This window comes from Xenopus laevis, chromosome 1S (genome assembly GCF_017654675.1).
Source record: "Xenopus laevis strain J_2021 chromosome 1S, Xenopus_laevis_v10.1, whole genome shotgun sequence".
Classification (NCBI taxonomy): domain Eukaryota; kingdom Metazoa; phylum Chordata; class Amphibia; order Anura; family Pipidae; genus Xenopus; species Xenopus laevis.
The window spans coordinates 58,993,526-59,065,614 of record NC_054372.1 but is presented as its reverse complement, the minus strand read 5'-3'; positions in this window follow the sequence as shown (position 1 = coordinate 59,065,614).

Sequence of the window (72,089 nt, the reverse complement as noted above, 5' to 3'; positions counted from 1 at the left end):
GCAGAAACCGCGCGAGTGCGCATGCGTCAACTACGTAGAAGTGCGGCTACAGATTATGAACATATCGGTCCGAGCTGGGGGAAGGCGTCAGAAGAGGTACGTGCCTGGCGCCCCTGTGCCTTTGCGCCCTAGGCAAGTGCCTCTTCTGCCTACCCCTAGTTCCGGCCCTGCCTCCCCTGTTCATATTCAAGTCTCTTATTCAAATCAGTGCATGGTTGCTAATGTAATTTGGACCCTATCAACCAGATTGCTAAAAAATTCTGCTGGAGAGCAGGGGCGATCCTGGCCCCAGCCACCTGAGGCAGCAGCAGTTGCTGCCCCCTCCCCCGTGCGCATACCTTTTTGCACCTGCGGGGGTCAGCTCTTAAAGTACCAGGAGCGGCATTTTTGCCACCCCTGGTACCTAGTGGGGTGCTGCCGTCTGAGGCAAGAGCCTCAACTTGCCTCATTGGGAACCGCCCCTGCTGGAGAGCTGCTGAATAAAAAGCTAAATAATTTAAAAAAATACAAATATTAAAAAATGAAAACCAATTGCAAATTGTCTCAGAATAGCACTCTTTACATCATACTAAAAGTTAACTTAAAGGTGAACAACCCCTTTTAGAGTATTCTTAACTCTAATACTACTACACTGATCCCAATTTATTATAGTTTGAATGCCTATGATTTTGAAGACCCCAATTTACTGGCTTAGCTACAGTACACTACTTCAAAAAAAATAACATTACAACTTTTTTTAACATGTAAAGGTAAACTAGGGTGACTTACATTATTTTAGTACAGAAATAAAGAGTTTATTAGCAAAAAAACCCACATCCAGAAAATAATTTGCTTTTGCTACTACAGGGCACTAGGAAAATGGTATCCCGCTATTAACCTTCAATATGGCAGGATGCAGAACTGTAATAACATAAAAGTAGCAGAAGAGGCTGCCGCTGTAATGTTAAAAAAATCTATAATTGATGCAAACAGGGTTGATTGCTGCTTTTTAAAAAAATCAATTGCAGCTTAAATAGAACAAATTTGGGGTCAACAACTTGCCTCTTGTAGGTCACAGTAAGGGGCCTTTTGAAGATCAAACCATTAATGTAACACTTGAAACCATTTTGAATAAAACTAGATATTTAAAAAGGCACACTACATGGGAAATTATACAGGGCCTTCTAAAAGGTATTAAGAATCTTGACCAAGACTTTTATTTTACTGAAGAACGACTCTAACTGAAATGTTGTTCTCTGTTATATTTTTATCTCAAACTTTAATATTGTATGGTTTTATTTTTAACAATAAAAGCTTTAAGTGCCAGCTTTGCAAATGGCTCTGGAATTATTTGGACCCATTCTTCCAGACAGATTTGCCCCAAGATTTGTAGTTAGCAGAATGTACTGTATGGGGGAAATTTACCAAAGGCCTAAGTGGCCGTCGATAGCGAATATTCGCCAGAAAGACAATACGCCAATTTATTAACAGGCATAGAGGACAATTCACTGGCGAAAGAACTCAGCGCTAACAAAGTTTTGCGCCAGGCAAATTTTTCTCAGGTGAACGATCATTACTCCGCAAATTTTCCAGCACGTTACCACTTAAACAAGAGTCTGCTTGTGGCAAACTAATAAGATAAAGCTACATCCTCTTGAATCTTATGTCAGTGACATCATATCCTGTATGCCGAAAAATCATAAAAAAAAGACAAAACACTTGCATTTTTTCATATTTTAAAGTGGGATTGTATTTATTGTGTTTAAAAGTTGTAACAGTTTTGTATATCTATATCTATCTATATATATATATATATACACACACACACAGGCATGGGACCTATTATCCAGAATGCTCAGGACCTGGGGTTTTCTGGATAATGGATCTTTCTGTAATTTGGATAATCATGCATGTAAACATTAAATAAACCCAATAGGCTGGTTTTGCTTCCTATAAGGATTACCGTATATACTCGAGTATAAGCTGTCCTGAGTATAAGCCGAGGTACCTAATTTTACCTCCAAAAACTGGGAAAGCTTAATGACTCGAGTATAAGCCTAGGGTGAGAAATGCAGCAGCTTCTGGTAAGTTTCAATCAAAAAAACTGAGGGTTTCTGCTCCCATTGGAGGTGCCGGCGTCTCGTTTTTGGATGCCGGGACCATTCTTGGACTCCGGAGAATATTCTTGGAGACTATTCTAGGACGCCATTTTTGCGCTTGACCCGAGTATAAGCCGAGGTAGAGTTTTTCAGCATATTTTGGGGGCTGAAAAACTCGGCTTATACTCGAGTATATACGGTAATTATATCTTAGTTTGGATCAAGTACAAGCTAGTTTTATTATCACAGAGAAGAGGGAAATAGTTTTCAAAATTTGGATTATTTGGATAAAATGGAGTCTATGGGAGATGGCCTTTCCGTAATTCGGAGCTTTCTGGATAACGGGTTTCCATATAACGGGTCCCATACAATGTCTCTAATAAAGACCTCTATGTACACGCTCTATTTAAAGTGACCTAAACGTAAGTGTGTTAATGAAGTTTTGCTAGGCAGAAAATTCGCTATGAAATGCTCGCTCAGACAAATTTTTTGTACGACCATTGGCTGTACGAAAGATATTATTTTCATCCACTCTACTAACGTTTAAAGCTGAATCTTCATTTATGCAGGTAAAAACAAAAAGAATTCTATAGCTCTATCTGATGATTCAGTATTAACGTTACAATGTTCAGGCAATCAAAATATTCAGTCCAGCCCGATTGATAAAACCACCGATATTCAAGGATTGTTATCTGTTGCCTTATCTCCCACCACAGCTATTTCCATTTGTTCATCCTTGCTGTTTAGCACTGCTCTGGTACTGTCAGCACTTTCAGCTCCCAGCTGTAACAGAAAAAATCAGGTTTATCCTTAGTTCACAAAAAGGATTCCTGAGTCCCCAGCCTCTCCAGTCAAATAGCGTGGTGTCCAGAAAAGAGGTCGGCACCTCTCCAATATACATAGAAACGAAAAATTCACCAGACACTCGACAGCAAGTGATGCAGGGCGGACCCCTGCGTGTTTATTCAAGTCTTGTGATGTAACGTTTCGGGGGCAGACCCCCTTCGTCAGATGTCTGACGAAGGGGTCCGCCCCTGAAGCGTTACATCACAAGACTTGAATAAACACGCAGGGGTCCGCCCCGCTTCACTTGCTGTTGAGTGTCTGGTGAATTATCCTTAGTTCGCCATATTTTTCGTGTATATTCATTAAAATATATTGTTCTAAGATCAATAGATCCCCAGTCTCATATCTAACATTTGGTCTGAGCATATGTAAAGAAATATTTAACTCCTTCAGTCAGGAAGAAGCAGCAATTAAACCTTATTTACAAACCTTATTTCTTTATCTCTTATATAGACTCTAAGGGGGTTATTTATCAAAATCCGAATTTTTCAGATTTTTTAAAATAAAAGACGTTCGACCAAACTATAATCCATAATTTGACCTTATTCAATATTTAAAAAGCTTGATTTAATCGGTTTGGGTAAAAACTTAATGATTTGAGTTTGAATGATTTTTTCGGATTTTTGCTTGAAAAAGTCAGATTTTTTCAGGCTAATTCCAGCACAGACCACAGAAACTTCAAAATAGTATAGGGACCTCTGCCATCGACTTATAGACAACCTCGGCAGGTCTGAGATGGCGGGTCTTCATATATGGCCTTTTTGCTGCATAGGGCTTTAATAAATGTAAAAAAATTTAAGTATAAAACAAAATGGAAAATTCGAGTTTTGCACCAAAAAACCTGACTGGAGTTTAGTAAATAACCCCCTAAGAGTAGCACGTAATACATGCAGTACTTTACCACCTGTAGGAAATCACTTCTCCCATAGGTGACAAAGGGACAGATTTATCAAGGGTCGAATTTCGAAGTGTAAAATACTTCGAAATTCGACCATCGAATTAAAATACTTCGAATATGAAGTTGAAGTATTTTTCACCGAATTCAGCCATCAAACGATCAAAGTAAAATCGTTCGATCTAACTATTTAATCGTTTGAATCAAACGATTCAAACTATTTTAGTGTACGATTGAACGATTTTACTTCGATGTGTAAAGAGTTAGAAAATGGTTGTAGAAGGTCCCCATAGGCTAACATAGCACTTCGGCAGGTTTAAGTATTGAAGTCCAAGTTTTTTTTAAAAAGACAGTACTTTGATTATCGAATGGTCGAATATTCCAACGATTTTTACTTCGATTCGAATTTGAAGTGAATTCGAAGTCTTAGTATCCTATTCGAGGGTAGAACTATCCAAAAAATTACTTCAAATTTCAAATTTTTTTACTTCGAAAATTCCCTCAAATTCATAACGACCTTGATAAATCTGCCCCCATGTGTCTGAACATACAGAAGAATGGGAATTGTCACATGTTAAATAACTTTACATTTGGCAATTGGGATTAGTTGCAGGAAAAAAAAAACCTGATTTTGCATTCTCCCATAGTTAAGATGTAAAGTGTTGTATATGTGGATTTATTTGGATAAGAAGGTATCTGCCTTTGTATTTAGGGTGCTCACTTGGTTTGGCAGAGATAACACTAAAAAAATTCTACTTCTAGGATTCCAAATCTCACGAGCAGGGCTCTCACCATAATATCACCTAACAATAGCAGCTGTAGTGCATCTGTTCTGGTGAATCTTGTTCTGAATAACTGTATAACTATAACGCTTTTATTTTGTATTAGTATTCCCTTACCCTGTAAAGGGATCATGGAGATGATGGCACTGTATTAATAATAGTTATACTGTAATACTTTACATTATATTTTACAAAGTAATCTTAGAAGCCAGTCATGATGCAGCTGCTGATGTAGTTGCTACTATTCTTTCCCCAACTACACAGAATTTCAGGCATATAAACTATAATCTCACCATTATGAAGTGGTTCAACTCCTTACCGGAAATGCCTCCAATTAAAGAGGTTGTTCCCCTTTAAATTAAAAGAAAACCAATCATCTATGACTAAAAATACAATTCTCTGTGCCCCAGTTCTTTTGGTCTACAAGTAAAAGATATTTAAAGCAAAATACATGTATAACAAAGATATCTGTTAGATGCTAATAAATGTTTTTTTTGTCATCAAAAGATTCCAGAGAAAAGTTTTAGCTGGAAGAACTGCCTCTATTACAAAACAGTAAAAAGTAACATTGTAACATAGCAAGTTTGGTTGAAAAAAGAGACATGGACACCAAGTTCAAATTTTTATGTGTATATAGCCTGTCTAAGTTCTAGTTGATCTAGAGGAAGGAAAAAAACCCTTCTGAGGCCTTCCTGACTAGTCCCTAGCCCTATGAGCTATCTTCCATAACCCTGTATTCCCTCACTTGCTAAAAAGCCATCCAACCCCTTCTTAAAGCTATCGAATGTATCAGCCAGTACAACTGATTCAGGGAGAGAATTCCCCATCTTCACATCTCTCACTGTAAAAAAACCCCTTCCGAATATTTAGATGGAACTTCCTAATCTAATCAGAATGGGTGACCTTGGAACAGCTGGAAAGACCTACTGGTAAATAAAGCATTAGAGAGATTATTATACAATCCCCTTATATAATTATACATAGTTATCATATCTCCCCTTAAGTGCCTCTTCTCCAGCGCCAACAACCCCAATTTGGCAAGTCTTTCCTCATAGCTAAGATTTTCAATACCTTTTACCAGCTTAGTTGCCCTTCTCTGTACCCTCTCTAATACAATAATGTCCTGTTTGAATGATGGAGACCAAAACTGTACGGCATATTCTAGATGGGGCCTTAACAGCACTCAGTGCAGTGGAAAGTGTATGAGACTCCTTTACAACTGCAGTTGCAGTCACACAAACATATCCACAGTCATTGTGGAAACTGATGCAATCCACTAATTGTTAGATCTAAATCTAAATCCACTGCTTGTTAGAGTTTGCCAACCTGACCTGTAAAAATGATGCCTGTTCTCAGTGTGATTAATAGAGCAGAAAAGTAAAAATATACAAAGACTAGTATTTTTTTTTTTTCAAGAAAAGGTGCAAACCCTTCTCCTTGTATCTGTACATTTTGCCACAATGTGCCATACCAGTCTGTTCAGATGAATCACACAGAACAGCTATGTAAGGAGGGGGATCCTCAATGGTGGCAGTAGCACCCTTGTTCCCATAGTGGCCTGCATCTTTAGACATCTAAAGAATCATGGCAGACATCATTTTGATGCCAAGTACTGCTATTGACAACACTGGACACAAAAGATTGTGTCCTATTCACATTGAATCATGCAGTTTCTTGTGATTTACCGCTTAGGATGCAGTTGTGCCAAGTGCAACACCGCCTTGGCAGAGTTTTGGGAAATTGCCTGAAATTTAACTTTGAACATTGCACTTGTTGAATAGTCCTTATGTCCCTTCCACAGTTTACTGTGCTCTGAAAGAAGATTTTTGGATGACAAGTATGGCAACATCTTAAAGTCATGGATTTCCATGAAATCACATCATTGCATTCCTTGCCATTCAATGTATGTATGGCCTTCCATTTTTCTTCTTTAACAACACAAGTACTGTATAATAGGAACAGGCATATTACTAGTGGACTCTATTGCCAATAGCAACCATAGCATTTATTTTCCAAAGGCCCCTGGCTTGTCTACATACTGTTTTTTATTGATGTTTGTGATAACACTTTACTGTGGAACAGTGCAACACCACTCCTGTGTCAGCCAAACCTTCCTGAAGTTATTTTGCATTCATATGAGAGTTTGCCTTTCTGTCCAAAATGAAAGCAGTTCTTAGGGATGTAGCGAACCGCCGATAATGTGTTCGCGAACGCCGTTCGCGAACACCGGCAAAAAATGCGAACAGTTCGCGAACTTCGAACATCCGAAAATCGTTCGATTCGAACGATCGAAGGATTTTAATCGTTCGATCGAACGATTTTCGTTCGAATCGAACGAAAATCGTTCGATTTTAGCGATCGAATGGTCGAATGGTCGAACGATTTTGACGCGAACGCCTATTGGCGAACGTCGCGCGACGTTCGCGAACTTGCGGCGGACGCGAACAGCCGATGTTCGCGCGAACAAGTTCGCCGCCGAACAGTCCGCGACATCCCTAGCAGTTCTCTCCCAACGTTTTCTCGGTGCTCTAGATTATGCCTTGAATTTTACATTTCCCCTAAACTGCTATATCATGATGGTATTACGGCCAGTGAAGATTGCAAGTTGAAGTGTTTTGAGGTGTTTGTGGTACAAGAGATTTTGTGAACAGATGATCTAGTGGCATTTAAGGCCTAATGAGTTTATTAGGGTACATAGCTTTGAAAACAGATTCATCACTGGACAACTGGAAGGGTTTCCAAACTTTTGGCAGTTCATAGGGGTAGTAGATATTTGGAACATACTAAAATCTTAATAAGATATAATCTTAATAAGATGTAACAGCCAGTTAGCATACCTTATGATTTCACCTGATGGTGAAAGGCAGCACAGGGTTGTATTGTGGGTTAATCCACCAAGTAAAATACGCCAGAGGACAAAAGATATGAGTGCCATTATCCTAACAAGAGAAGTATTGCTAGTATGGCTAGTACAAGGTCAACTGACCCCTTTACTGGTTCCCAAATTGTGAACGCCTGCAGTCCAAATCTGTCTATGTTGTGGTAAAGCTTGAAGGCCAGTTAGGGAGATATTTTGGATAAATATATATTTGCTGTCATTCAAAATCCCCCCACCCTCTTACCACACCACACATGCCATGCCTGGTAATAAAAGGCAGTGGGGTTGGCGTCCACTATATCTGGCCATGTGACTAAAACCAATACTGTTCTACTTTTGTGTGGAAACAATATATTTTGTCCTCTTTATTTTTTCAGTTTACCCTTAAATCTGCTGCCTGGTTACCAGGTTAAGTGGAACCCTAACAACCAGATAAGTTTATATTTCAAATGAAGAGTTAATGTAATAAAATGTTCACAGGGTCTAGTTGCCCTTAGCAACTAACTACTGGTTAGCATTTACTGGTCACCTGTTTGAAAGCCAACATCTAATTTCTAGGTTATTAGAACTGATGCAAACTTTGAGACTTTATTACTAAGGATGCACAAATCGTAATTTTTTTCAGAATCCTGAATCTTCCATGCAGAATTCAGCTAAATCCCAAATTGAATGAGAAACCTAATTTGAATATAAAAATGGGCATTAGGATTGATACCTATTTAATCTTTCGCTCTCAACTGGACTGTTTCCTTCTCAACTAAAACATGCTCTTGTCACCCCCATTCTGAAAAAACCCTCTCTTGATCCCTCCAATCTTGACAACCTCCGACCTATCTCTCTGCTACCTTTCATCTCTAAACTACTTGAGCGCCTAGTCTACAACCGACTTACCTCATTCCTCTCTGACAATAACCTGCTGGACCCCCTACAATCTGGTTTTAAGCCACAACACTCCACGGAAACTGCCCTGACTCGACTAACTAATGACCTTTTAACCGCTAAAGCCAACAATCATTTCTCACTACTAATACTGCTTGACCTCTCAGCCGCATTTGACACTGTAGATCACCCTCTCCTCCTCCAGTCCCTCCAGTCGCTTGGCCTTCGTGACACAGCCCTATCCTGGTTCTCTTCTTACATCACCAATCGTTCCTTCAGTGTCTCCTACAATGGAGTATCATCTTCTCCCCTAACTCTTTCTGTTGGAGTTCCTCAAGGCTCTGTCCTGGGACCATTACTATTCTCCCTCTATACTTCCTCCCTTGGCAAATTAATAAATTCGAATGGTTTCCACTACCACCTCTATGCTGACGATACTCAGATCTATCTCTCATCTCCTGATCTCAACCCAGAACTCCTAACTCGCGTCTCCTCCTGCCTGTCCGCTATCTCTACCTGGATGTCGCAACGCTACCTTAAATTAAACCTCTCTAATACTGAAATGGTTCTCTTTCCTCCAAGAAACACCAGTAGCATCCCCGAAGTATCCATCATAGTTAACAATTCCACTATCACCCCCTCTCCCCAGGCCCGGTGCCTTGGGGTTATCCTAGATTCTGCCCTGTCATTCACTCCTCATATCCAAACACTTATTAAATCATGTCACTTCCACCTAAGGAACATATCCAAAATACGATCATTTATCACCCAAGACGCTGCCAAAATTCTTATTCACTCTCTCATCATATCGCGTCTAGACTACTGTAACTCTCTTTTAATTGGCCTCCCCCTCCAGAGACTGTCACCTCTCCAGTCCATAATGAACACTGCTGCGAGGCTCATACACCTCAGCAACCGCTCATCCTCTGCCTCGCCATTCTGTCAATCCCTGCACTGGCTTCCGTTACCTTTCAGAATCAAATTCAAATTAATGACACTGACTTTCAAAGCACTTCACAACTCTGCTCCACCCTACATCTCTGAACTCATCTCTATATACTCACTCACTCGCTTACTACGCTCCTCTACTGACCTGCTACTCAACTCTTCTCTCATTACCTCCTCACAGGCTCGCATTCAAGACTTTGGAAGGGCTGCACCCCTCCTCTGGAACGCTCTCCCACGATCTGTCTGACTTTCTCCCAACCTTTCTGCTTTCAAAAAATCTCTGAAAACGCACTTCTTTCGAGAAGCCTACCCTCACTCTGCTTAACTACCAAACGCAACACCACATACAACACCACATTTCTCACCCACTTACTTCGATCTTGCCCACTCCCACACCTTGTGTATTACTCCCTTCCCTTTAGACTGTATGCCTATGCATAGGGCTTTCCTCACCTCTTTGTACCTGTATTGATTGTGATGTTTGTTACTCCATATATTCTATGTATGTAATTCATGTGATGTAGTTGTATAATCACATTTACTTTACAGTGCTACGCAATATGTTGGCGCTATATAAATACATGTTATTAATAATAATAATAATAATAATATTATTATAGGATTGGTACTCACAGGGGTCTACAGACTGAAGGCATCTCATATATTTTAGGGTGAACGCAGACATGAAGCTTAGTCCCCAAATCATACCTTGAGTTGCTCAATAATCAGATGTAATCTATACATGGATATTAAATACAATGTACTATCAGTTTTTGGTTTTACTAGCCCTTTAATTATGTTGGACATTGCTTACCATAATGCTAGACTTACTAGCACAACATTTCTAATGTCTATTCGTTATTTATATTTAGTGTGTCTCACACAGCGTTGAAAAGAAGCATGTTTCTGTGTCCCTTAATAACCTCAATGAATAATATAAAACTCTTGACCTCTTCCTACCAATTAACAAGCCAAGTTCATAGGAAAACTGGCCGTTATATGTGCAATAATAATTTACTTTACTAAAGAAAAAAAAAAAAAAGTGGAATATGTGCAGTGTGAAATGTAATAATGACAAATAATGTACATTAATTACTATTTCTGTAACAACAGACTTCCTGTTTTGATCATATTTCAGAAACAATAATACCGTGCTAAATGAATTATGGCCTTGGATACACTCTTGACTATAGACCATTTTATTGTGCTTCACTTTTACCCATCTTTATATTTAAGAATCTATGCTCGTGATGCTATTGAGACTGCTCCTCACAGACTCCTCAGGAAGGAAGAGTGTGCAGACAAATCCATATTATAAAAATGGGTGTAAAGTTGTACTAAAGTTGTTTTTACGTTTTTGTACTAGCTCAAGGCCACCAAAACCCTTTAGCAATGAAGATTGTGCCCAGAGAGATGCCCAGATACGCAGGGGTCCTACCCCCCCCCTGTACACGTATATGTCGTTGTGACAGAGTTATGTCACTTTAATAAATTTTTCTTTTTTGTTGTTGTTGAGATATGTCTGGAGGACAGTACTTTCTTACTTTCTTTCTTCTCTGTCTTTTCTACCTCTGCTGGCCAGCGCAAACTCTCTTTCTTAATCTGTCTTTCATTATTTCTTGTCTGTCCTACACCATTCTCAGCCTTGAAACATATTTTTTCTCCTGTGTTCAACATGGCAACAACAGGGTTAAAAGCCATGTGAAAGCAGTCTGTTTTGCAACTCTATAAAGTTAGAACATTTAAACATTAGTTTTTCCTCTTAGAAAAGCAACTTGCCACTAAAATATACCCTTTATAAATGAGTTCAAACTTTAACATTTAAAGTTTAAAATACTTACCTGAGTTTCCCAAGTTGATCAGTCTGCACAGGGTTTGGTGAAACACATGGGTGTAGTCTGATTGTTGTCAGCTGTGCACAGACATTTCATAGCTTGGAATTCAAACTTTGTTTAAATTTGAGTTTCTTTTTACCTTTTTTATGTTGTAATCTATGAAGGCTAATATGTAAATGTATATGTGGAAATTGCAATTATTGTTAAAATTTAACATTTGTTTAATGTGAGATGTATGATGTCATAGAACCACAAAGCATTCTGTGAGCCTTGGGTATAAAAGGCCGCTCCCAGTCAGCAAGACTCTGTCTGATGTTGGCTCTCTTCAAGGAAAGACCTAGAGAAACTGCTCTGCTGTTCTGATGCTATGCTGAAATTGAGCTGTGTAATACTTTTCCTTCTGCTTTAAAGAAATAAAGCTACCTTTTTCATTGCCAAGCAAGCTTCAGCAATCTCTGTTAAAGGGCCCGCACCACAGTCGTATATACTATTTAGTTGACGTAGTATGGAGATCCAAATTACGGAAAAATACCTTATGGAAAATCCCAGGTCCCAAGCGTTCTGGATAACAACCTGTACTATAGGCATGTGCACATTTTAACCATTCCATAAGTAGTATCACCATTAATTATTATAGGTGATATAACTTGCCCTAACCCTGGTTATTCTGCACTCCCTAGCATGCCGAATAAAATGAATTTGGTTCGACATCCAGACCAAAAAGAAATTGCATGTCAATGCACTTCCTAAAAAATCGTAACTTTTAGTAAAACCAAGAGCATAGCAGGAAAGGTTCTCCCTGGTGAATCAATTTAATGTTGGCCTTTAAAGACTTGGAAAAAAGTTTCATTAACAGGATTGTAGGGCTTCTTTAAGAAGCAAGGAGATCATAGGGTTTGTCCGGCACTGGGTTAATTGCCATGAAAAACATCAAAACGTTTGCTAAGCACTAATATCTTATATATCACACTTTTTCAACAACAGATATGTTTAACCATGGGTTGCCCATCTGTTTCATATTCTCAGAGGTTTAAGCATGTCAGGGGGTTAAGCATGTCTAGGGTGTATGGCAACATTAGATATGAATTCTTGAAGAACAAGGAAAGGAAAATGGAGATGACAATTTTTAGACAGTCCCCAGTAATTTTAATCACTAACCCCAGAACTTGAATAATAAAATATTAATTGTTATGCTATTATGCATCTATATAGGGCATTCACAAGTATCTCTCGACAAGAGAAAAGATGGTGACTCAGTGTTCAATAGAATAGTACCCCATCCAGTGCATTTTTCAAGGAATGGGAGTTTCATGCTACGGTCTGAGGTTAGCCATTATAATCACTGGAGGTAGCTAAGAGATTGGAACCCCCCCACCCAGTGGTTTACCTTTTGCCTTTTACCTTTTTTTTTAAATAAAAATTACATTTTCTTTTCAGAGACAGTGTTTTATGGAAAAGTAAATTCTCCTTAAATGGTTGTTTTAATGTAGCCCCTTGACAAAGGGGTTTTAATGTTGCATCGCACTCCGCTTTGAAATAAATTTTTGAAGATTTCTCATAGTCCTGTGTGCCGTTTGAATTCCTTTGCTGTGCTTTAATGTAAAGCCATTTGGCAATTGTCACCATTATAACTGTTAGGATAAATCAGATTTCATAAGTAGATTAGCGTGTGTTGATTTACTCAATTTGAAGTCAGTCTATAGTTTTCTCTGTAAAGGAGGGTGAGTTCACTTTTTATATAACTTAAATGGAAATAACTTTCCCAGAAAGATTTTTTAAATCACTTTAAAAGGGCTATAAAATATCTCTATACCAGTTTAAAAGTGGAGGACAGCATTGTCCCTTGTGTAGTAGTTCTGGATGAAGAAAAAAATGATCTAATTCAAACCGTAAATCATAGCATTTCTGCTAAAAATCTCCACTTTGCCTCAGAAAGGAGAAAATATCATATTATTATAAAAAGAACATAAGGGGCCTATCTTTAAAAGTATGATGTTAAATTAGGCTTTAGAATATAGAAGTTGATATAAATTAGATTGGGTATTTAGAAATAGTGATGAGCTAAGTTATTTGCCTTGATTTCGGTGTAAAAAACACCCATAGATTCCAAGGGGTGCAAAAAAAAATTTGCATGGTGAAAAAAATTTGCTGCGAAAAGTGCCATCGAACTTTTTGTTGTTACGATCGATTAATTTTCAGTGAAGCTTATAGGGACAGATTCACGCATCACTGTCTATAAAGCAATAATGGCAATGTTGTCTTTCTGTTAAATTTAATATATAAGAGCCTACATCTGCTTTGGACTGGCTCCTCTGAAGAATCTTGATAGTCCTATGCCCATCCCCCTCCTACAGTGGTGATGGCAGTGGGGAGGGGTTGCAGCAGCAGCAGCAGCAAGGGTGGTGGCTTGTCTGGGGTGTTGGTGGATGCAGTTGGTGGTGATGGTGGTGGGGCGCAGGCAGTAGAAGAGGAGACCCTTGGGATAAGGTCTTGCAGTGGGCTCAAGGATCCCCAGTGCAACACTGTCTCGCATTTCCAACTTTATATAAGGTGTACATCAGAATAACCTGGGAATTAACACCAATATTTTACACTATTTTAGATTTTGGAAAGTCCATTGAACAATGATAATGTTGGTTGGTGGCAGACGGTGATGAGGGAATTATCAGTGCATCACTGGGGTTAAATTTTGGCTATGGACATTGCATTTTAAATCATGAATTTTCTCTGGGTTGTCAAATTTCCTGTTAAGGTTAAAAAAGATGTATGACTGAATTGTAGATGACATTGTCCTGGGGGTTATTTATCAAAGAAAAAAATTTATCGCAATATTTTCTGCAACAAACTCTGATCAAATCCACTCGGGTTTTTACACTTATTTATTGTTACATTTTCCCTGAAAATTAGCTTTTCGGGAAAAAAAAAATCAGATTTTCATGATTTTTTAAATAAAAACATGCATTATAGGAATACTTTTAAAAAAAAATATAGGAGCATAAACTTGCAGGGTCATTTACCACCTGAATAAACAGTGACATTGACAATTGTTAAGTTCTTGGGCAGTGAGTTCCTTAAAATAAATTTATTGTTTTTACTTGGATTTTCTTTTTTTTCCACACAAGTTTGGTTAAATTGTGAACCTTAGACACAAAAGTCCATCTTTTGGTTAACTCTCAGTGGAGCAAGTGAATAACAGATGTGCTTTCAAGGCTCTGAATTTTGGAGATAGCTTCCCATGATGTTTGACTGATGGTTTAAAAGATGAAAGGAAAGGACAAAGCTGCTCCAATCTAGGTTATACTCACTCTGGGTGCATAACAGCATACCCAGCTGTTTCAGAAGGAATGCTGCTCTACCACAAGATAAATCACAACTGTGAATGAAAAGGCCCCCATATTGTTATTGCAATGATACTACAGGGAGCTTTGTGGGTCAATATTCTTGAGATAGTGTCTAGGAAACAGATGTAGAAAATTTATATGACTCTAGCAGAAAGTAAAGTGGTAAAATTACCAGCAGAGGAAACAAAGACCTAAAAATATGGCAAACATTCACTAATGGAATATCAGTTTAATCTTGTATTAATTAATTTCATATATGGAGGGTAGCTTTTTGCTGTATGCTGTGTTGTAGTATTTAAAAACCCTTAGCAGAGCCTACACCTATGAATGCACCTATGTGAGGAGCTCTGTCACATTAAGAAATAAAATAACACCCACACATTGTTCAAAACAATTGTGACCCTAGAAATGAATTGATCCCTTGGTTGGGTGCAAGAATTACACAACTTACAAGATATGCATGGAGGAGCAAGTGGCCTTACTTTCAGCTCTGCTAACTGATACAATCTGAGTAAAATGCCCTTTTTGAAAATATGCAAAGAAACTTTAAATTCATTTCTTGAGCATAATCTCAAAATATTCTCAATACTTACAATTACATAACATTATGTAACACTTCCTTCTCTATTAGGTCAATTGGCTGGACATTTTCCTGGGTGTCAGGAAAGTGTTTTAAAGAATTATTGATTTTTATTCTCTTGAGTGTGAATACACCTGGAAAATGTGTCTATTCTGCCATAATGGAACCTGCAAAATATGCTAAAGAAAAGGAATTATGGATTTAAACGAATCTAATGAAAACTACAAATTAAATACTACATATTTCCAATTCTGTAGGGGAAAAAGTAACTGTAGGTGTGTGAAAACAAATGTGATATTTCTTTGTGAATGCTGTAATGTAAACATAGTTTGCTCTTGTTCAATAAAACATAGTAGCCAATTCAATATTTGCTATTATTTTTTTTTTTTGCACCAAACCAATAAAAAAACGGCTGCTACTTGTTTGTGATAGGTTCCTCAGTAAACGTTGTTGGAATAGTCTCTGCATAACACCTGTGGGTGCATATAACTTCCTGTTCTACATGTATTTCCAATGCAAAATAAGGCACTAACGATTAAATAGAGCACCTGTATTTCAGATGTTTTGTTTCAATGGCACACAATTTTGTAAATTCTAAACATGTTACAAAACTAACCAATGTCTCCTTTAATACTATTTACCATCAGCTGGTCTTACTTGTTTTTTTTCTTCATACATACATTATTTTGGTATATGATGTAACACAGATGAACATTTGCTTAAGCTCTCAAGTTTAATTTAACTCTGCTTGGTTTATGTTTTTTGCCTGTGGCATATGTGTAGGCTTACACCGAAGCTTAAAGAGACAAGTGTTAAAGGCAGTGTATCTAAAGCCACTTTAGTACCTGTGCTTGAAGCTGTGTTTTGTCAACTGATTTGCTGCAATCCAAGCAAATGAAAATCCATTGCGGTGCAAGCACGTGGCTTTATTTGCAGAGTCCATAGGGCTTGGGTTGGCCTATACATCCCTATTGTGCGCAGTATAGACAATATAACAAGAGTTTTATTGTATGGCACTTACAAAAATGTATATGGTACGACTTGAAACGAAAAAAAGCATTAAAACAAATGTCTACATAAAAAATGCAATAAGTTGATACTTTTAAAACAACATTAATTTTATACTTTCATTATATACTGTATGGGATACTTGGACATTCAAAAAAAACTATATTTTAATTTGCAAACTCCTCAATTCACCATCTCTTTTTAAAAATTGTATTAACTTTCTCTGTACCTATAAAAGACAGGTGATTATCAGAGGTGGGCCAAGCCCCGCCTTGTGCATTCACATGCTCACGATTGATCATATCGACCAGGTGGTACATGACAGTGCTTAGAATAACCAACAGCTGCCCCCCTACTACTGCACACTAGGCTCTTGTATCTTCTACCTTCCCCTAGTTCTGGCCCTGGTGATTAGAGTTGCAGGAATGGGTTACCATAAAATGTCTCTGCATATGTGTTAATTTCTTTTAAGCCATGATCATCCACAGATGCAGGTCCCTCCATGTAACCCCCTTAGTAGCATAGGATATATGTTTTTTTTTTAAAAAACTTGTATTGTCTACCTATAGCTAAAACATTTTTTTCAAAATGCATCAGTTAATAGTATTGCTCCAGCAAACTTCTGCACTTAAATCCGTTTTCAAAAGATCAAACATTTTTTCTATATTGAATTTTGAAATATGATATGGAACTAGACAAATTGTCATTTTCCAGCTGCCCCCAGTCATGTGACTTGTGCTATGATAAACTTCAGTCACTTTTTACTGCAGTACTGCAAGTTGGAGTGATATCATCCCTTCCTTTCCCCCCCAGCAGCCTAACAGCAGAACAATTGGAAGGTAACCAGATAGCAGCTCCCTAACACAAGATAACAGCTGCCTGGTAGATTTAAGAACAGCACTCAATAGTAAAAATCCAGGTCCCACTGTGGCACCTTAGGTCACATTAAGTAGGAGAAACAACAGCCTGCTAGAAAGCAGTTCCATCCTAAAGTGCTGGCTCTTTCTGAAAGCACATGACCAGGCAAAATGACCTGAGATGGATGTCTGGTTCAGAAATTTAATTTTATATTGTAGAGTGAATTATTTGTAGTGTAATACATCAATAAATCATGACACAATCCAAGATAAATAGTTACAGTCTCTACACTTTTGAAATCTTACGTTTGTCTTCCCATCATATTTTTGATTGTGCTCTATCTTGAAGAAACAAAATTTGGTCTACAAGGAAGTATCTGAAAAGTATTAGAATAAAGAGGCTATGTTTCAAGTAACTTTTTTTTCTTTTTTTTTTAATGGATATCTGAAGACATCCATATCTCCTACCTTTAGAGCAGGATCCTAATGTCTGGTGGCAACAATACATTGACTTTTTGAGCGTTTGATTGACCAGGAAGCCTGGATTCTGGATTCAGTCTCTAATTATTTTGAAATGTAAAATGCAGTAAATGATTATCCTGGTTGATGAAAATGTGTTCTTTGCTTTAAAAAACAACTTTGTCTTACTTTCTCTGGAGCTAACAGATGATATTTCATCATAAAATAAAATGATTGCCGGCACTGCAATTAGCTCAGTTGGTCTGGATAGAGAATTTATTAAAACACCAGAAAGTGGTTTACATATCCTGAGTGAACCTTGGATAGATGCTTACTGACACTGGAGGAGAAATTAGGCTAATTCATCTTACTTTATAATAAGTAAGCAATGGAGATTTTCCTACAATTCTAACTGATTAATCTGTCATTGCAATTAGTGAAAGACATCACAGTGAAATAAAATAGAAGCCAGATTATGTATGTTTTGAGAAAATCCAGAGCTGGGCTTTCAAAATAAAATACCGTATATACTTGAGTATAAGCCGAGTTTTTCAGCCCCCAAAATATGCTGAAAAACTCTACCTCGGCTTATACTCGGGTCAAGCTCAAAAACGGTCGCCGGCGTCTAAGAATAGTCACCGGTGTCTAAGAATAGTCGCCGGCATCCAAGAATAGTCGCCGGCGTCCAAGAATAGTCACCGGCGTCCAAGAATAGTCTCCAAGAATATTCGCCGGCATCCAAAAATGAGACGCCGGCACCTCCAATGGGAGCAGAAACCCTCAATTTTTTGATTGAAACTTAACAGAAGCTGCTGCATTTCTCACCCTAGGCTTATACTCAAATCAATAAGCTTTCCCAGTTTTTGGAGGTAAAATTAGGTTACCTCAGTTTATATTCGGGACGGCTTATACTCGAGAATATATGGTAGTAAAGGAGGATATTGCAAAACTTGCTGTTCCAGCTGCCGGCCAGAGACTATTTACTCTAGCTTAAACTCTTTGCTTTAAAATAAGTGAGTCACCATATGAATCTATTATTTTGTTTTAAGCCTAACTATAGTTTAGAAGAAGTCAAAGTGGCACTGTCTGTTATTCTTCCTTTCCTGCAAGCCTGCCATTTCTTCGAGCTTCTTTGAGCGCTACTGAAAAAACAAGCTGCCAGATATTAATACTAGGGGGCAAATTTATCAAGGGTCGAATTTCGAGGGTTAAAAAACCCTCAAATTCGACCCTTGAAGTAAAATCCTTCGAATTAGAATATTGAATTCGAAGGATTTTAGGGCAAAATGTTCGATCGAACGATCGAATAAAAATTGTTTGATCGAACGATAAAATCCTTCGGATCGAACGATTCGACAGATTTTAAGCGATCGATCGAATGATTTTTATTCGATCAAAAAAAAACTTAGAAAATTGCTTTGGAAGGTCCCCATAGGCTAACATTGTACTTCAGTAACGATTTTTACTTTGAATCGTTCAAATCATTCGATTCAATCTAATTTGACCAATTCGATGGTCGAAGTACCCAAAAAAATACTTCGAAATTCGAATATTTTTGCATTCAAACTATTCACTCGGGCTTAATAATGTTCCCCTAGGTGTTGCTAGATGACAATAGCCTTCTGTTGGAAAAAATGTATTTGCAGTTCAAAACAATCCCCAAACAAAGGTCAGGCTGTTTTGTTTCTTGTATTAGAAAGCAGATGCAGATGGTGTCAGTAGTAAAATAAATCAGCACGTGAATAAATCAAATAAACTTTGATGTTAAAATAAAAATAAAAAGATACATAGTAAAGAGAAATGAGCTGGTGTGAACTGAGTGATATAGGCCAACTACTTTATTCAGTGTGTAAATTCAGTCAATTATATTATGTCATTCTATGATTAGGCACTAATCAAGTGTTCAGTCATTTCAATTCATCATGCACTGAAGGCAGACCAACACACAGCTATAAGTTAGTTTTCCCTTTTCTGTTGCCTGTTGTTGCAGTGAGTTGGATATCCTACGTCATTATTATGTTTCTCTTTTTCCAAGCTGCTTAGCATTGCAAGGTCAAAAGCAAGAATTAGATGGTGAGTCAAGCCTGGAAGAAAAATGAGTCTGGAGAACTGTGTTGTGTTTGAGTAAAATAAATTGCACAGGGTGCTAAGGTTTTTATCTGAAAGTAGCATGTGTTTCACTGCTGTCCAGGTAAAGGGAAAGCTTGATATTTCCACTATCTCGGAAAAGCTTTATAGTTTGTATAAATACTAGTGATGGGCGAATTTATTCGCCAGGCGCGAATATGCAGCGAATTTGTGCGATTCTCTGCCGTTGAATAAATTTGCGAAACGGTCGCGAAAATTCAAAAACAACGCAGGTTCACGAATTTTTCGCCGTTTCTTGAATTTCCGCAAATTCGCCCATCACTAATAAATACAAATATTCCACTGCCTTAAAGTGCTAGCGCTCAAAGTCACAACCACTTGCTCACATAGTTCTGCTGCCTTTCCAGTGCAAATGTCTTTGATAAGAAAGTGCGAAGAGGACAATGCAGTACAATAATATGCTAAAAAAATCCTTTTTTTTAATTTACATAGCACCAACATATTCTGCAGTGCTTTATAGAAACTATATATCAGTCCAGTTGATTTGACTTATTTCTATAGATATACCATGACCTGGATGAATGAGAATCTTCCCAAACAAGTCCTCCTCCCAGATTCACGAGTGCCACTTCAAAAAAACATATTTTTCCTCGACATGTCATGTCCTTGGATTTTTAGAGAGGTTTGTCATAGAATATTTGGAACATATGTTATAACTCAGCAAATACAAACTACAACCATATGGTGACAAGAACTTTTAAGACCATACCTACATTAATGGCGATAACACACCAAAAAATAAAAAAAATGTTTGGTGCTCAATGCAGTCAATATGCAGTGAGCAATCAATATGTGAAAGAAGTTTAAGTCATATTAAGACATATTAAATCTATATACACTCTCCTCCACTGTGGATGGTATAGCAACACCCATCATATAATTGAACACCGAAGGGACACACAGACAGTGTAGGAAAGGCAGAATATGGCATAAAGAAACAGGGTAGGGCAGGCAGAGTATGGCACTCAAGCAGGATAAGGATGAAGAGTGTATGACACACACAGGCAGAGTAGGGCGGGCAGAGTATGGCATTAGTGATGGGTAAATCTGTCCTGTTTCGATTTGCTTAAATCTATATATAGTAAATAAATATATAAATAGTACCACATGCATATATCTAATATTTAAATATTCAAAAATAGATACTAAAAACAGTTTACATTTCAAATATTTTTGCAAAGGCAGCATAATTAACTATTCCATGGCCATTCCCTATTTCTATTAGAACAAAGAGGCTAAATAGATTAAATAGATTATATGTAAATAAAAGAGAATAGAAGAAATGAGGTTGAGTGAGGGGAGGAAGAATAATAGTACTGAGAGTGGCCCCTGGTCTAAGGTTTTTTGGTTGGGCCCCAGGTGTCCCAGTCCAACACTGCACAGGGAGCTACAGTGTCAAGCATTCCAATCCAATATACTTCTTTTTGTAACAATAATCAATCCCAATCTCCTCCCCTATTGGGTTCTGGGATTAAATCAATACCCATGAATCTTGGGGAGTCTATGTCCTTCTTTTAGAAAATGCTGTGGCAAGGGTTGATCAGATTTACCAGTTTCGAAAGCCTTTTTGATGGATGCTCTATGATTACCCATTCTTTCACGTAGTGTATTTTGGGTCTTGTCCACACATGTTAAACCACATGGACATGTTATGATAAATTGTGTGGATGTACAAGATATGCGATGTCTGATGTTAATTGTTTTGCCTGTATGAGGATGTTTAAATGTATCGCCAGGCATTATGGATCCACATGAGGTGCATCCAGCGCATTTATAACAGCCTTTCTTCAATTTAACAAGGACGCCACCTTTGGATTCATAACACTGAACAGGATCAGTTTTCATTAACAGATCTCTTAAATTATTATTGTTACATATAGTTCGCAAAAACTGTGAAATGGGGACTGTTTTCTTAGAGCTAGGTGGGTGAAAACTTGAAGAATAAAGCAAGGTGTTTCTGTCTGTGTCTTTTCTATATAATTTGTATCCCAACCTATTAGCTTCCCTTTAAATTTCAACATCCAAAAATTGGATTTTTTGCTCATCACATGTTACTATAAACTCAACTGTATAGTTCAGGTTAATAAGACTCTCTACCATATTTAGCAAGTCTACTTTCTCATCTCGCCAAACAATAAGCACATCGTTAATATACCATAAATATAGAAGAAGTGAATCTTTAAATACAGGAATAATATGTTGTTGCTCAGAATGAGCAGGGACAGGGACACAGTCCAGAAACAGGCCGAAAAGTAAGGTTAGGCGGCAGACAAACAAAGTCAATGGACAGGCCAGGAGTCAGAAGGGGAATCCACAAGCAGAGCAAGGAGAGGCACCAGGGTACAGGAACTTGGAGCTTGGAACAGGATCAGACGAATACAGGAACAGCAAGGTCACAGGAACAGCTTAATGAACAAGCACCGGGCAGAGGTCAAGGGCAAGTTTATAAAGGGTCAGAATTGGATCATGAGAAACAGATGTGGATAATGAGATGGGCACAGGGTCGGACTGGGGGGCCGGGGCCCACCGGGACTGGTGTCCAGGGCCCCCCTCTGGCCCCCGCTACCTACTTGTTAGGCGAATCCTTGCTCGGCGCCCAGGCGGCGCGTCGCGCATGCGCAAACGGCGCGCATGCGCAAACGGAAACTGCGCTCGGCGCGCATGCGCAAACGGCGCTGCTATGCGCCGAATTTTTTTTTATTATTTTTTTAAAAACTGTTTGGGAGAGGGGGACTGGCCGACACTGGATGGGCAGAGAGGTAAAGCGGAAAACTGAGGTATATCAGGAACACAAATGAACAAGACAAGACAAAGTACCTTCAGTGGCATGACAAGTGCACCGGTAAGTTAACACAAAGTCCAATTTCACCAAAAACAGACGCCGGCATCCAAAAAAATGGACGCTGGCATCAAAAATTTACGCCAGCATCAAAAACGAGATGCTGGCACCGTTTCGTGAATTTCTCGCCGTTTTGCGAATTTCGCAGGAAATTCGCTAATTTTTCCGCAAAGTGAAACACCCCAAATTCGCCCATCACTACCTGTGAACCAAACATATATATATATAATTCACACTGGGACTTTTAAATAAAGTGAAAAAATACAAATGTATTTGGCAATGTTTCGCTCTCTATGTGAGAAGTGTCTTGAGAAAGGTCTCACAAAGAGACAGAAACGTTGATTTTTTTCACTCTATTTCAAAGTCCCAGTGTGCATCTGTATACTACAATCTTGTTACATGAATCAGTAGATAGCATCTGGGCATTTGCCTGCCATTTTTGAGTGCACCACTCTCTGAACTATATAAAGTGTAGCGACCCTGAGGTTTAGACATGTTTTACTCAATCAGTTGTCCCTTTATTTGGACACCTAAGTGGTCCTCTGATTCACCCAGACAGCTATGTCCCTTTTCCTGGGCCCATTGTAGTTTAAGGTTTGCCCTGTTAACACAGACAGGTAACCATCCTGATCTGTGCCCTACTCAGAGAGCCCTTCCTACCATTTTCACTACAATTGAATACCTTTCCACAGGACAGCCTTCCTGTGGAAAGTGAGCTCCAACAATCGAATGGATGTCATGTGCCATTATCCCTGATAAGGTTAAGAGTGGGAGGAAATATGTAGAGTGTGACGTCTACTCTGAGTATCTTTTTAATGGAGGATTTGTATATTTTAATTATGCCTATGAGTACGTGTGAAGACACGAAACACGTTAGGTGATCTGTTGGGGGAAATAAAGCCTTTTAAAACCAATGCTGTCTGCTGATTCGTGAAAGTAAATCTTAACTAAAGAAGTAGCTAGAAATGTTGTAAATTATGTTTTGAGCTTCGATACCAGCCTAAGACAACTACAACCCTTTAGCAGTAAAGATCGGTGTCTCCAAAGATGCCCCAGTAGCTCCCCATTTTCTTTTCTGCTGATTCACTGCACATGCTCTGTGCTGCTGTCACTTACTGAGCTTAGGTTCCCACTCACAATATACAGTACACATAGACTATAAATATCACAATATAAGGCCGATTAGTAATTACCAATAATTACTACATGACAGCACAGAAACCAGTGCAACTAGCATGATCATTTAATAATCAGCCTTTCAGCATCAGCTTATATTACAGGCCAATCTCATTTTCTGCTTGATAATATGCAACAACCCCTAAGTTTAGCTTCTCAACAGCTGCTCAGAGCCCACTGAACATGTGAGTGTTGCAGACACTTTCCAAGATGGTGACCCCCTGTGACAAGTTTGAAGTCCTGGATCATTGCTGCTATTGACAAACTTTGAAACTTTAGGCCGGGGCAATAAGTGCAGTTTATAAAATATGGCATTTTTGGCCATATTCATTTTTAGGGTTTAGTTCTCCTTTAAAGTGAATGCCAACCTATACATTTTTTTTGCCTAATAAAAGAAAACATAGTTCTAACAACTTTGTAATATACATTCATTACAGATTTTCTATGGTTTTCAAGATATTTGTATTGCTATTGAAAGCAGTGTATATATGTCCCTTTTTATTCTCTGCCCTGAAGGCCCAGACTGTTGATGCAATTTAAGACTAGGCAGCTGATTAACAGACCTGTATTTGCTGGGGAACTAAAAGACTTTTGCAACCTTGTTAAAAAAGTAACCAGGAGTTAAGCAAACATTTCTTTCAATTGCAAATTGTTTTTACATATAATTTTGAAAGCGCTGAAAAATGCATATTGGAAAGTTACTTGAATTATGTTTTATTTTATTATTTATTAGGCACATTTTTATTTTGGGGTTGACTTGCTTGATTCTTTTCAGAAACTACTGAACCACAACATTATCACATCTCCGGCCAGCATGGCACTTGAAGCTGCATCAGGTTCTAATACTGCCCTCTCACTTATTTATCTTTTCTGCAATCACACTCCATTTTATCAAAATAATCCAAATTTTTAAAGATGGTTTCATTTTCTCTGTAATGATAAAACAGTAGCTTGTACTTGATTCAAACTAAGATATAATTAATCCTTTTCGGAAGCAGAACCAGCCTATTGGGTTTATTTACTCTTTACCTACTTTTGTAGTTTGAAGATCCAAATTACGGAAAGAGACATTATTTGGAAAGCCCCAGGTCTCGAGCATTCTGGATAACAGGTCTCATATATGTAATACTTGAACTAAGCATCTCTAGGCATGATATTACACAGTATAGTGTCTCTTCAAAAGGTTCAATCAGGTGGATTCTTTGTGATACTCTCTGCTCATGCATGCACTGACTAATTGTGCTTATTGCAGGGAATACCTTTTCTCAGCATGGTTTTATTGCACCAATCTGGGCAGATTTAGGATTTTGTTCATGTTGATGCTTCGCTTACCCTCCATGCCCTCAGCAGTTTTCTAATCAGATTAATAGGAAGACTTCTTTAGTAGGAAATAATAGTAAGGGTGATGAAATCTAGAGTAATCAGAACCTGGAAATTAAACATTTGAATCTTAATGACAGACTTTTAGCTGCCCTTTTATTACACAGAAGAAGACATGTTTATGCTGCACTTTCAATGTGACATGGCCATGGTTCTCTGCATCAGAGTATGCTGCTAGCATATAAATATGTTATATAATGTGTGCCTCCAACTGACAGGCCTTTCTTCTCAAAAGTGATTTTTGACACGAGTTTGTCTAAGACTTAACCCTTTATGGAGGCCTGAGTCATCTGCAGTTCCACAACAGCCAGATTTGTGGAAAGGCCACCTAGGCCTAGGCCACATTTTAGGGGGCCGACATGCTGCCCAACCACACCCACATTGGTTCAAAAACACTGGGGATGCGCTGGAGATACAACCATTTTTTTAAATTTCCCGTGCGACAATCCCCATTGCTCTGTTCCAAATGATAAAAGGGGAGGGGACAGGGGCGACAAACGGCAGTGGGCCAGGGGCCTAGGGGCGCCCACTATGTAAATCAGGCCCTGATAACAGCCTTGACCTGCCTGACTCCCAGCAACCAAGAATGAACTCTTTACCTATATGAATAGGACATTTGACAGTGAGATGTGGCATTCAGGCTTTGCATAGAAAGCACCAAACAGGCACAAAAGGGAAATGGGGTCACTATGGGGCAAATTCACGAAAGGGAGAATTTTCGCCAGCGACTCCTACAACACACTTCGTGTCACTTTGCCAGGCGCAAACTCAAATTTGAAGTTGCGTCTCAGCAACCGAACGCTGGCAAATTTTCGCTAGCGTTACTTCAGCAGGGCAAGCATTTCCTAGCTAATTTTAGCTAGCGTTAGTTTCTGCCTATTGAAACTTCGTTAGCACTCTTGTGCTTAGATTAATTTTAATAGGGCGGATGCATAAAAGTCGTACGGATGTCTTTAATAGTAATGTTTGCGCAAATGCTTGAAGTGGCCACTTTTTCAAACACATGTCCAATGAGCCATAAAGACAGAAGGCATCCTCTAATGCCCTAGACATGAGCCCACCCTAAAACAAATGTGGCATGCCCCTCAAATTAGTTTTAAAAAATTGTTCACACATAAATCGTTAATAGTTCGGACTTTTGAAAGCAATTCTGCTTTAAAAAAAGTAAAAGTCCCCAGTGGTTTTTTACAACTTTAATGCATTTCCGGCATACAGGATATGATGTCACTGACATAAGATTGAGGGAGATGTAGCTTTGTTTTATCAGTTCACCTGGTCTGAGGTGGCGGAGTAAACACTGGTGAAATGGTTAACGTTCAGTTAAATTCGCATCTTAGTGAATTTGCGGAGTAACGACCGTTCGCCTGACAATAGGGTGCAAACGAACGCTTGTGACGTTCTTGTTCGCTAGCGAATTGTCCTACGCAAATTAATGAATTGGAGATGTCCCTGCTGATAAGATTTTTGGTGAATTGTCGCTAGCAATGGGCAATTTGCACTTTAGTGAATCTGCCTCAATGGGCTTAATGTATTGAGTATAGAAATGGGCTATTTACAGTATGTAAAGCTTGTTTAGCATATAAAAGTCTTGTAAGAGAATAAGAAGCTTTGACTGTAATTTCAGCTTTATTTTTGTCACTTGCAGCACATTAGGAATTGATTGAAGTCTTATCTCTATTGTCATGTGCCGTGTGCAGTCTGGGTTCATGCTCTAAAACAGCTGGCAATAGCAGACTCAGAGCAAGGGCATAGTCCTCTTTCTTTATTGCAGTAAATGGACTAAAAATCACTAAACACAGGAGAAGCACGTTCTCCCCAATCTGCCACATTAACAGCAGGAGGAGCACATAGAAGAGCATAGGAACAGGACACAGATTTCATCTTCAGCTCACTGGGATGTTTAAACAGTTCTGACAGCTTTTCCCACCTGCGGCATTTCATTAACATTTCTTCTGGGCTTCATGTGAGCAGGGGGAGTGTGTAGTCATGAATAGGTAACGTGCATTTTGTCTACGTTGCTTGCAACACTGCAGCAAAGAAAATGTTGCTGAGAAACTACTCACACAGCTTCTTTTGCAGTCTTTTTTTGTGATACACTTTTGCAGGCTGTCACACTTCAGGAGCTTGAAGGTTTTTCTTCAGCATAAAAACTGCATTGTGGCTGTATTCTCTGGAATGCTAGACTTTGACTGAGAATAGTTAGTGTGACTGATAGTCCCTGTTGCTGAAGGTGCTTTAGAAAGAAAAAAACAAGTTTGGGCCATCTGTCTCTAATTCTCATTCTTAAATGCTGACGTCTAGAATTGCATCCAAAAAGGATTTAAGTGTATAATTGGTGCACCTTATCATTCAGATGCTGCGAGTTGGCAGTCAGTCTTTTGGGATGCCATAAAGCTGAAAATAAAACTTGGAACAGAAAAGGAACTTAGGAAAGACAGATCCTTAGCCAATAAGCTTGAGTAAACAGTTTTGTCATCAGGGGAATTACTTTGGGCATCTCAGAGAACTTGTTTCTCTTTCAATAAGTTACACAGATTTCCCTCCTCCTTCCTTTGCTTTTCCCATTGCCTTAGCTGTTGATTGGTCTCTCTCACTCTCTTTTTTTTTTTGTTTTAGCTCTCAGTTGTTTTACTCAGTCGAGTTATGCACTGAAGAGCTGCATTTCTGCCTGTATAAATATTAAATGGGCTGGCTGGGATTAGGGGGAAGTGGCAACTGGAGATGGAACAAAACACAGAGTACTGGCAGCATGACAATAACCAACTTTGCTGTGACCCTAATGATAGGGAGCATCTTTACTTTGGGTTACCTGGACAAGTGAACCAGTACATCTATTTATCATCGTATTCAACATCACCAGTCCCTTCACCTGCCTCTATCCCCCTCCCAGAATCCTCAGCCTCACCATGCTTTACCCACTCATGGCCATCACACAAGTTGCCCAAAATACAAGGGCAAAAGTGGATCTATTGGAGACTTTGTGAATGGCACTGAGTTTGGAGCGGATTGTTTAAATTGGGTGGAAGTGCCCACTTTTTTGGAGAGGACTCCAGGTAAAGGGCTTGGTGATCACAACTTCTGCAGGACTCCAGATGGGAGGAGTAGAACCTGGTACTTCTTCAGGAACAACCATGGGAGAATAAACTGGGGCTACTGCGACTGCAAACAAGGTAGGTACAACACAAACTGTCCAGCAGATTCTACTCTATGATATTGACCTGGTAGAGTTAAATAACGTCACTGACAATGTGTGTTTAAATAGCACTGGCATTGCAATTCAATCTGAAATACATGGTGGTAATAAAAAAGAAATGCATTTCAGTTCTCCCCTGTAGCTGATAATCAACAGCTTATTGCATAGCAATAACACTTTCAGATGTTACAAAATCGTTTGCTGAACGTTTTAATTATTAGATCAGTATACAAGTACAGGTATGGGACCTGTTATCCAGAATGCTCAGAAACTGAGGTTTTCGAGATAATGGATCTTTCCGTAATTTGTATCTTCATTCCATAAGTCTACTAAAAAATCATGTAAACATTAAATAAACCCAATAGGCTGGTTTTGCTTCCAATAAGGATTAATTATATCTTAGTTGGGATCAAGTACAAGGTACTGTTTTATTATTACAGAGAAAAAGGAAATCCTTTTTAAAAATTTGTATTATTTGGATAAAATGGATTCTGTGGGAGATGGCCATTCCATAATTCTGAGCTTTCTGGATAACGGGTTTCCAGATAAGTGATCACATACCTGTATATCTATTTCAATAGACCAAAAAAAGATTTTTCAAATAATGATTACTAAACTGTTTAGCAAAAAAAAAAAAAACTTAGGATTACATTGAAGTAAAGTTCTATGAATAAAAAGAATGTTCCATAAAAGACACAGTATACAACTTTGCCAACTTTACAACTTGCTTCATAATATCTGAGCATTCAGAGTAGGGGTGTCTGACCTGCACCAGCCAGCTGTTAGGGGATCCTAGGCTTTGTATTTTAAGATAGGGACACTGACAGGGCATTTCTGAGTTATAGCCTATTTGCTTAACTATATGCACTCATACACTAGCATGCTTCCACCAGGTGGTCAATGCCTTACACAGCATACTCTTTTTCTCTGTTGACCAAAATTCAAGCCCACACGAGATTTATTAACTGCCTATAGGAATCCACTTTAGCCTTCACAACACATTAAAAATAGAGAGTTATCAGTTTCTCAGCATATTGCGAAATGCTTCATTTGGTTTCATAGTATGGATTGGGATTTCTAACACCATCTGCATCAAATTATGGGCTCTGTTTGTGTTCTAAACATATGTAAAAGGCAGCTATGGAATTTACAAACCCATGCTTAGTAAGCAATTTATCTGAATCAAATTAAGCAAACTTTATATCTAAATAAAACTAACTAAGCATCTGAGAGGCAGAACTATACTTGCCCCAGTTTATTCCATATACTACAGGTATGAAACCTGTTATCCATGATGCTCAGAACATGGGATTTTCTGGACTATGGATCTTTCCATAATTTAGATCTTCATACCTTAAATGGGAACTCCGGCTTCCAAACCAAAATTTAATAAATATGCCCACATAACACAGAAAGCAATTATTCATACTCTTTGAAGAAACAGGTAACTGTGATGGTTATAATGGGTATATCCATCACAGTTATCTGTTTGTTCAAAAAGTATGAATAATTGCAATTTTCTATGCTAAAATCCAGCTAACAGTTCTCTTTCTGCATCATTTGAAATCCTGGCAGGGAAGGAGGGACTAAAACACTGATGTTACAAATTGTAACAAATTGTAACAACTTCTCTACAGCTTACAGACAGCGTGCAGGAACTATACAACCCACAATGCATTGCACTGTTATGTTCCTTTTCTTATTGAAATCCCATGTGCAGGGAATTGTGGGGTTTGGAGGATGCAGGCTGAGGACAGATGGCTGCTAATACAAAGTAACCGTAGTCAGCCAGCTCAGCAAAGTAGTCAGACAGATTAGCAGGATAGCAGGGGGCTAGGCTTTGGAAACTGTCAGAAACCATTAAAAAATCATAAAAAGTCTGCATATTTTTTAAATGATGTATATTGCAAAGTTGCTTGAAATTATAATGGAAAAGAGAGAAAAAAGAACTGACCCATATAACTGCACCTACCCATCCATAAATTCAAAACTCCTGTGAAGCAAATTAATAAAACTTAACCTTTAATAAATTTTTAAAGCCAAGTCTAGAAAGCACCATTAAAAATGAGGTTAGGTATGGGAGGCTGATTGACACGGCAATAACGGGTTTTAGGGGGAAATGTGCTAATTGCACTTGAGTCGGTTCAAGGTTGCGGTTGGAACCCAAATGGTAGTAATTTGGCACTAGGCCAAGTTATGCTTCTATCAGGTACAGCCAAGGATTACCCCGCACCAAACCAACCCCTTCACCCACTTGAGGATCCCTCCCTTGTGGTATTTGGTTAAAGGAGTGAGAGCCAAAGTAGCATCAGCGCTGAGGCACTTAAATTAATTAGAAGCAACAATGTAGCAGATAGTATCCGACCCACGGATCACTGGTTTCCCCCACACCAAACCAACCCCTTCACCCACTTGAGGATCCCTCCCTTGTGGTATTAAGTTGGTTGAGTGAGAACCAGGTTAACAGCAGCACTGAGGTGCTTGACTACTTCAGAAACTAGATTGTACCAGAAAGTATCAGACCCGCGGATCATTCCATTGTCCAACCCCTTCACCCACAGAGATCCCCTCCCGATCCATTCACCCAGTCAAGCCAATTCTATGTCCTTATCAGACGCCTGCCTAACCAAAACTAAAAATGCTTGAAATTATGTTTACTTTCCAAACAGGTTAAGTTATGTTTTTGTGGAGTTCCCCTTTAAGTTTACTAGAAAATCATGTAAATATTAAATAAACCAATAGGTTTTGCTTACTTTAAGGATTTATTATATCTTAGTTTGGATCAAGTACAAGGTACTTGGCACATTGTTACTCTTCAAAGAGGTGACATCTGAAGAAATTCACAGAGGTGTAGATTCTGTGTAGTTACTGTGATAAGATTATCCAATGTGTCATGCAACTCCTAGAAACAAGTGTTACTTGTGAGAGTTGCATGAATGGACGTGTGAAGTGTTCTGAAACTGCCGGGGTACAGATGTTAGAACAGCATTGTATGTAGCAGACAGGTGGTGTCGAAGGCCCCCACGTCTGTTCAGGGATGGTTTCTCCACCTTGACATGAATCGCCTCACACCTCGTTCAAACCAGCGGTCTTCTTTATCCAAGATTTGGACCTTGCTATCTTCAAAGGAGTGTCCCTTGTCATTTAGGTGTAGAAAGACAACTGAGTCTTGCCCTTTAGAGTTTGCCCTCCTATGCTGAGCCATTCGCTTGGTGAGCAGTTGTTTTGTCTCCCCAATGTATTGATCTGTGCATATGTTTTGGTTTCAAAAAATACTAAATTACATTTTTTAAATTTATATCTATTGGTCCTATATAAATTGATAATGTTTCACTATATAAGTAGTTAATTTCAAGTACAGTATATATATATATATATATATATATATATATATATATATATATATATATATATATATATACTCACTTATATACTATATATTAGTGACCCATAATAAATCCACCAAGCGCTGATTATCATTATTATCTTGTTATACTGGTTTTAAAGTAATTGCTTCTGAAGGAATCATGGTATAATAAAGTAAATTCTTTGACAGGCATTTACAAAATAATTCCTGATTGGTAGTTTATTCACCAATCACTGGAAAGTTGCTGACATTACTTCACAGGTCTTCAACATACTATTAGCAATACTTTCCCAGCTTTATATTTATTTGTTACATTATGCTGCTATGCTGTAATATCTTTTATACTACAGAAATATAACCTAATCATGGTAGATTGTGAGCTTTTCTGAGCAGGGCCCCGTTTGTACTCGGGAGGCTCCAACTTTACAATTGTTATGATTGCCATAATACTCAGTGTCCAGCAAAACCAAATTTGCATTTTGTTCTGCACAACATTTCCATTGTGTGGCAAGAGCATAAAAACAATTTCAGATCCTAACTATTATTGTTTTGGATAAGTAAGTATAAATGTATAGAATTTGCAGTAAAATAAGAGTAAATTATAATTTTGCTGAAGTGTCCTTTATTGCAATCTGCCTTTATATAGGTCAAACTACTTTCTTAACTGACATTTTTCTTTGCTGAGTTCTATTATACATCTCCCTGGAGGCTTTCTTATGGCAATGTGAGGAAGACTTGTTTAAACTTCTTTCTGTCAACTATGTTTGTGCCAGTGAAATACAAAATGCTTGACATCTCTGACAAACAGCCTAAAGCACATAAAATTGGTCAGTGTCTAAGGTTTATAACATATTTTATACAGTTAGCCTGTATAGAATACACATATATATAGGGACCTGTAGGGTTAATTCCCCTCCGTTTTTGAGCCTCTGTCTGGAAACCCCTGTGTAGATTTAGCTACAGGGTTTCCCAGGGGCTGGACAAGGGGCCAGAGCCCTGGCAGATACTGAAGTATGTCACAAGGTGTCGCTGCTGCACCACTATAAAAGGAGAGCCATGTGCTCACTCAGCCATTATTGTTGTATTTGCTGCCAGTGTTCTAGTTTCACTTTTGGATGCAGGATGGAGTGATCGTCGGCTGGGGTGCTGCAGTGGCAGACCTCAGGCTATGGAGACACATCACATGGCTGCTATGCCCTGTGTGGGCTCAGGGATAACTAGACCCTGATATTCCTGAAGATGGATGCCAGACACTGGACTTTAAAGGCTCGTGCTATAGACAGTACTGGGAGCTACAGTTCAGCAAATGAATGAAGCAAGTGTGTGCTCAACTGGGAGAGTCTGGAGCTGTAGTTTTCGAAGTACCTTTCACTTAGCAAAGGGAACTCAGGACCTGTAATTGGTAAGAAATGGTATGATGTATAACCTTTGGCATACTCCAGAGCTTCATAATGTGGTAAAAATAAAGAGAAACTTATTGTCAATGTTTCAGTTCCATTTTGGACCTTTCTCAAGACAGGTCCATAGATATATATGCTATGCTTTTTGTGTACTTTATGCTTCTGGTCAGAAATGTCAAGCATTTTATTTATACATTGTGGAAATTCACTCAAATGGTAATGACAAAAATATTGGTAAAATCTTTTCCAAAGTTAAAGTTAGTTTTTTTTTTCACAAAGTGCAGTAAGAGTCAACATCACATAACATATTCAACAACCCACTCACAGTTCTTATTTAACTAGAACCGACTGGTTTAATGGGAGACTTGCCCTTTAATAGGGCTTTAGCCCCTAATAGGGCAATTTACTTCATACACATTACAGGTATTTGCACTCACATCTGTTGTCTTCAGCTGTTTCAAAACTGCACAAGCAACAAACCATCTATCCCACTATAAGTAACATGAAATGTCCTGGTTCTCTAATTTATTAATGCTCTTTTAATATATACAAAGAAAAAACCAATAGAATGTTCTACTGTGTACAACACACATACATTCCCTGCATTTGATACGCATTTTTATAAATATTTATTTGTTGTTAAGCCCAGTTCTTTAGTGCATTTGTTTCTTTTATAAATTCCAATGCCACATTTAAGAACCAATATGTTTTCATTCTGGTTAATGAGTATACTGTATTTGCTAACCTGGACCTAACTATACAAACTAGTAATGTGCGGATTGATGCAAAAACTGCAGTGACCTGTGGGCTGACCACCAATTTGGTGGGTTTGAGTTGAAATTTGGCCAACAATTACAGGTTAGGGTTGGGTGCGGGTCTGACTGGGGAAATATACTCCTCCACTGCTCCCAAATATTCCTTGTCTTGGAACTAGAGGCCTGTACAAAAGTAGCATACAAAGCAAGAAGACGTCTGCTGCAATGGCAACATTTTGAGGGTGAGGGTCTGGTGCGGATTAAGATTTTGTAGGTTAACGTGAGATTTTTCCTGACCTGCACATCACTAATTGAAACCCTTTTGGGAGCAAGACTTTTTGATGTGATTGGCACCGATATGTGTAAATAATGTATTATTATATCACACTGTGCCAGAATCTTATATAATAAGTCTCACATAGTACAATATTCATAACTTCACATACTCCCTATACCACCTAGTTGTTTAGAAATTGGGCAAAATATTATTTTTGGTTTATGTATTTTCAAATAGTTTTGAATTTTACATAGAGGAAAAACTCTTATAGCTTTTGCTTAATATATATTTTGCTGGTCAACAAGATAATGTGGGTCACACAGAGCGATGTGCAAATAAAAGAGCTGTGACTTACTGAGACCAGAATTTAATTGTCTCATTTAGAGTTTATAATGCTAATGGACTACAACTGCACAAATATGGCAGCCCCCTCATAGTGGAACAGGGTAGTAAGGAAGGTAATGTAAAAGCATCGGGCAAATACCTTTATGGCAAAATTATACATAGCATTCAAAGACAATGTTATGATGGATGATAAAAAAGGTTATTTTCTGATGTCAGTATTTCTTGAAACTGCAAGGTAACTGAATCTGGTGATTATAATTCCTCAATATCCACTGTATTTTTGAAATGTTCAGTGCACTGGGAAGTCTGCATGTTAATCAGCTAATTATGTCCCTCGTCTTAAAGCTATCTGGCCTCTGGTGCTTCCAGGATTGTCTGGAGGTTTGCACTGTTGAAGCAGTATATTACCTCCTTCCTTTATTACAATGAGTCTGTTTCTAACAAGCAGCCTTCCTTCAGGGCTCTGACTGAAGTGATCCTGCTGTCAAGCTCATATTATCTGGCAGGGTGCCTGTGTTCCTGTGACTTCTTTGTATTGTTATCTGAAATCTTAGATTTCTGAACTTGAGTTCTCTGTTCAGACACAATAGGTATGTGTGGTCTTATTACACCAGATATTTCCAGGATTTGCTAGGGGGGTTGTACTGCTGAAGCAGTATTGTACCCCATTCTGCACTTCACATGCAGTTTTCCTATTTATGTGGTGCATTTTTGTGTGATATAGGCTTTCTCTTTAGACATTTTATTCCTATCTGGTGGTCTTAGGTGTGAGCTCAGTTGTAGTTCAACTACTCCTACTGGATTTTGTTGGGTGTATGTTTCCCTTCTTCTTTTATTGGTGTGTTGAAGGGCACTTACTATAATGTCTGCTTGCACCTTAACAGGCTTGAAGCCAGCTTATTTTCTATGGCCCTTGGTTTGTATGGCCTCTGGCCTCTTGCCATTGACCTTGGCTTGTGTGGCCTCTGGCCTTCATTATGGCCCTTTTTATGGTCCTTGGTTCACATGGACTCTGACCTTTGTGTGGCTGCTGTCTTTTTTTTAGCTTGCTGTTGGCCTTTTACCAGGTCCCTTGGCTAAGGTGTCTTCTTGGCTTATTTGTTTTTCTGGCCTTTGACAAGGGCCCTTGGGCCTTTGCTCAAGTTGCCTTTTTCCATGACTCTTGGCTCATATGGTTGCTAGTCTTTATTATAGCACTTGGGGGCTTATGGTTTCTGGCTGCTAGCCTTTGCTGTGACCTTTGGTGCATTTGGCCACTGGCTGTGCTGTGACCTGTGGTAGGCATGGCTGCTGTTCTTTGCTATAGCCCTTGGTGGGCATGGCCATTTACCTTGTGGCAGTCCTTGGCAGGACAATAGCCATAGTTCTCTACAGCCCTTGCATAATGGTCCCTAGTTTGCACCAGCACTTGGAGTGATTGACAATTGAGTTGGATCTAGTATATGTTGCACCAGGTTGGGTGCTGATTGGTAGTTAGCAGCTTTTGGTCCTATGTTAATGGTTTTATATCTGTCCTTTGATTCAGCCTTGCATACATGGTTTTTGGTCTTGCATGTCACTGTTTATTAGCAATAGGGCTGGCTTGTTTTAACAGCTGCTGGCTTTTGGTTCTTTATATTGTGTTGGGAATAACAAGAAAGTGGACAGTTTTATTTAATGCAGAAATTCATTCTGAGAAAATTACCATATTGAAATGGAAAGCAATTTCATCTTCCCTAAACTCGTATCTAAATGTCTGCCAACTAGTTTGCATGCTTTGAAAGCCAAAGTGATAAATGGACTAGAACATTCTGCAATGTTTAGTTCCTCACTTTATAAAAGTCGCAGTTTGCACTAGGTCTAGTAACCCATATCAAGTAAATAGATGTTAACTTTCAAGCAGGTGACCAATAAATGCAACCCAAAGATTGCTAGAAGTTACTAGACCCAGTGCAAAGTTTGATAATTTTATTATCATATACAGTTTGTGATATGTTCTTAGTTAGGGTAAAGGAAACACATAAACTATTTGGATGCATATGAAGAAGGGTAAAGGTTTTGCACAGTCATTCCCCACAAGGGTTAAGACAACAAAGATACTGTATGGTCCTGTTTTGCAATTGGGAGGGGAAAGTGATTTCCGTTAATAGATCAAAATATTTCCCTGGCAATTCTGTAATTGGCCGGGGGTGTCAGGTTTTCCTAGTCTTTAAAAAGGGAACCCACCGTGTAATGGTCTACTTTAGACCACACTTGCTGAAGGGAGTGGTTGATACAAGGAGAGCTTGAGGTAGCAGTAGGCTTCAGTAGGAGTAGTTGGTATCAGGAAAGATCTGTAATAGTCACTCTAGGAGTGAGAAACAGGATCATGGTAGTTTGTAGAGCAGCCAGAGGTTTTAGCAGAGTACCCTGCAGAATAGGGAATCAATCAATTAGGTAACAGGAGATTCCTTGAGTAAGACACCACTGTGAAAATCCATTAGCACTGGGGGCTAGTCCACCTACAATCAGGCCCAGATTTGTGGGCAGGCCACAAAGGCCCAGGCCTAGGGCAGCAGAGAGCTGGGGGCAACATGCTGCCTGTTGGACACATTTAAACTTGTGACTGAGTGGGAGATTTGAAGGTTTGAATCTACCGGCCATCTAGTCCCCATCGCTGGAAAACAAGGAACTGCGAAAGCAATGGAGGTGAGCAGTGGGGCTGTACGGGTGAATTGAGTCGGTTTGAGGGATAAGATGTGTGGGATGGGGTCACGTGGAGGGGGGGAGAGGGTTGGGTGCGTGTGGAGCGGGGGCGGCCTATGTGCAAACCGTTTATAAATCCGGCCCTGCCTACAAGTGCATATTACTTCTGGGTTGTTGCCAACAGTATGCCTGTGTTACATCATCAAGTGAATGACATTCTCTGAAGTATCTATGAAGTATACAGTATGTTATTGTACCATCTGCACCACAAAAAAAAAAAAGAAGGTACCCAAGTTGTTTTGATATTAAGTTCTATAAATGTGAAATCAGTGTGGTTAATCCTTCTTCTATAAATAAAGCATTTCTCTACTGGGAGTTGCAGGGTGTTGTGACTGATCTAAGGTAATAACGTTACAAATATATTATTGCATATTCAAAGCCCAATTTTATTGATTATCACACTTGGCAGCAGTCTCGGTTGCTAGACCATGGAATGGTCAAGGAAAGTCAGTTGCCGAAATGTCAACAGACATTGACCTACATTATGCTTACAAAAGTATCTGATTCTGCAGAATGCTCTGGAAACACTCCTCTAAGCCTTGTGTATTATACTTCTAGCTTTAATGTTAAATCTGCAATAGTTATTATATACAGTATAAGCCTCAGAAAGTGACTTTAATTCGAATTTTCTTTTTCATTAGTATGGTGTAGACAAGGTTTTTTTCTTTGAGAGGGATGAGCAACAAGAATGACCCCTGGGCCTGGCAGTTAGCCGGAATCTCTGGCTACCAACCAAGCCAGCTTCTCCTCTGCAGTATTAATCAGGAAAATGCTTAATATAACATACTGGTAGCTTGTAGACTCTTAAATGCTGCATACTGTAGTTACAGTATTTCAAGTGTCTGGGTAGTTGCAGTCCTAGCTATTTTGAGAGTAGATCAATATGCAAAATACTGCAAGCAGTGAGAAGCAGCTTTACTTTTGATTTTTCACCTTTGTTGGATTAAATATTGACTGCCGTTTTCCAGAAAGCTTTTTGCTTCTACTGTAATGCAAACTATCTGTAAGTTAGTGATTTGACGCTCACAGGTTTCAATGCCTATACGGAATCACATGCTCTTTCATTTTCTTCCCAACTTTAATACCAGTACTATACTGGTCAAAGTGAGCCTCAAATACAGTTTTCTTAAAAATTGGAAAAAACATCTTGCTTTTATCCATGTGCTTTTCCATCTTGTATTTTATGCTTGCACTTCCATTAAGAATCATCTATGGCAAGTTACTTTAGTAGACATTCAGCCAGGCAACCGTTTAATAATAACTTAATTTTAAAATATTTTCAATTATTGAGAACTGCAATGTTTCACTGACACCTTTTCCAGTTGGATTCTCCATATGCTTTAGGCACAAAATACCTTGCACGATGCAGGTGTAGCATGCTATCATTTATTTTCGCCTATCTCCTGTCAAATTTGGACTTTAACGTAACTTATTGTCCACAGTGCCAAAGGCCAGGAAAACTGGCATCTTACTGACTTGTTCACACCCCAGCAATCCATCTCATAAGTACAGTCTCACTAGACAAACCTACTAGCAAGCCACCTGTACGCCCATTTTTTAGAATGTGCTACTATTAATTCTGCTGCAATCTTTGTGCTGTGAGTGCTAATTTCACCATGTGATATATTATTCATAAGAAACCTATGCCCTATTTTCATTTTCAGTATTGGAAAATTGTGTTTTTGTGCAATTGCTTCCTAGAAAGTCTTTCAGATCACAGACTGGCAAAAGTAGTTGGGTTTGTATGTCATTAATGAGAATTTTTCGGGTTCTGTAATTTTAGGCAAAATTGTTGTAAAGTTATTGACACAGGAAAAAGAGCATCCGTGTTTTAAATACTTTCACGTAACCATGTCAAAAGACCCAATAAGTTAAATTATCAGTTCACCTATGTACAGTTCTAAACCTGGTGTGACAGCCTTGCGCTTAGTTTCTTTTCCCATGTATATGCCACTGATCTATTCATATACCTCTATATAGACAATACAAATGAAAGTCACATGCATAGTAGTATGTCCAGTCTTGGCATTGCATTAGACACATTCTTGGCATCAAAAGACTTTCTCACATATAACCTCTTTTAACCTTGTGAGTTTCATAATAATAAGGTGCACATAATCCACCCTCTTTAAAAACCAAATGTACCTACTCTCCAGACTAATTTTGTTATTCTTTCTTATACGAAATTAAATCTACCTTTTAAAAAAAGTCAGTAGCACTGGTGAAAGTTTCAGAACTTCCAACAACTTACTGACCTATGCACTACAAAATAAAATATAATTCTAAATGCAATACATATATAATAGTGTACACACACACACACGTATAGGATCCCTTATGCGAAAAAACCCGATATCCAGAAAGCTCCGAATTATGGAATGGCCGTCTCCCATAGACTCCATTTTATCCAAATAATCCAAATTTTGAAAAATGATTTCCTTTTTCTCTGTAATAATAAAACAGTAGCTTGTACTTGATCCCAACTAAGATATAATTAATCCCTATTGGAAGCAAAACCAGCCTATTGGGTTTATTTAATGTTTAAATGAATTTCTAGTAGACTTAAGGCATGAAGACCCAAATTACGGAAAGATCTGTTATCTGGAAAACCCCAGGTCCTGAGGTATCCAAATGCAGAAACAAATAAGAAAAAAATGTGATCTGAAGTTAGTTCATATAGTGGGAAAATGAGCTCTGTATATACCTGAATATAGATTTACATCAGTAACATCAGTTTTCCAAACATGTCTTTAATGTCCTCCTTGCTGTGTCAGAATTAGATGGGCAGTATATAGGGAAGGGTACACTAAAATCAAATGCACTGATTTGCTCATTATTACAACATCTTAAACTCACCTATACAGAGATACAGCACCAAAAGGTTATTGGCTCAAGCTTTTTTATGTTAATTTGCAAAAGGCTAAAAAATACAAATGTTACCTCGGATGAGGAGAAAGACTAAGTTACTTTCTAGGCTGGAATGGCATTCTTGCTGAAATCGGTTCCATGAACTAAAATGTATGACTTTGCCCTTGAAAGTAATTGTTAGCAAAATATTTGCCTTCAAGCAGTGGTGATATCTAGGGAATAGCATGAGTTCGCACAGCCATGCGCTTCCACTTTTTTTCTTCTAAAATGCCTTTCCAACAATTAACAGGGTCAGTGCGTCTCCGAGGAAGCAGAAGCCAGGGTGAGGGAAATGTTGATGAAGTGTATGTAAATGGTGCCTGGGGAACAATCTGTAGTGGCCAGTGGGATGATAATGATGCTTCAGTTATAAGCCGTCAACTTGAGCTTGGGTAAGTGTTATTTTATTATCATTTTATGCAGCACCAACACTGTTAAACAGCGCTAACAATGATCATTCACCGAATCAGTTCCTGCGCTGAGAAGCTTACAATCTACAATCCTTAAGGCTAATGGGCGATCTTCCATCTGCTTTGTGGAGAAAGTGTAGTAATTAGTGATGGGCGAATTTATTCACCAGGCGCGAATTCCCGCGATTCGCCACAGGCTAATAAATCCGCGAAAACCGCTGCGAAAATTCGCTGGCGTCAAAAAAAATGGACGCCGGAGTCTGTTTTTTTTGGACGCTGTCGAAAATGCAGAGAAAATGGATGCTGTGTCAAAAACGAGACGTCAGCGCCATTTTGCGAATTTTTCGCCGTTTTGCTAATTTTTCAGCGAAACGCCACAAATTATATAGTGTGGAAAAAGACTCAAAAAACCATTTAAAAAAAATACAAATGGTTAGATTTTTTTTTCCGATTTTACTCCCAAAAATTGTCCCAGCGCAGATCAAGATATCTTCCAATTGGGACATCTGCCATTGACTTCTACATGAGCTTGTGGGTTTGAGATGGAGTACTTTCTTATTCAGACTTTTAACACCATCATAGTTTAATAAATCATGAAAAATTCTAGTTTCTTTTTTCTCCTAAATTGTGTTTTCCCTTTAAAAGTCTGACCAGGTCAGGTTTTGTGTGGATCATTTATATGTTTTAATCTGATGCACCACCTGTTTTTAGCTGTTCAAGTATAATCTCTTTAAAGCAATTGAGACACAGCCATTAACAAATAATTATTTAGTAAATAACCCCCAAAGTGTACCATGTATTTACTTATTTTAAAAATTCTTTAAGAAGTTTATAACTTTTTTGTTTTTTTGGTATAAAACTCTGCTCTGATACTGCTAATAGCTGCCTGACCTCTACAACATTATGATCAGGATTACCAAAAATTTGCAGCAATCTGAACTTTCCTCCCAGCATTGTTTAACAGCCAAAAGCTTTGTGGTGCAGCTTTCCTTTGAGGTTTCACATTGGTGCAACTGTTCACAAGAAGTCTTATCCCAGAATATTACAGAACAAGATAGATACACAACTTGTAAGATGAGCACCGCAATAAACTAGACTGTCTGTCTGTTGCCAGCTTCTTGGCATAGTTTCAACGACCCCTTCAAAGTTCTCCGTTTCATGACACGATAAAGATGTCAAAACAATACTTACTTTATCTAGTGATTTACAGCCATGTCCTAAAGTATAAATCTCACCCCAATAAATGATCTCTGTGGGACTAGCTGTGTGAAGCTGAGCAGTTCCTACTCTGTATCCTATTCCATTACACAACTGAAAAGAAAACATGTAAATGTTTAATATTACAGAAAAGCAATCAGTCTATATTTAAATCTTGGTCGTTGGCTGCAGTGTCAGCCCCAGTCTTTTTTCCTGTCCACAGGGCAAGACATGATCATACAAAGTTTCCATGGAAGCTTTTAATTCACAGCAAGTCTGTAAGGCACCATGCTTAGACTGTGGAGTATTAGCTTAGCTCCAATTGAATTGAAGATACCCATCCTAATTATAGCATAACTGGAGATAGCCCATTTGGCCCTAGAAGTACCTGAACATGAAAAGCTATATATCATGGTATCAATAGTAAAAGTTATAATTAGGACTGCAATACCATAAACAGATACCTAATAGGTCACTTACTATGATCCCAGATGCAAATGTGCTCCCTTAATGCTTATTCAACTTGTATCCAGTGTGAGTGAAAGAACCTGCTGCCAGAGGAGCTGGGAGCACAGTGTAAAGCATGGCAACCTGTGCCTGTTTTTTACTTCGTCCCTTCCCTTCTTTTGTTAAATGACCCCTACTAGCTTTATGCACTTTTTAAAAAATATATTATTTTTTGCAGAGTTGGAAAATGCACTTGCATTTGGTTGCAGTGTTTGCTTTTTTTGCAGTTGTTTTTAATTCTTATACGTAGTAGTGAATTGCAGCCTTCCTGGTTGCCCTGCTGACAACTAATTACTATAATCATTTGGTCAGGTTTACCTAAAACATTTATCCAGTTTTCTCACTGGTTTCTATTTGTTCTGCTATATGGTACTTAACTATAAAAAGTGTTTTGTGCCGATAATAATCCTATCCTTTTATACACCTGAGTGAATTCCCAATAGAGCATAACCTAGTAGTTTCTGAAGGGTTTGAGCTTTTGAATATCACAATTTGGGTAATATCAGACTATAGTTCATTTTATATACAACTTATGCTAATGTTCATACATTAGCCCATTTACAGCTCAATTCTCCTTCTTACTGATGGTCGCAAAATTTTCTTGAAATCTCATGAATCATTGAGGCTGGGAAACTTTGTTAAACATTAATGCCATATAAGAAATCTATTTTGTTGTTATATTGTGTGTGTTATGTCTAAAATAAGACATCGTAGAACCTTCAAAGGCACAACTACAATTTCAGTAGTTCAGGCATTTTGTCAGCAAGCAAATGATATTGAGGTTTAGAATGCTTGTACGAACTGGTGGCATATCATGTTGCAGAACGAGCAGTTCATAAACACAGCCATAAAAAGGTAAATTAAGCAATCTCTCCCATGTACCTCAGGCACTGCTGAACTTCTGCTCTATTTTTTGTTATCACTAGCAAATGGACTGCGTTATTGCACAGCATAATACATAAGCACACACAGCAAGGACAAAGCTTTTATACTCTTACATGTGTTCATTATAGTTTCAAATTCATCCCAACAGTAAAACTCTGTATTGTAACAGTTGTGTTTTACAATGTACTGTATAATTTAATATAGATAAAGGAACAGCTTAGAAGATTATATTATCTGGACTGGGCCAAGTTTCTGCTTTCTGACTGTAAGGGGCCTGAAGGCTCAGCCAGGAGTAGCGGACCTAGAAGGAAGCACCAGTCCAATTGTTTGAGGTACAGATAAGGATTAAGCAGAAGAGTAGTTGAGTTCAGGCAATGTGGTCGGTTCAGGCAGCAAAGGTTCAGTCAGCGCCGATCCGCGCCTTTATGCCGCCTGAGGCGGCCTTCCGTTGCCGCCCCGACCCCTCCTCACGGCGCTCACATTTTCTGCGCAGGAGGGGGTCGGGGCGCTGCACGACGCTAGTGCAGAGAGCGCAATTGCGCTCTCTGCACTAGAAGAGCCGAATTTCCGGGTTGAAAACCGGAAATTCGGCTCTTAGTTACCAGGAGTGGCATTTTTGCCGCCCCTGGTAACCAGGGGGGCGCTGCCGCCTGAGGCGAGTGTCTCAACTCGCCTCATTGGTGGAGCGCCCCTGGGTTCAGTACACAGTAACAGGCAAGGGTCAAAACACAGGATCAAGAATTAGAATACTAGAGTTCACCCAGGAATCACAAGGAAGAATCTATTGTAGGGCAAAGTCAGCAATGATCCAGCGTCTTTTATAGGCCTCCTTTGGCGCCAAAAAGAGATGCAGTGACGTCATGACGCTGGCGACTCGACTGACACTGGCGTGATGTCACAGAACTGTGCCCAGAAGGAGACGCATGGGAGAAGCTGCCATCTTGGGACGCCAGGTAAGTCTTCCTTACACTGGTCTGATGTGCAATGTTGTGGCAATGAAGAAAATATACTTCAGTGTGCAAAAGACATCTGGCGCAGTGGTGCATGCCCACAGGGTACAGCAGCAGCAGTCACATGTAGTGTTATACAAGGTACAAATATTTTTATTAAAATGTATATCAATGGCGTGCACTGCACTTACCAAATATAGCTCTTAAACTTAAACAACCAAATAACTGGCACTAATAACATTCATAAATTGTCTTATGAGTTTATTGATAAGTAACATTTGCCCTGGCTCTATAACCTGCAACAGCCAGCCAGCAATCAGCGGATCTAATAAGTATATTATGGAATTTATTTCCCTTTGTTTCATGAGTCAGTTGCTGGTAAGGCTACTGCTAGAGAAAAAGGACTCATTTACAGTGCCTCGTGCAGTATGCTAAGTGCAAAAAGAAGCCACAATCACCCATTTTTTGCACTTTGCCCAATGCGCGTGGCATTGAACAATTGATTATTCCCTGGGGCCTGCAGGTTGTACAGTGATGACGTTTTTTAAATGTAAATATCCATATACTGAATAGCTAAACATTGGGGATTTTGCTCTGGGCCTGCAAGCTGGAAATTGCCAAACATTTTAAGATTCTGGAAATAACCCTTGAAGGAGAAGGAAAGGCTAAAATTAAGTAAGCTTTATCAGAAAGGTCTATATAAATACACCAGTAAACCCTCAAAGTAATGCTGCTCTTAGTTCTCTGTCAAAAGAAACACTGTATTTATTTCCTATTATTGTGTATACATGGACTTCTGTTTCAGACTTCCTGTTTTCAGCTTAAACCTCTAGGGCTAGGGCTTGAGCATGCTCAGTTTGCTCCTCTTACCCTCTGTCATGTCTCCAGCATACGCTTTTACCATTTTTGGGATTTCCCTTTTCATTTGCTCGGAGCTCCCTTCTCTGGACACTTGTTGTAAGTGCACAAGGTCACTTCCTATATCCATTTTACACCTCCATAATGCTTATGCTTATGCTTACACCATCCATGCTGCTGAAAAGACACAGTTCTGCATCTCCCTTATGATAGAATCGCTGGTAAGGAAATAGTTACACCAAAACACCTCCACAACTGCCAGCACCCCCCAGAGACATTGCTACATAGAGATTTATGCCAGTATATATATTTTATGCTGAAGTTATATGTTCATTTGCATGTTTTTATATAGTTCATTGCAAGCATACTTATTATATTTTCTGCTGTTTGTATTACAGTTTCACCTCTATTCCACTTGCTTATCCAGTAAAATCTACAGACTCCAAGCTTAGTCTCTTTATTGGATTGTGGGAAGGTTTAGCTGCATGTCAAACTACACACTGCCCCAGGGTAATACGTAGCGAGGACAGAACACCCTCCCTTTACCCCTTCTGTCCTTCCCTTCCTGTTGTAATCTAAGCCCCAACTATGAGTGAGCAGGGAGAGATTCAGGCAGGAAGTGACGTCACACCAAGCTAAAAGGGCATCTGCTTTTCTAAACAAATAGCAGGTAGCACTCCTTTAAAAGCAAACATATTATTGGGTTTTATAGGTTATTAGAAATGCTGCAAAAGAAGCTTTTAGCAACTTCTTTTTTTACTATCGAGTGCATCTTTTTATTTTCTTCCGCCTGTCTCTATTTCCAAATATAACCTTATGTGCCTTCAAAATGATTCAAACAAAAATCAATTATGGGGTAGCTGCTGTCTATACAGCGAGTACTGTGCACAGGTCCAATTAAACCAAGGTAAATATCAAAGACATGCACAGTTTCTCGCTTAAAAACATTTATTGGTGCATATTAACCACAAAAACTAACATGTCAATGTACAATTCACACACACCACAAAGCAGTGTCTCCCCCCCAGTCTGCCTACCTGTTGTTAGCCACACCCTCCTGACGCGTTTCGCGCTATTGGGCGCTTCATCAGAGGAGGTGTGGCTGGTGCTGGTCATGTCCCTTAAATACCTGCAGGATTACTTAATGCAGGTTCTAGGGTTAGATACTTGCACATTTGTGTATTAATTGCCTGCAGAATTGTTTTCTGCAGGTTCAAGGGTTACATATGTGTTACATACAAATCAAAAAGGTCTATTCACTTCCACTATGTACCCATTAACCCCCATTTTCTACTTATATTATATTACGTTTCAATCCGCATTGTAACTTTGTTTCCATCCAAATCACCTAATAATTCACTAAAACAGGAGACATGACCATGTGATTGTAGTGACTAAGTGAATAAAGTGCAATTGTGCATAAATTCATAATAAGTTAATAAAGTGTTTACAAAACAATGTGTTATCAAATACATATGACTTATTAATTACAATAAAACTTTTTTAAAAAAAATTCACTTTAATCCCATACTGATGTAAGAAACAGCTTTAGTTCAAAATGGCTATTCATTCCCTCAGGTATAATTGTCCCTAATTTAAAAATCCAGTTAGATTCTAATCTTAGTAATTTAGTAGTTAAATTGCCCCCACTATTTTCGTTTATTTTATCTATACCAAACATCCTTATTTTCTGGGGTATGCCATCATGGGCCATTGTAAAGTGTTTCAGAATGGGATTATCAACATCTTTATTGTCAATACCTCTTAGATGTTCCCCCAATCTGACCCGTAGCTGTCTAATTGTACGACCAATGTATAAAGCACCACATTCACACTGCACTGCATATACTACATATCTTGTACCACAAGTAATCATTTTTCCTATTTTTATCTCCTGGCTTTTACTTTTATCACTGAATTCTATTACTTTTTTGCTTTTATTGTTTTTACAAACCACACATTTTTACAGGGAAAAAAACCCTTCAAATCAAGCCACGTTTTTTTCTCTGCTTTTTTATTTAGACGATTAGGAGCTACTTGATTTGCTATGGACTTAGCTTTCCTACTAATTACCATTGGGGTTAAATTTAATGCTTTTATTGTAGGGTCAGTATTCAAAATATTCCAATTTTTGACTATACTTTTTTTAACCGCTTTATATTGTAGTCCGTACTCTAAAATGCATCTTACTCCTTTTTCTTGCTTATTAGTTATTTTCATACTGCCCTTAGTCTTTTTTATAGTTTTCGATTTCTCTAGTTTTTCCATTGCTTCTAATATGTCTCTTTTACTATACCCCCTACTTCTTAACCTGTTGCATTCTTCCTTAGCCTGTTGAGCAAAGACTCCCTCATCCGTGCAGTTCCGGTAAATTCTCATCAATTGAGCATAAGGAATAGATTTAACTGTATGCAAAGGATGATAGGAGTCTTTTCTCAAAATGGTATTTCCTGCTATCTTTTTTCTATATAATTTAGACATTATTGTGTTGTTTTCTACATAGAAAGTCAGGTCTAAGAAATCGATCTGATTAGCATGACATTGCATAGTAAATTTGATATCATACGGATTGTCATTCACATAATTTAGGAAGCCCTTTAAGTCATCCTCCGGGCCACTCCATACCATGATGACATCATCTATATAACGATACCACCCTACTATGTCATCATTGTATGGATTATCTGCCCCAAAGATGTACTCATCCTCCCACATTGCCATAAACAGGCCGGCGTATGAGGGCGCAAATTTCGTCCCCATCGCCGTGCCTGTTATTTGGCGGAAAAGCTGACCATTAAAGGACATTGTGTTGTGAGACAGAATGAATTCAATGGCTTCCAACAAAAAATTAATTTGGACATCTGATTGCAAAAATTGTTTTAAGAATTTGTTAATAGCTCTCAATCCGTCTACATGATGTATCCTGGAGTACAAAGATTGAACATCAAGAGTTACCCAAACATATTGTTTTCTCCATATAATAGTGCGAATTTTATGCATGGCATCTTGGCTATCTCTTAAATATGCTGGCATCTTAACCACTATTTCCTTCAGAAAATATTCAACATATTCGCTCAAACATTCACTCAAACTTCCGATTCCGGAGACTATCGGTCTCCCGGGTGGTTTGAGTGCATCTTTGTGCACTTTTGGTAATGCGTATATATGTGCCATAACAGGATATTCGCGCCATATAAAATTATATTCTGTTTCATCAAGCACCCCACAATCTTTTGCATACAATAACATTTCTTTCATTTCTTTTTTATGTTTTTCCAAGGGATTTTTCTTTAGACATTCATAGGTGCTACCATCCTTTAAAATCTCTTCATACATGTTAATATAATAATTTTTGTCCAAGATAACCACTTTGCCTCCCTTGTCTGCTTTTTTTATACATATTTGGTCATTTTTTTGTAAATTCATTATTGCTTTTTTTTGTTTATAAGTCATATTCCCTTTATACCTATAATTTAATGATCTGTGGGAGAAAATCTTAGCTAGATCTTGTTCAACTGCTTTTCTATACATTAAGATACCACTTCCTGGGGGAACATTCGGTTGGAAGGTTGAACTTTGTTTTAAACCACTATGCATAATGGAGTCATGATGTTGTCTATCCTCTCTATTCATTCCATTACTTTCTCCTTCCCTCTGACATTGCTCCATAAATTCAATAATCTCCAATTCCTGTGCATTAAAATCCAGCTCTCCAACCTTCACACCAGATGAAGTATCAGAACCTAATCCCTCTTTTTTATCTGCAAAAAACTTTTTTAGCGCAATTTTTCTGATAAATTTCTGTACATCCACATAGGCATTAAATTGATTCATTTGCATAGTGGGACAGAAATTCAGTCCTTTTTTTAACACTTCAATTTCATCTAAATGCAGCTTATACTGTGATAAATTCAAGATTTGTTCACTATACAAATCACCTTGATTCCCTTTCGAAAATTCATTTTTAAACAAATCATCATCATTACATTTTTCACCCTCCAAATCAACCGCAATCAATATTTGTTCAGATTGCAGCAGTTCATTATTAGTCATTTCATTGCAGTCATCCATTGAAAATAAATTAATTTCATGTTGAGTTAAAATTAAATTATCATCCCAATCTGTGTCATTTGCCATTTCCTTAGAAGCATATTCAGCGGAAGCCAGTCCTTGTAATTTCATTGATTTGTTCTCATACTCAATTAATTCAGTATTGTTTGTGATAATATCTGCAGGCGTGTGTATTTCATACTTGTGGTTTACCCAGTTACCTTTGACTTCTTTGTGCATGGACTTATCTATATGGAAGTCCACTCCATTATGACCACTTGTAAACATAGTGTCAGTGTCTGCGGATAAACATTCACTAATGCCATTCACATAATTATGTCCGCACATCAGCTCAGCGAGATTAACAACTTGAGAAGGTAAAATGCTTCCTTTCTCATTACTCACCGTATCGCATTCGGTTTGGGTTGCCGCATTGATCTTCGCGGTTCTCCATAATTGCTTTCGCCACTTACTGGTCTGTCCCCCTTGTACCGCTGATTCCAGACTGTGCGCTTTTCCGGTTGCCGATATCCCCGATCCTCCGGGTAAGGCATCTCCGTTTGGCGGTATCTCCGGTCCTCCTGATACTGCGCATCCATATTGGCGCTGGTGGCTCCCGGTCCGCCTTGCATTCTGGGTATTGGTTTCCCGCTGGTGCTTGCGGGTCCCTGTTGCGCCACGGTCTCGCGGTCTTTCACTCCTTCCACCATCTTTGTTTGTACAGGGGACGCCAGGCCCTCGTGGCTTTCTAAAAAACTCGCTGAGCTGGAAAAAGAAGAATCACTTTGCACAGTAATCGTATCATCTCTGTAATTGCTATATTTAGCTTTTCCATAATTACGATTTTTGAAAATTGTTTTGTTATTATAGTTACTTCGTTCAATCCGTTCGATTCTCCACCAATAAACATGTCCTGTTTTATAATCCATTTGGTCTCTTTCAAATTTATTTTGTCTTTGCACAATTTCTCTCCTTTCAAAGGTTTGTATATATTCCTGCAGCTGATCATTTAAACCATCAAAAAATTCACTGGTTTTAAAGTGGGACAAATCTTTCTGTATTTCATTTATTTCAGCATTGATATTGCTTAATTCCTTTTCCTTTTGTTTTACTATCAACTTTATCAGGTTCATGGAGCAATCCTGTAAAATCTTTTTCCATTCTTGCATAAACTCTGCATCATCTCTACTGAAGGTGGGCCACTTTTTCGTAATCCTTAGGCCCCTTGGTACTATCCCTTCAGTTGAGTACTGCAAGAGAGTCTCTTTCTGCCACCATGCTTTAATTTCTTTTTCTCTATAATTTTGCAAGTTTCGGAAATGGTTTTTAATATCTTCCTCGTCTCCAAAATGAACCTTCCCTGGGTACTTAAATAAGTTTGTAACTCGTTTTCTTACATCACTTAACATAGGGTCAGACAGACAGAAGGGTTGACTTTCTGCCATTGTGGTGGTAAGCAGGCTTATTTAAACCGGCTATTATATAATTAAATAACAAATTCAAATAAGTTCTTTATACAATTTTGAGTCAAATTTAAGTTAGACATTTATATTTCAGTATTCGCACTCCAAATGTTCAGACAGCACAAACCCCTAGCATGGACCTCCAGCTATAACTTGTAGTAAAACAAAAATCAATTATGGGGTAGCTGCTGTCTATACAGCGAGTACTGTGCACAGGTCCAATTAAACCAAGGTAAATATCAAAGACATGCACAGTTTCTCGCTTAAAAACATTTATTGGTGCATATTAACCACAAAAACTAACATGTCAATGTACAATTCACACACACCACAAAGCAGTGTCTCCCCCCCAGTCTGCCTACCTGTTGTTAGCCACACCCTCCTGGCGCGTTTCGCGCTATTGGGCGCTTCATCAGAGGAGGTGTGGCTGGTGCTGGTCATGTCCCTTAAATACCTGCAGGATTACTTAATGCAGGTTCTAGGGTTAGATACTTGCACATTTGTGTATTAATTGCCTGCAGAATTGTTTTCTGCAGGTTCAAGGGTTACATATGTGTTACATACAAATCAAAAAGGTCTATTCACTTCCACTATGTACCCATTAACCCCCATTTTCTACTTATATTATATATTAAGTCTTTGCTCAACAGGCTAAGGAAGAATGCAACAGGTTAAGAAGTAGGGGGTATAGTAAAAGAGACATATTAGAAGCAATGGAAAAACTAGAGAAATCGAAAACTATAAAAAAGACTAAGGGCAGTATGAAAAAACTAATAAGCAAGAAAAAGGAGTAAGATGCATTTTAGAGTACGGACTACAATATAAAGCGGTTAAAAAAAGTATAGTCAAAAATTGGAATATTTTGAATACTGACCCTACAATAAAAGCATTAAATTTAACCCCAATGGTAATTAGTAGGAAAGCTAAGTCCATAGCAAATCAAGTAGCTCCTAATCGTCTAAATAAAAAAGCAGAGAAAAAAACGTGGCTTGATTTGAAGGGTTTTTTTCCCTGTAAAAAATGTGTGGTTTGTAAAAACAATAAAAGCAAAAAAGTAATAGAATTCAGTGATAAAAGTAAAAGCCAGGAGATAAAAATAGGAAAAATGATTACTTGTGGTACAAGATATGTAGTATATGCAGTGCAGTGTGAATGTGGTGCTTTATACATTGGTCGTACAATTAGACAGCTACGGGTCAGATTGGGGGAACATCTAAGAGGTATTGACAATAAAGATGTTGATAATCCCATTCTGAAACACTTTACAATGGCCCATGATGGCATACCCCAGAAAATAAGGATGTTTGGTATAGATAAAATAAACGAAAATAGTGGGGGCAATTTAACTACTAAATTACTAAGATTAGAATCTAACTGGATTTTTAAGTTAGGGACAATTATACCTGAGGGAATGAATAGCCATTTTGAACTAAAGCCGTTTCTTACATCAGTATGGGATTAAAGTGAATTTTTTTTAAAAAAAGTTTTATTGTAATTAATAAGTCATATGTATTTGATAACACATTGTTTTGTAAACACTTTATTAACTTATTATGAATTTATGCACAATTGCACTTTATTCACTTAGTCACTACAATCACATGGTCATGTCTCCTGTTTTAGTGAATTATTAGGTGATTTGGATGGAAACAAAGTTACAATGCGGATTGAAACGTAATATAATATAAGTAGAAAATGGGGGTTAATGGGTACATAGTGGAAGTGAATAGACCTTTTTGATTTGTATGTAACACATATGTAACCCTTGAACCTGCAGAAAACAATTCTGCAGGCAATTAATACACAAATGTGCAAGTATCTAACCCTAGAACCTGCATTAAGTAATCCTGCAGGTATTTAAGGGACATGACCAGCACCAGCCACACCTCCTCTGATGAAGCGCCCAATAGCGCGAAACGCGTCAGGAGGGTGTGGCTAACAACAGGTAGGCAGACTGGGGGGGAGACACTGCTTTGTGGTGTGTGTGAATTGTACATTGACATGTTAGTTTTTGTGGTTAATATGCACCAATAAATGTTTTTAAGCGAGAAACTGTGCATGTCTTTGATATTTAAAATGATTCAAACCAATAAAAATGTATCATGTATACTGAGTTACATTTTTTGGCAGGACAGAGAAGAAAGAAAATGTGGCAAAACAATTTCCTTAACATTTGAAAACCAACTTGCAATAGTGCAATCATTTCTTAAGTTAAAGCTAATTGTAACTGCATTATTAGTTTTAAATATAAAACATGGTTTGCAAAATATTAAGGGCAGAATTCCACAAACCTGATACCTGATTCCACAAACTTAAAGGAAATCTTCATATTCTATCTATTTGTTTGCTGGGACCAGTTCCCTGCCCCCCCCTTCTTTGACTCACGGTGCAATACAAAGCCGTCCCTCGCTTAGTTCTATTGCAAAATTATTTATTCTGGTACTTCACAGAAAATCTGCGCACCACTAGCTATGGTAAGTAGAGGAAGTAAAAGTCCCAGAATTCATAATTTCACAATGGAGCAATGTGAGGGAGGGTTTGCAAGACACTGTGAGCCTAAGGGGATGGGGAACTTGTCCCAGTGAAAACATACAGATTATCATGGTGCTTTTTCAATCTGTTGAAACACTGGCACAGGTGTATGTGGCATGGACATCTTCAAAGACAAGTTTTCAGTTTTTCTCCCTGTAGTTTTTGAGTGAGAGCAGCCATTACTTTGGTGATCTTATCTCATCTGCAAACTTTAATAAAACGTTGCCCTCTTCTGGCCAAACACTACTTAAATGGTGACATACTTGGCTAATGAATTATTTATTTATTATATATTAATATAATTATTTGCAATTATTTAAAAAGCTCCAACATGTTCAGATGTTCTATAGAATAAAGGGGTGCATATAGATTACATAAAATCACTTGACCTTTATTGGTAAGAGGTAATGAGAGCCTAGCTCATTTGGGATAATATGTATAATCAATTCTGGGAAAAATCTCTAGCTTGCATTCTCCCCACAAGAAAATGTAATACACAGCAAGGCCTTTGATTTACTACAAGCCAGTACTACCTATTGATTGTTTGCTGCGTGTTACTGGAACTAAAAATAATGGTGCCATTTTTATTACTTTACTCCATCATTTAATACTGTAGGAACTCTGTTAAGAAATCCCTATTTTATCATCTGCAAGCAAATGTGGTTACATATTTTCTTTTTATTATTTCTTATATATACTTTTTGTGGGTTGGTGGAGTAACCAATACTGTAAATTTTTACAATATTGCATGTCTTTATATAATATAGAACTCCTCTAACGTGGAACATTCTAAGAGTTCTATATTTTAAATGCCAAAGCACCAACCATAAGGTTTCTAAATGATGATATTTCTGTATTGTGCAATGCATTGTATAATCTTGTAGTGAACATATCTAAGAAGTTAGTGGAATTCTGTGACCGTATAAAAGCAAGAAACTGCAAATATAAGGTACCTTTACTTATGTTCGAGCATTTCTTGCGGCGTTCCTATATGGTGGATCTCTCTGCAAGAAATGCAGGCCCTTCTTCTGGCACTGAATGCAGGTGGAATGCGGCCTATGCATAGAAGCCCTTTTAAACAATTTCAGGACACATGTTCACAGATTTTATAGAAACACCAGTTAAACTGTTACATTAAAACATTGTTTTGTATCTGTGGTTTATGATCTCCCATTTGTAATGGGACCTGTTATCCAGAATGCCTGGGATCTGGGATTTTCCAGATAAGGGGTTTTTCCGTAATTTGGATCTCAATACCTTAGGCCTACTAAAAAATAATTTAAACATTTAATAAACCCAATGGGATGCCTTTGACTTCAATAAGTAGCATTTATATTATAGTTGGCATGGGCTATTGTTTTATTATTACAGAAGAAAACAGCATTTTTTTTAGAAATTAGAATTACTGGGGCTCATTTATAAACACTGGGCACATTTGCACCTGGGCAGTAACCCATAGCAACCAATCAGTGATTAGCTTTTTTCAGTCAGCTGCAGGTTGAACACTGAAAGCAATCATCTGATTGGTTGCCAAGGGTTACTGCCCAGGAGCAAATTTGCCCAGTGTTTATAAAGGTCTTCCCATAATTCATAGCTTTCTGGATAAACTAAGGGATCCCATATTTTATGTTTCTCATGGCACTAGCAGGACATCTGTTAAGTACTATCTAGCAAATCAGAACATGGCATTTACCTTGTCTAGTGACCATAGATTAAATAGGAATGGGTCATTTATATCTCTCCCTCTCTATCACCTTTGTATCGACCTTTGTTTTATGTGCAATTTACTTGTCACTGTTAGGGATGTAGCGAACGTCGGAAAAAAAGTTCGCGAACATATTCGCGAACTTGCGCAAAAACGCGAGCGGTTCGCGAACGGTTCGCGAACCCCATAGACTTCAATGGGAAGGCGAACTTTAACATCTAGAAAAGACATTTCTGGCCAGAAAAATGATTTTAAAGTTGTTTAAAGGGTGCAACGACCTGGACAGTGGCATGCCAGAGGGGGATCAAGGGCAAAAATGTATCTGAAAAATCTGCCTGTGTGTGCTTGGAAGAGATAGTGTAGGGGGAGAGCTGTTAGTGATTTCAGGGACAGATGATAGTAAGTTTGCTGGCTAGTAATCTGCTTGATACTGCTCTGTATTGGAGGGACAGAAGTCTGCAGGGATTTGAGGGACATTTTAGCTTAGGTAGCTTTGCTGGCTAGTAATCTGCTGTTCTCTTTAAACAACTGCCATACGTTGACCTTGTAGGCATTGTTTGCCCAGTTTTTTTGGACGCAGCCACTGAAGCACAGTTGCCAGAAAAAATATGCCATATAAATGCTGAAAATAGTCATTTTTCGCCATACGTTGACCTTGTAGACATTGTTTGCCCAGTTTTTTTGGACGCAGCCACTGAAGCACAGTTGCCAGAAAAATTATGCCATATAAATGCTGAAAATATAAATTTTTTTGGTTGCAGCCACTGAAGCACAGAGGCCAGAAAAATTATGCCATATAAATGCAGAAAATATGCATTTTTTTGGTCGCAGCCACTGAAGCACAGTTGCCAGAAAAATTATGCCATATAAATGCTGAAAATATAAACTTTTTTGGTTGCAGCCACTGAAGCACAGAGGCCAGAAAAATTATGCCATATAAATGCAGAAAACATGCATTTTTTTGGTCGCAGCCACTGAAGCACAGTTGACAGAAAAATTATGCCATATAAATGCTGAAAATATAAATTTTTTTGGTTGCAGCCACTGAAGCACAGAGGCCAGAAAAATTATGCCATATAAATGCAGAAAATATGCATTTTTTTGGTCGCAGCCACTGAAGCACAGTTGCCAGAAAAAATATGCCATATAAATGCTGAAAATAGTCATTTTTTGCCATATACGTTGAGTCAACGTATGGCAAAAAATGACTATTTTCAGCATTTATATGGCATATTTTTTCTGGCCTCTGTGCTTCAGTGGCTGCGGCCAAAAAAACTGGGCAAACAATGCCTACAAGGTCAACGTCGTTGACCTTGTAGGCATTGTTTGCCCAGTTTTTTTGGCCGCAGCCACTGAAGCACAGAGGCCAGAAAAAATATGCCATATAAATGCTGAAAATAGTCATTTTTTTGGTCGCAGCCACTGAAGCACAGTTGCCAGAAAAATTATGCCATATAAATGCTGAAAATATAAATTTTTTTGGTTGCAGCCACTGAAGCACAGAGGCCAGAAAAATTATGCCATATAAATGCAGAAAATATGCATTTTTTTGGTTGCAGCCACTGAAGCACAGAGGCCAGAAAAATTATGCCATATAAATGCAGAAAATATGCATTTTTTTGGATGCAGCCACTGAAGCACAGTTGCCAGAAAAATATGCCATATAAATGCTGAAAATAGTCATTTTTTGCCATACGTTGACCTTGTAGACATTGTTTGCCCAGTTTTTTCGGTTGCAGCCACTGAAGCACAGAGGCCAGAAAAAATTAAACCAGTAGGGTTTGCACCCTAGTTTGTAACGGTGGCGGAGGGAGGAGGAGGACGCTAAAGGACAGCTGTGTGTGGAGTCATGAGGCTTGAAGAGAAGGACAGCTGCATAGAAGTCAGAACAAGTCTTCCGGCGTGCAGTAACCCTCCGAGATCCACCCCTCATTCATTTTAATAAAGGTCAGGTAATCGACACTTTTGTGACCTAGGCGAGTTCTCTTCTCAGTTACAATCCCTCCTGCTGCACTGAAGGTCCTTTCTGAGAGCACACTTGAGGCTGGGCAAGACAAGAGGTTCATGGCAAATTGTGACAGCTCTGGCCACAGATCAAGCCTGCGCACCCAGTAGTCCAGGGGTTCATCGCTCCTCAGAGTGTCGATATCTGCAGTTAATGCCAGGTAGTCCGCTACCTGCCGGTCGAGGCGTTCTTTGAGGGTGGATCCAGAAGGGTTGTGGCGCTGCCTTGGACAGAAAAACATTTGCATGTCTGACGTTACAGACTGGCCAAAGGGCTTTGTCCTTGCAGGTGTGCTCGTGGCAGGATTACTGGCACCTCTGCCCCTGGAATGTTGATGAGTTCCTGAAGTGACATCACCCTTAAAAGCATTGTACAACATGTTTTGCAGGCTGGTTTGTAAATGCCGCATCTTTTCGGACTTGTGGTATGTTGGTAACATTTCTGACACTTTATGCTTGTACCGAGGGTCTAGTAGCGTTGCGACCCAGTACAGGTCCTTCTCCTTAAGCCTCTTGATACGGGGGTCCTTCAATAGGCATGACAGCATGAAAGACCCCATTCTCACAAGGTTGGATGCAGAGCTATCCATCTCCGCTTCCTCATTATCAAGGACTGCATCATCCACGGTCTCCTCCCCCCAGCCACGTACAAGACCAGGGGTCCCCAAAAGGTCACCACTAGCCCCCTGGGAAGCCTGCTCCTGTTGGTCCTCCTCCTCCTCCTCCACAAAGCCACCTTCCTCCTCTGACTCCACTTCTGGCACCTCTCCCTGCGTTGCAGCAGGTGCCTGGGTTCGTTCTGGTGATTCCGACCAGAAATCGTGCGCTTCCAGCTCCTCGTCACGCTGGTCTACAGCCTCATCTGTCACTCGTCGCACGGCACGCTCCAGGAAGAAAGCGAAGGGTATTAGGTCGCTGATGGTGCCTTCGGTGCGACTGACCATATTTGTCACCTCTTCAAAAGGTCGCATGAGCCTGCAGGCATCGCGCATAAGCACCCAGTAACGGGGGAAAAAAATCCCCAGCTGTGCAGATCCAGTCCTACCACCCAGTTCAAAAAGGTACTCGTTGACGGCCCTTTGTTGTTGCAGCAGACGTTCCAACATAAGGAGCGTTGAATTCCAGCGAGTCTGGCTGTCAGAAATCAAACGCCTGACTGGCATGTTGTAGCGCTGCTGAATGTCAGCAAGGCGTGCCATGGCTGTGTAGGAACGTCTGAAATGGGCCGACACCTTTCTGGACTGGGTGAGAACGTCCTGGAATCCTGGGTACTTGGAGACAAAACGTTGGACTATTAAATTTAACACATGTGCCATGCAGGGCACATGTGTTAAATTGCCTAGTCTCAACGCTGCCAACAGATTGCTTCCATTGTCACACACCACTTTTCCGATCTGCAGTTGGTGTGGGGTCAGCCACCGATCGGCCTGTGACTGCAGAGATGACAGGAGTACAGATCCGGTATGGTTTTTGCTTTCCAGGCACGTCATCCCCAAGACAGCGTGACAACGGCGTACCTGGCACGTCGAATAGCCTAGGGGGAGCTGGGGGTGCACAGGTGTGGAGGAGGAGAAGGAGGACCCAGCAGCAGAGTAAGAAGAAGAAGAAGACGAGGTAGAGAGCGATGGAGGAGTAGAGGTGGTGGCAGAACCGCGTGCAATCCGTGGCGGTGACACCAACTCCACTGTTGTTGTTGAGCTACCCATTCCCTGCTTCCCAGCCATTACCAAGTTCACCCAGTGGGCAGTGTAGGTGACATACCTGCCCTGACCATGCTTGGAGGACCATGCGTCAGTAGTCATATGGACCTTTGGCCCAACACTAAGTGACAGAGATGCGGTAACTTGGCTCTGCACATGTTGGTACAGGTGTGGTATTCCCTTTTTAGAAAAAAAATTGCGGCTGGGTACCTTCCACTGCGGTGTCCCAATTGCTACAAATTTGCGGAAGGCCTCAGAGTCCACCAGCTGGTATGGTAAAAGCTGGCGGGCTAAGAGTGCAGACAAGCCAGCTGTCAGACGCCGGGCAAGGGGGTGACAGTCAGACATTGGCTTCTTACGCTCAAACATGGCCTTCACAGAAACTTGGCTGGTGGCAGATGACTGGGAATGGGAACAGGTGGTCAAGGTGGAAGGCGGAGTGGAGGGTGGTTCAGACGGGTCAAGGAGAGCAGAGGTAGAGCAGTAAGATGCTGGACCAGAAGGAGTGTGGCTTTTAGTTTGCCTGTTGCCTTTGAGGTGTTGCTCCCAAAGTGCTTTGTGCTTGCCGCTCATGTGCCTTCGCATAGAAGTTGTACCTATGTGGCTGTTGGGCTTACCAAGGCTCAGTTTCTGACTGCACTCATTGCAAATTACAATGCTTTTGTCAGAGGCACACACATTAAAAAAATCCCACACTGCTGACTTTTTGGAAGTGTGCGATCTGGCGGTAACAGTAGAAGTTGGCGGAGTTGGCGGTATTGGCGGCAATGGCGGGTGCGTTGGCCGGCTGAACACAGGTGCCGATACATGTTGTTGCCCTGCTGATCCCTGCGGGCTGTCCTCCCTGCTTCTTCTAAGTCTTATTCTCCTACTGCCTCTCTGACTCTCCGTCTCTCCATCTGAACTACCCTCCTCTTGCTCTCTTCTACTAGGCACCCACAAAACATCAATCTCCTCATCATCATTCTCCTCAGATGCATCAATTTCTTCTGACACATCACAGAAGGAAGCAGCAGCGGGGACCTCCTCCTCATCACTCATTATGTCCATCTCTATCGTGTTCTCTGCCAGAATTAAATCTGGTGTAAGGTCCTCATCTCCTTCATCTTCTTCTGGCAATAATGGTTGCGCATTACTCAGTTCAAGAAACTCATTGGAAAATAACTCCTCTGACCCCAGTGAAGAAGGGGCACCGGTGGTGGAGGAAGTGTTACGTGGGGTGGCCATAGCAGTGGAGGATGAGGAGGATGTTGTGGTAAAGTTAGAAACGGTAGAGGATGGGGTGTGCTGTGTAAGCCAGTCAACTACCTCTTCAGCATTTTGGGAGTTCAGGGTCATTGGCTTTTTAAAACTGGGCAATTTGCTAGGGCCACAGGATTGCATAGCAGCACGGCCCCTAGCACGGCCTCTGCGTGGCGGCCTGCCTTTGCCTGGCATTATTTTTAAAAAAACAACAACAACAACAAAAACTCAGTTGGTTTTTCTGGAAACGATAATACACACAGCTAGATGGCGGGTTGAAGAAAACACTGTGCAAATAATGCCTACAAAGTCAACGTATACACTACTACAGCGGTGGATACGGATTACGTAAAATATATGAATGCTGCTTGAAAAAAAGTAACTCAAGTGGTTTTTCTAGAGACGATAATATTATCAATATTTAGACAAAATGTGAACAAGGTCACACAGCTCGATGGCGGGTTGAAGAAAACAGTGTGCAAATAATGCCTACAAGGTCAACGTATACACTACTACAGCGGTGGATACGGATTACGTAAAATATATGAATGCTGCTTGAAAAAAGTGACTCCGGTGTTTTTCTGGAGACGGTAATATTATGGATATTTAGACAGAATGGGAACAAGGTCACACAGCTCGATGGCGGGTTGAAGAAAACAGTGTGCAAATAATGCCTACAAGGTCAACGTATACACTACTACAGCGGTGGATACGGATTACGTAAAATATATGAATGCTGCTTGAAAAAAGTAACTCAAGTGGTTTTTCTAGAGACGATAATATTATCAATATTTAGACAAAATGTGAACAAGCTCACACAGCTCGATGGCGGGTTGAAGAAAACAGTGTGCAAATAATGCCTACAAGGCCAACGTATACACTACTACAGCGGTGGATACGGATTACGTAAAATATATGAATGCTGCTTGAAAAAAGTGACTCCGGTGTTTTTTCTGGAGACGGTAATATTATGGATATTTAGACAGAATGGGAACAAGGTCACACAGCTCGATGGCGGGTTGAAGAAAACAGTGTGCAAATAATGCCTACAAGGTCAACGTATACACTACTACAGCGGTGGATACGGATTACGTAAAATATATGAATGCTGCTTGAAAAAAAGTAACTCAAGTGGTTTTTCTAGAGACGATAATATTATCAATATTTAGACAAAATGTGAACAAGGTCACACAGCTCGATGGCGGGTTGAAGAAAACAGTGTGCAAATAATGCCTACAAGGTCAACGTATACACTACTACAGCGGTGGATACGGATTACGTAAAATATATGAATGCTGCTTGAAAAAAAGTAACTCAAGTGGTTTTTCTAGAGACGATAATATTATCAATATTTAGACAAAATGTGAACAAGGTCACACAGCTCGATGGCGGGTTGAAGAAAACAGTGTGCAAATAATGCCTACAAGGTCAACGTATACACTACTACAGCGGTGGATACGGATTACGTAAAATATATGAATGCTGCTTGAAAAAAGTGACTCCGGTGTTTTTTCTGGAGACGGTAATATTATGGATATTTAGACAGAATGGGAACAAGGTCACACAGCTCGATGGCGGGTTGAAGAAAACAGTGTGCAAATAATGCCTACAAGGCCAACGTATACACTACTACAGCGGTGGATACGGATTACGTAAAATATATGAATGCTGCTTGAAAAAAGTGACTCCGGTGTTTTTTCTGGAGACGGTAATATTATGGATATTTAGACAGAATGTGAACAAGGTCACACAGCTAGGTGGCGGGTTGAAGAAAACACTGTGCAAATAATGCCTACAAGGTCAACGTATACACTACTACAGCGGTGGATACGGATTACGTAAAATATATTATGGCTGCTTGAAAAAAGTCACTCCGGTGTTTTTTCTGGAGACGGTAATATTATGGATATTTAGACAGAATGTGAACAAGGTCACACAGCTAGATGGCGGGTTGAAGAAAACACTGTGCAAATAATGCCTACAGGGCAAATAATGCCTAAAAGGTCAACTTATACACTACTACAGCGGTAGTAAAATAAAAAAAAGTAAAATAAAAAAAAATGAATATTAAAAAAAAAAATTAAAGTTGGTGCTGCTGAACTACTAGGAGCAGCAGATTAGCACACCAGTCCCACTCCCCAACACTGCTAGACTAATAGCACTGGGCTCTTATAGTAGTAGTAGTAGTAGTAAAACAACAAAAAAATAAATAAAAGCAGTCCTTACAAGGACTACTGTTATTGCAGCAGTCAGCAGATGAGATCAGAAGCAGGACAGCTGCCCACTGCAGCTACATACAGAGCACTGCAGTAGAAGGTAGATTACTAGCCAGCAAAGCTACCTAAGCTTAAATGTCCCTCAAACCCCTGCAGACTTCTGTCCCTCCAATAACAGAGCAGTATCAAAACGATTACTAGCCAGCAAACTTTCAACTGTCCCTGAAATCACTAACAGGCAGCAGCTCTCTCCCTACACTATCTCTTCAGCACACACAGGCAGAGTGAAAAAACGCTGCAGGGCTTCGGTTTTTATAGGGAAGGGGAGTGGTCCAGGGGAGAGCTTCCTGATTGGCTGCCATGTACCTGCTGGTCTGGGGTGAGAGGGCAAAAAAAAGCGCCAACAATGGCGAACCCAAAATGGCGAACGTCGCGCGACGTTCGCGAACTTCCGGCGAGCGCGAACACCCGATGTTCGCGCGAACAAGTTCGCCGGCGAACAGTTCGCGACATCTCTAGTCACTGTAAGATGTGAGAGAACTTATAGAACGAATATGGCAGTTTTATTAGTGCCAACCCATGTTATAATTCATCAACAATGTCAAAAAGGGAGGATAAACCACATCCATTGTCATAATATAAACTAATACACCCACAGAGGTATGACAAGAGAAGACTGGAGTGCCTATTAATCCACTGTAATAAAAACAAACATTTTTTTACATGACTTGCCAAAGAAAAACAAGAATGGAATTTCTACCAAAGAAGATATATGAAGGACATGAAGCTAATAGTCAGACTGCAATACATATTGTCTACTTCCATTTTATCTCACATATGTGATATGGTAAATTATCTCTAGTAATAGTCTCATTCATACTTGGACCTGAAAACCCAGCCATTAACGTTTCCTCTTTGCTTTGCACTATACAGTGTGTGCAGTCTCTGTGTCATGACTTTTGTTTCTTTTTGGATCTTCAGTGGTAGAAAAGATCTGTGCATTTTCTCTGTTTATTTTAACATTCTTCTTTTATATATTTTCTGTGCCTACTGTAGCAGCGCAGAGGAAAGTTAAACCACCACAGGGATACACAACTGTCAAAGGAGGCAGTGAAAGAGAAAGATGTTTTGTCCCAGCAAGCTACTTGCTAATGCATCAAAAAGATCAATTAGGCACGGCGAGTGGAAGCCAGTTTTGCCCATGACAAGTGCTACAGCTGCAATCTCTTTTATAATTCAGCACTTAAAGCAAAGCTTCAGGTTTATACCATTAAGTAACACATCACAAGGGAAGACTATAGGATTCGTTCACTTAGATTTCCGCTGCTTCTTTAGAAGTATTAGATGAAATGATTACAGGTAATGTCCTACTCATGACCTGCTGGGCTACCGTTCTAGCTTACAATGCAGCAACATCAAAAATATATTGCTCAGTAAGACTAGAGTTTGGAAAGATGAGACCCGGGTAATGTAGGTGCCTTAACATGAGAGGAAAAATATAAATGTCCACTGTTTTAGTTAAACATCAACTCAGAGAACTCTGAATGAAGCAATTATTGCAGATTGTATAGTGAATAAAGTACATCTTATTGTAAAACATACCATACTGGTCATGGAACTCCGAGGTTACTTTTAATATCTTCATATTTTCCAACAAGGGGTACTTTATTTATTATAATACACAAGCTTTAGTGAGTCATGTGACAAAAATGACCTCACTAAGCTATACAGTTACTGGCCAGGAGTAAATTTGCCCAGTGTTTATAAATGAGCCCCCCTGAGACGAAATGCACGTAAACATTTGTTGCGTGTAAAAAAAAAATGTTGACTCCCATTGACTTCAATGTGTTTTGCGAATGTTTTCGCTGTTTTGTGAATTTTTCGGTGAAGCTAAACGGGACAGATTCGCTCATCACTATTTGAGACCAAATGGGTGTTGCAAACATTTATAGTGTATGTAATAATATTTCACAAATTGCAACAAAATAATGAACTAAACTCCAGAGCAGGTGTTAACACGTTAACCTTTGCTTAGCTATAATGCACAATTTAATATTCGCCATTGAATGTTTTTTCATTGCGAGTAGTGTTAAAATATTTGCAAAAAGCCATTTTATTAGCCCTTGCAATTTTAATTACATTCACCCCTAAATCTATAAAGTTGCTATTTTCTCTTTTTTTTTCTCTTGTAGCTAAAGGCTCCTCTGTATTCATTCCTGCACATTTAGTTGGTGGGAGCTCTCCATATGAGGGACGGATAGAGGTCTATCATTCAGGTCAATGGGGCACAGTGTGCGATAATCAGTGGGATGATGCTGATGCTGAAGTTGTTTGCAGACAGTTGGGTTATGGGTAAGTTTATGTAGTCATGTTATGTTTTCATTATATTTTTGTTCAAAATCATGAATCATGAAATCATGAACATTTTGTATTTGGTAAATGGTTCTGGAGCACCCCGTTTTTTCCTAGCATCATGGTACCTGATGCAGTTGTGGCTTTTTGTGTTAAAATGCATGCATGTGTGCACTTTACATGAATCTGATACAGCTGCATTTAAATTTCTCTTAGTTATAAGAGAAAGTGTATAAATAAAGTGTGCGCCGAAGTCTTTATGTGAGGATTCTTGCCGGCGCGGGCGCGTTAGTGCGCGTCGGCGCTTGACGCTGGGCGCTGGCGACGGTCGCGGGCGCGGAGGCGCCGGCGACAGTCGCCGACGCGGACGCGAGCGCCTGAGACGGACGTGACGTCAGCACGGCGACGCCGGCGGAATGACGCCAGTTGGCGCCAAATTGTCATTATTTAAACCTGGTTCTGATGGAGATGCATTGCCTGGTTATTAGGTTATCTAACTGAAACCCTAGCATCTCTTCTCTTGTGATTTCCTGTTGTTGACCTTCGTCTGTTCCCGGATTACGATTTCTGCTGCCTGTCTCGACCCTTCGGCCTGTCTCTCCGTTTACGAACCTTGCTGCCTGCCTTTTGACCTCGGACCTCCTGACCACGACTCTGCCTAATCCTCTTGTACATTTGCTAATCGTCTCATTGGCTACTCTCCACAACCCTGCTCCCTGTTCCACTCCAGGTGGGTAGCGGTTGTGTGAGGCGCTTGTGGGTTCACTATCTACGGCTCAAGCTCCTTCTACGACTGGATTATACTGGTAAGCTTGACAGTATAACCAGGCCAGATGGATCCAGCTGAGGGAGCGTCTCCATTTGCCGTTTTGACCCAGCAGCTGTCCTCCCTTACGCAAGCAGTTCGGGAGTTGCAAAGTGGCTATTCACAGTTGCAGGAGCATATCAGAGCTCATCCGCCAGCTGTCCTTCCTTCCACGGCCGCTCCTCCTCCAGCTCCTACGGAGGTTCAGGTGATCACCTCGGAAATCTCCGAACCTAAAGTTGCCTTTCCGGAAAAGTTCGCTGGGGATCGGAAGGTGTTCCGGAACTTCAGGGGCAATTGTAAGCTATTATTTTCTCTTAAACCCCACACGTATCCCACTGAGCAAATCCGGGTTGGGGTCATCATTTCTTTTCTCACGGGTGAACCACAGACCTGGGCGTTCCGCCTCATGGATCGCCAGAGTCCTGTACTAACCTCAGTGGATTCCTTTTTTGATGCAATGGCGGTTATCTTCGACGATCCTCACAGAGCCACCACTGCTGAGGCTGCCCTGCGCGCTCTGAAGCAAGGGGACCGTCCTGCGGAAGATTATACGCTGGAATTCCGGCAATGGGCGGATGATACGGAGTGGAACCCAGCTGCTTTAAAAAATCAGTTCCGTTTTGGACTTTCTTCTGAGCTAAAGAATGAGTTAGCTCGTACGGGCATCCCTGATAGCTTGGAAGATCTCATCCTCATCTCCATACAACTAGATCGAAGGCTCAGGGAACGCCGGGAAGAAGAAAAGGCTGAGAAAGCAGGTCTTCTTCCTCAGACTTGGCTGTTACCGTCCGCTCCTCCTCCTGTCCGAATGCCCTCCATAAGTTCTCCGGTTGCTTCTTCGTCCACCTTCAACGTGGCTCCAGAGCCCATGCAGATTGGTGCTATCAGGTCTGCATTAACACCTGAGGAGCGCATTAGACGTCGCAGACTTAACCTCTGCCTCTATTGCGGACAAGCTGGTCATCTGCTTCGTGGTTGCCCGACCCGTCCAACGGGTAAGAGGATTTTTGAAAAAGACTTTTCTGGGTGTCATGTTCCTGTGCCTCTCCTGACTATCTCTTTGTCTTTACAGTGGGGAGACAAGAGGGTCGAACTCCAAGCAATCCTTGACTCTGGGGCAAGCGGTTGTTTCTTGGACAATAGAGTGGCGTTACAATTCCAGACGCTTTTCGTGTGGCAGATGGTTCTCTGATTACTTCTGGCCCTGTGGTGCAAGAGACTATCTCACTTTTCGTTTTGTTAAATAAAGGGCATGCTGAATTCATGAATTTCGATGTGGTTTCTTCTCCTTTGTTCCCTATCATCCTGGGATTACCGTGGTTGCAGAAACACAATCCGTCTATCAACTGGGCTACCGGTGAAGTAACTTTTCCTTCTAACTTTTGTCGTTCCCAATGCATCCTCCCTCCTAATGGTGTGTGCTCCTTATCTCCTGTCTCTGAGACCCAAAATCTTCTTCCTCAGGCATATTGGGAATTTTTGGACGTCTTCAATAAAAAAGGGGCCGACAGGTTACCTCCTCATCGTATTTATGATTGTCCTATTAACCTTCTTCCAGGGGCTCAAATTCCTTTTGGACGAGTGTATCCATTATCTGAGTCTGAACTTTCGGAGCTTCGTTCTTATTTGGATGAAAATTTGGCTAAAGGATTCATTAGGCAGTCTTCCTCTCTGGCAGGAGCTGGAATTTTCTTCGTTGAAAAGAAGGATCATTCTTTAAGGCCGTGTATTGACTACCGGGATCTGAACAAAATTACAGTCAAGAATCGGTACCCACTTCCTCTCATTCCAGAACTTTTCCAACGCCTGGCTGAGGCTAAAAATTTTTCCAAATTGGATCTTCGGGGTGCATATAACCTAGTCAGAATAAGGGAAGGGGATGAATGGAAGACGGCCTTTCACACTCGTTACGGACATTTTGAATATTTGGTCATGCCCTTTGGTCTTTGTAACGCCCCTGCAACTTTTCAGCACTTCGTCAATGATGTCTTCAGGGACTTTCTTGATATTTTCGTCATTATTTATTTAGATGACATTCTCATTTTTTCTAATTCTTTGGAAGAGCACAGGTTACATTTGAAGAAGGTCCTGACTCGCCTACGCACTCATCAGCTTTATGCCAAGATCGAAAAATGTGTGTTTGAACAAACTTCTGTAGATTTTTTGGGTTTCTTCATTTCTCCTCAGGGAATTCAGATGGACTCCAGGAAGATTTCTGCAATTCTTGATTGGCCGATTCCATCATCTAAAAAAGCTGTCCAACGTTTCATCGGTTTTGCAAATTTTTACAGGAAATTTATTAAGAACTTTTCTCAAGTCATTCTTCCAATCACTGAGCTGACTCGTAGTAATCAAAAGTTTTGTTGGTCATCTCAGGCTCAGGGGGCTTTTGAGAAACTGAAGAAACTTTTCACTTCTGGTCCAATTCTTCACCATCCAGATGTTTCTCTTCCTTTCACCTTGGAAGTTGATGCCTCGGAACTCGCAGTGCGTGCTGTCCTGTCACAGAGAACTGGGGTTCAAGACGATCTTCATCCTTTTGCTTTTTTTTCCCATAAATTGGCCAAAAGCGAGTGTAACTATGATGTAGCTGACCGTGAATTACTTGCTATTAAGCTGGCGCTGGAAGAGTGGAGGTATCTTCTTGAAGGATCTAAACATCCGATTCTTATCTTTACAGATCATAGAAATCTGGAGTATCTATGCTCTGCTAAAAGGTTGAGACCTAGACAAGCAAGGTGGGCTTTGTTCTTCATGCGATTTAATTTTCATCTTACTTATCGACCTGGGTCAAAGAATGTTAAGGCAGATGCCTTATCCCGAATGTTTTCTCCTGAAGATGAGGTTCCTCTGGTTCCTGAGACGATTTTAAGCTCTGATAATTTCCTCTTGTTACAGTCTACTTTGGTAGATGGAATTAAAGATGCATCTTTAAACGTTTCCGAATCGTCACTTGTTCCCAAGGATGGGTTTCTTTTTCATCAAGGCAAGATTTTTGTTCCTGAACAAATGCGTCTAGAGGTCCTTAAGAACATTCATGACTCCAAGCTGGTGGGTCATCCAGGTGTCAAAAAGACTATCATTCTGGCCAAGAGATTGTTTTGGTGGCCTGGGATGGCTAAAGACTTTTTAAGTTTCAAGTTTGTCTCTTCATGTGAGGTTTGCACCAGATCCAAGGACTCTCATTCTAGACCTATTGGCCTTCTTCAACCTTTACCAGTGCCTTCTCGTCCGTGGGGGTCAGTTTCTTTGGACTTTATTTCAGAGTTACCATTATTATGTGATTGTTCCACCATTGCTGTTTTTGTTGACCGTCTAACTAAGATGGCTCATTTTAAGGCTTTACCAAGACTTCCTTCTGCCTCTGAGACTGCTGATACCTTTATTAAGGAAGTAGTAAGGCTCCATGGTCTTCCAGATGAGGTGGTGTCCGATCGAGGTCCACAGTTCACATCGCAGTTTTGGAAATCTTTGTGTGGAGCACTCAAGATTTCGGTGTCCCTGTCTTCCGCTTTTCATCCCCAATCCAATGGCCAGACCGAGCGAACCAACCAGACCCTGGAGCAGTATTTAAGATGTTATTCCTCGTACCTCCAAGATGACTGGGTTAATCTGCTTCCTCTTGCGGAGTTCGCTTACAACAATGCTCATCATTCCTCCATCCGACAATCCCCTTTCTTCGCAAACTGTGGTCTTCATCCAGTCACCATTCCCTCTGCCATTGTTTGTGATATTTTGGTTCCTGCAGTTAAGGACCGATTAACTTTTTTATCTAATAATTTTCAGAAACTTCAAGAGAACATGAAGCGGGCTCAACAAGGTTTCAAAGCATATGCTGATCGAGGACGAAGAGGGGATCCAAAATTCAAGGTGGGTGACCTGGTGTGGCTGTCAACTGTTAACCTCAAGCTTTCCTGTCCCAGTAGGAAGTTGGGTCAACGTTTCTTAGGCCCTTTTCCCATCATTCGTCAAATCAATGCTGTGGCGTTCCAGCTTAAACTTCCAGCATCCTGGCACATTCATCCAGTGTTTCATACAGCACTTTTGAAACCGGCCTCAACGTTTCGATTTCCTGGACGTACGGCTCCTCCTCCGCTTCCTGTCGTGGTGGATGGTCAGGAAGAATTCGAGGTTGAAGAGATCTTGGATTCCAGGTTGAGAGGTAAACGTCTTCAGTACCTAGTTAAGTGGAAAGGCTTTGGTCCGGAAGAGAATTCGTGGGAACCAGTGTCTAACATTCACGCTTCTGATTTGTTGGAAAAATTCCATGGAACCTATCCTGGTAAACCTTCTGGTGGTCGCGTCTTGAGGCCGCTCCTTGATGGGGGGCAATGTGAGGATTCGGGTCTGCGTTCTTGCCGGCGCGGGCGCGTTAGTGCGCGTGGGTGCGTGTGGGTTCACTATCTACGGCTCAAGCTCCTTCTACGACTGGATTATACTGGTAAGCTTGACACTTTAGGTGCAAGTACACTCCGATTATTGATTTAGGCAGCTATTGTTAAATGGGTCTCTTAAGTGTTTTACCGACAAAAGTATTTTCCCAGTATTCCAGTATAATTGTTCTTATGAGAGGTCCAAGTCCAATGTGTCAAAATACTCACTTTTGCCTTTCCAACACAAATTGAACACAACAGCACTGAAAATTTTTGAAATCGGGATTAATTTCGAATGCTCATGTCAAACTGCTGTCTGTGTGTGATCCTGTAAATTCAAGTACATTCCCTTTTACACTTAATTCCACCTTTAAGCACAAGGATCCCTCAGTGTCTTATCGTACACAATTTTTAAATTTTTTTTTAAAGTTTCATTATCATTTTCTTTGGAGAAAAACTGTAGGGAACTATATATAAAGACCAGCAACACTGGAAATTTTGAAGGAACTATTTAAAAAGACCAGCAACACTGGGAATTTTGGTGAAACAAGTAAACAAATTGTATTTTTAAGTGCATATACAGCCAACACAACGTTTTGGTCCCCTCTGGGACCTTTCTCAAGGCAACCACATCCATACTGCAACAAGGTTAAATAGCCAATGGTGCTCAATCAATTAAGGGAGTGACATGACCTCATTAAAATGATTAGTGCATAGAATGTTATAACCAAATACATATATCCCAAAATTCATATACATTATCACTAATAATTTAAGGGTGGTTATATTCAAAATCATGTGATACATACTTTTATAAAAAGTGAATTGTGCAATAAATATAGTAAGAAAGAACAATCATTACATTCATATCTTGACTGTCTAGCAAAATGTTCAAGGCCGACCTTAAAACTGTTTTTAATGACCAATTCTTGTACCTGATATCTCATAATATCTATATATATATATATCTATATATATATATCTATATATCTATATATATATATATATCTATATATATATCTATATATATATATATATATATATATATATATATATATATATATATATATATACAAAAAACAGCAGCACTCCAAGGATTTTAAACAAAGTTCAAAGGTGAAGAAAGAGCAGGCTTATTATTTATGGATTCTAATAAACCTGCTCTTTCTTCACGTTTGAACTTTGTTTAAAATCCTTGGAGTGCTGCCGTTTTTTGCCTATATATCCTGATTTTGGTTCAAGCACCCAGGTTTTGTTTCCGGCTCATGGTGATATATATATAGATATATATATAGATATATATATAGATATATATATAGATATATATATATATCTCTATATATATATATATATATATATCTCTATATATATATATATATATATATCTCTATATATATATATATATATATATATATATATATATATATATATATATATATACACACACACACACACTGTGGGGTTAATACACCACAGCATAATAAATATGTCCCTTAAAGTAACAGTTCAATGTGAAATAAAAACTGGGTAACTAGATTTTCTGTAATAGTCTGGGCTAATAGTCTAAGTACAGTGGGACCTCAATTTTACATTCCCTGATTTTACATTGTTGTTTTGTAGTCCCACCTACTGTATATATTATGCAAAATACATTTCCCTGATTTTACATTTTCCTGGATTTTACACCATTTTTTTTGGTCCCCGGAAAAAGGTAAAATGGGGGTTGTACTGTATTCATAACTTTATAGCTGGTGCACTATGCTACCCTGTGCAAATGAATTACGTATCCATAATTTTATTAGCCTGGGCTAATAAGCTGTTCATAACTTTATAGCTAATGCTTTTTGATAGCCTGGGCTAATGAACTAGCTTATCTTAAAATCAGTGTTTTATGCAAATCTTGAAAAATTAAGTTCTGTTATTAGATGACTTTCTATTGTAGCCTGGTCTAATAACCTAGGTTATCATGTCTTTTATAGCTGATGCTCTTTGCTAGTGTAGACTAGGGGGATAATTTATTAAAGTCCGGATGCCTAAAAATCGAATTCTAGTTTTTTTTACTATAAGATCCTAAATTTTAGTGCAAATTTTTGAGATTTATTATACCCAGAGGATGGAAAAAGTCTGAATCTGAAAATCCGGCATATCAGACCTATCCTATTTGGAAGTTTCTTTGGCCTGTGCTGGAATTAGCTAAAAAATCCGACTATTTCAGGCTTTTCAGGCAAAAGCCCAAAAAAATCTAGCGATTCGGAAATCCAAATTGCTCAATATATTTTCTTGTTTGTCCCTAATCCGATTAAATCATGATTTTTATTAATAAATAAGGTCCAATTGTGGATTCTAGTTGATTAAAATAATCAGAAAAATTCTGACTTTTCTAAATAAGGCCCTAGATCTTCATAATTTCAGACTGCTTATTCCTTTGTATTTCCTTGGGTAAGTTTATACTGGAAAAATTGCTACCACATGTAAAAATAAATACCCCAAAGCAATCAAAACCTTGTTTTATTAAATTTAGATTATAGTTGGGGATATTTTCTTTAAATTTCTTCTTTTAGTCTATTCCAATGAAAATGAAAAGCTTGAAGGTATACAGTGAGCCTGACTGTTTCAAAAGATATTACTGTGCATTCTAACTTGCATTTCCTTGTCACATTTTCTTTTCTATATCAAGGGCTAATGTGACCTAAATTATTTTAGCAGTTCTAAAAAAGAATGTTGCTTTCCCACACAGCAGCTTTTATCACAGCCACTGTCACAAATGGCTGTAAATATGATGTGCTAAGTGGCAAGTGTCCTAGTTCGCATGCAGCAGCCCTTTTCAAGTTTTGGCAGATGAGCGCTACTGTCTGACAGGATCTGTAATTAATGCCTTCTTACAAGGTTTGCAAGCACAGAAGCAAGGAGATTAACTTTTTTATGTAATTATACATATAA